Source organism: Saccostrea cucullata, unplaced genomic scaffold (assembly GCF_032062105.1).
Source record: "Saccostrea cucullata isolate Sc308-1 unplaced genomic scaffold, CSIRO_AGI_Scuc_v1 ctg468, whole genome shotgun sequence".
In the NCBI taxonomy this organism is placed as follows: Eukaryota; Metazoa; Mollusca; class Bivalvia; order Ostreida; family Ostreidae; genus Saccostrea; species Saccostrea cuccullata.
This window is the reverse complement of record NW_026926068.1, coordinates 978,013-1,050,101: the sequence shown is the minus strand read 5'-3', so window position 1 is coordinate 1,050,101 and position 72,089 is coordinate 978,013. Positions and strand designations below refer to the sequence as shown.

Here is a 72,089-nt window from a genome sequence, read left to right as displayed (position 1 = left end):
TTGACAAAGAATAATCAGAGAAATATAATATATAGAAGGATTTTTTAACATATGAATTATGATCTATTATAAATTTTGAAATGTTTTAGGACTAATTATTTTTGAAAAAATAATTAATAAAGGCGTAAGCAATACATAGTTATGGGGTTTGTTAGAGAGTTGGTAACGCAAACTAACTGTAGAGTTACACTAAATTGAGAAAATAATCTTGTTAAGTATCATCAGGAATTGGGTCTAATTCACGTTCATTCTGGTGAAGTCATTCCGTTTGATAATACCATTAGGGCGGAAAGACTTCAATCTGTGCGTCAAGAAGGAACATTTTCATATACACGCATTTTTTCATGCCCAAGAAGATCAAGAAGATTAAGAAGATCAATAATTTTGATAAAAATTTTTAATAATTTAATGTAACACGTAAATTGAGAAATCATAAATAAAATAATTAAATAATTAGAATTTTTTGTAGAAAATGTTTGTGTGAAATAGGGGGCATATATTAATATATTCTTATCGGGTCGGGAGAACAATTATTATTTGCCTTTTTCTTTATTCTGGTAAAAATAATACTCGCTCCAAAATTCAGACTGTGAAAAAGTTCTAATAGACAGTGAGATTTTTTTTAGAAAATGTCCGGTAAATATTTATTACGAACTTTTAATGTGTAACTACTATAAATGAAATCTTAATATATCAGATGTACCAAAGGTTACATGTACATGTCACTGTAATTTATAGATGCGATATAATAATTCACGTGTTAAGCAAACATTTTAAACTACGATTAAGCAAAACGTGAGGATTAACAAATGTGTTTTAAACTGTATAAAGCATGAATTTAAAAGGTATTTAGTTTAGATTTCTTTCGTCAGTTTCACTTGTAAACCATTCGATTCACTGAAAATCAATTCAACACTCTTTTCTTCCTCTTCTTTTTTGTTTTCTCGTTATGACTTAAGAAAAATAAATGCCTTAAACCCGCTGTTAAATTAGTTTGAATTTCTCGGGATCGAGAAATCACGGAAATCAATTATTCCTGTACATGTACATGTAAATCTACGTCGAATGTACAGTTGAATTTTAGAAAATTCATCAATGTTCTCCATTATATCCCTGTTTACATGTACAGTGTACATGTCCGCATCGTCGCATAAACAACAATGATCGATCCACAATACCATACTGTATTGGAATATACAGGGGCGGGGCTTACTGGCGGCGAGATTAAAGCGGGGTCCGCTTCACGCATCAGTGCGTAAAGTGATCCCAGAAAGCGAACGCCGGGTTCGCTCTAGCGGACCAACAACGATCCCGAGCGAACGCGGAACGAACCTGGAGCGCACCCAAGGCGCACCCAGAGCGGTCCCAAAATTTCTAAAAGCGAACCCGAAGCGGACCCCGAGCGAACCAGGGAAGCGAACCCGGTGTCCGCTCCGGGATCGCTCTTGTGTTAGGTTGTGTCCGGTCAGTACTGTACTTGTCAGTATCCATTTATTCAAATACCTCTATTACCTTGTAAAAAGTATCCTCAGTTTGGAAGGATAAATCTTCAAACCTCAGAGTTATAGGTAAATAGACACACTATTTGAAAATACTATGAACATTCAATTAATGTAAATTAAAACTGCGACTGAATAAAACAACGTTCATGATTAGCTATATAAGTTTTATCTTGAATTGCCATTACCTACTACGTTGCGATGAAAGATAAAATACCACTATTAACACTGTGAAAGTACAGTGTCCATGATTGAATCGTGAAAGCTGTAAAGTGCATTAAAATACTTTTTAGACTTTGTAGAAGCAAGTTGTTTTCAAAACTCATTAATTTTCACGCTACAAATATAACACTGGAGGAGAGGGTGCATCCGGAACAATATAAACACTTGGCTTAGGTTGTTTATTTATCTCAGAAATATAGACAGGTTGCTTTGGATCGAAAGCAGAGTTGATAGGCGAACATGGAATATCTTCATAATACATGTAAGATTTATCAGCTGGCAGTCCATACCCCTCTATTGATTTGCTGTATATTGCACAATAATCATCATTCAATGCATACACCTGTAAAAAGATATGCTAATCTTATCCATTGGCATACGAAATCTTAGAAGCCATGCCTCTGAATGTCTTTTAGGACACAAATAAAAATAAAAGCTCTGAATGAATGTGTTTGCATGCAAACAGGATAACACATTGGTGCATTTATTTTAGAATTAAAAACTAGAAGAAATGTCTTAAGCAAAAACTGATTAATAATTAATATAATTACTGTTATACCCTATGCGATATCGCACACTAAATTTTATAATGCGCGAAATTTTACAGTTCAAAAGATTTCTGTCTCAGGGAGGGAAATGATACCATATTTGTATTTATTTGAAAACCAAATTTCAGTTTTGGACAAATGTAACCTACGTGTTTATCAAAACCATACTAAATTGTCAAGGGGAACAAATAATTCAAAACTTAAACAGGAAGTTTTTCATTTAACCTTTGGTTCCATGGAGGCAAATTTCATGCCGTTCATGTTTTTGTTCAAATTTATAATTATTTCAGAGGTAAGTGAAGTTTCAAATAAACACACAACGAGAATTAAGAACGATAAATCACGTGCTTTAATGACAGATATGACTTACCATATTCTACACCATTTTTAAGCTCACCTGAGCCGAAGGCTAAAGTGATCTTTTCTGATCACATTTTGTCTGTAGTCCGTCTGTCCGTACATCTGTCTTTTTGTCTCTAAACTTTTCACATTTTCGATTTCTAAAGAACCGCTGGGCCAATTTCAACCAAACTTGCGACAATGCATCCTTAGTCGAAGGGTATTCAAGTTTGATCAAATGAACGGCCATGCCCTCATTCAAGGGGAGATAATTGTGAATTAATAAAAAATTGGTGGCATGTTTTAAAAATCTTCTTCTCAAGAACCACTGTGCCAAGAAATAACACTTATGGGAAAACATCTTCAGGTAGTGTAGATTCAAGTTTGTTCAGATCATGACCCCCGGGGGTAGGGCGGGGCCACAATGGCCGACAAAAGTTTTTCATAGAAATATATAGTAAAACTCTTAAAAATCTTTTTCTCAAGATCCACTGTGCCAAAAAAGATAACACTTATATGGAAGCATCCTCAGGTAGAGTAGATTCAAGTTTGTTCAAATCATGACCCCTGGGGGTAGGGCGGGGTCACAATGGCCGACCAAAGTTTTACAGAGAAATATATAGAAAAAATTTTTAAAAATCTTCTTCTCAAGAACCACTGTGCCAAAAAAGATGAAACTTATATGGAAGCATCCTCAGGTAGTGAAGATTCAAGTTTGTTCAAATCATGACCCCCGGGGGTAGGGCGGGGCCAAAATGGCCGAAAGTTTTACATAGAAATAAATTGGAAAATTCTTTAAAAATCTTCTTCTCAAGAACTACTGTGCCAGGAAAGATGAAACTTATATGGAAGCATCCTCAGGTAGAGTAAACTCAAGTTTGTTCAAATAATGTTCAAATCATGACCCCGGAGGTAGAGGCGGGGCCAAAATGGCCGAACAAAGTTTACATAGAAATATATAGGAAAATTCTTTAAACATCTTCTCAAAAATTGCAAAGCCATAATTGAAAATATTTATATGGAAGCCTCCTCATGTAGTGTAGATTCAAATTTGTCAAAATCATGACCCAAGGGGTTAGGGGCGGGGCCAAAATGGCCGACCAAAGTTTTACATAGAAAAGTATAGGAAAATCTTTTGCAAATCTGCTTCTAAAGAAAAGCAAAGCCATATTTGATAATATTTATGTGGAAGCATCCTCAGGTAGTGAAGGTTCATTTTTGTATAAATCATGACCCCCGGGGGTAGGGCGGGGTTAAAATGGCCGACCAAATTTTTACATAGAAATATATTCATGTAGAAACATTCTTTAAAAGTCTTCTTCTCAAGAAAAGCAAAGCCATGATTGGTCATGGGACTACTTTTGGATTCAAACTTTTCAATAATAAACCAATTTTAACTTTTTTCCTAGCCACAGTGCTCAGGTGAGCGATATGGCCCATGGGCCTCTTTTTTTTTTTTTTTTTTTTTTTTTTTTTTACAAATCGATTACAATTATTTCTTTTTATTATTTATGATTTGTACATTGCAATTGATTTTTTTCTGTTCTGTTGGGTTTTGTTTCGCTTATTTGTTTGTTATTAATTTTGGAAGGAACAATTTTGAAATACGAGAACATAAATTGGTACAAACAGTCTTGTTCAGCGACACAATTCCATCCGTTAAATCTTCTTTCAACGCCCGACCTTTTACATTTCTATCTGAAAAGTAATTTGAATCCATTTTACGTGAATTTCTATCTTTTACTCTCGTTCGTACAATCTTATCATACAGCTCACCCGTCGTTTACTCTTCTGCTCACCTATTTTCTATCCTTGGATAATCTGATGTCTATAATGTGTGCTTACCTGTTTCTTCGCTGGTTTACTTTTTTGGGAATACTTTGCTGTTCTTTCTGATACAGCTGTAACTACTTTCTCATCTTTAAGTTTTGAATAACAGCATCCCATAGTTGCTTATAAGAGCTGAAAAAAGGTTGCTTAATGAAAAGAAAAATTCGCACATAATTATGTTCGATTTTCCGTTGTAATAAAGTGCATTACACTGTTTCAATTTACAATTTATACTGTATGAGTAACATTATAAATATTTTTATTTAAGATCAAAATATATTTAAAAAACAGTGATGCATCAGATAATGTTGTGTATTTTGGAATCATAAACATCCGTGAGGATCAATTTTTCTGTTTTGATGGAATTGTACAGCCTTGTAACTAGAGGGTTGTAATTTTGTGCATGTATTAACCTATTCCTACAAAGAAAAAAATACGTTGAAACCCTAATTGGGTTAAATTCGTGGAAGATGTTAATTTATGGATGTGAGGTATTCACGGATTGCATAGAAATTGTGTCAACCTGAAATCTAATGATCCCACAGAAGACAGTATTTTTTTTCAGATATTTAAATACAAATTGACTTTTAAGGATAGATGATGCAAAAAACTTTTTTCTTTAGAGGAGACACAATATTATGTAACAAGTTTAGAAAAGTGGATAATTATTAGAAAATCTTCACTTTAAAGTGTTCTTGCTCTTTCTCTTCTTATTGTAGTCTCTTTAGACACAATATTACAAATTTTGGAAATATTGTAGTGAATTGCAACATTAAAATAATCACTCTAAAGGGTCTAAAATTATGACAGCCGACAGGTTGAATCAAATATATATTACTTTTTGATAAACGTGGCGACTTAAAGGGTCATTGCTGGACAGCACCAATAACTTTTTTTTTATTCAGAGTAGATATATCACAATAAAACCATAAAAAACCCACTCAAATAAAAGAATTGAGCTTGCTTTCGTACAATTCCATATGTGCGTATATATATAAAAAGATTCGTGTACATGTATAACACTTCAAGATCGAGAACTCTTGATGGGAAGTCGCAACACGACAAATGATGACATCTATATACCTATCTGGGTTTTGTAGATTTTTGATTCAGTAATATGTTTTAACTGAGGTTATTTATTCTCTGATTCATTATCAAGCAATGAAATAAAAAGTCGTAAAAATTAAATGGTCAATATTTACCTCCAACTTTGTCAATTTATCCTGTGATTCGCTTTGTTATTTTTAAGTTTATTATCGGGAATTCCCGTTTTCCTCCAATTATTAACCAATGTTGTTAAACGGGTAGTCTAAAAATAGGATACAACAAACACAGAACTCTGCTCGTAAATTATATATATTTTTAAATAAAAAATGAAGTCACAGAAAGCAATTTTTTTAAGTAGTTAAGCGATTGGATTGCTTTCATTCCCGAAATGTGTTCAATATTGAAACATTACACGTATAATGTGCTGTTAATTAACATGGTGCTTTCCTTGTACTTGCATTTGAATGATGCATAAAGGACAAAAGGAATAAATATACGGCTAAGTTAACCTTCATCAGACGTTACTCATTGTATGAACACAAACAATGTACTTATGATGAATTTTTCCATGAAATCTGCCAATAACTAGCAAATTTAAGTCATTTTGTCGATGGTACAACTAGTTTCCGTAGATACTGACACAGAAGAATTTTCATTTGTACATAGAGAATGACCGATATCATATGAAACCAAAAAAGGGATCAGTCTTTGCATTCACAGTTGTATTATCTAATTTTTCGATTTTATTCCAGTCATAAATTTCTACGAGATACCTCAAAGCTACCTCGTGTCGTAGTCGCTACTGTGGCAATACAATCTATTACAATGAACATTTAAACAAGCAATGGGCGTCCAAAAAGGGAAATGAAAGGAAAATCAAAAAAAATCTTATTTTGAGGCATGGAGTCAAAATTATTGCTCATGAAAATGAGAGCGAATTAGAGGTATGAATTGAGAACAGACAAAGGACTTTCTACTCATGCATTTGGCTTCAGTTATTATAATAATTATAATTATTTTAATATTACGGGTATCATCATTTCCAAAGTGGATTTTATATTTTGGAGTTTTCATTTGAGATTCATTGTAAAGATGTACCAACTTCAATTAAGAAAGAAGAGATATATCATAAATTATCATCAAACCCACGATGTATATTCGGGGAGAATAAGCGATAATTCAATCTCTGTTGACCATCAGAGCCCACGCTAGCCCGTCCTTGACTGACCTCGACTGTCTGATATGAGCGATACACTCCGCAAGTTAGAGACATGCAATACCAGTCTAAGACTGTGCGCGTGTTAAAGCATCATAATTTGAATCGAATGAGAGTTTTAATTACATGTACGTATGTAACAGGAAGTAGGGCTGCGCATGACATTGTTTATAGTAGGCATGGACGATAAAATGTATATCTAAGCTTTTCAAATGGAATATGCTGCAATGAATAACTACCTGACATTTGCTAAATGGTGATCAATAGAGTTATTCATTTGACAATGATGCTTGTAGAAGAAAAGGACTTATTTAACGCGTTTAAAAAGATGAGGGCATTGGGGAGAATCTAAGAAGAATTTGTTGGCGTTATAATATTAATGATTTATTTTGAAAGTTAGAAACGTTATATGAAGAATATGTTTCTATCTTGTTGGATATTTTGTTGATGAAGTAGAGATCATTTTTACAGTATCAAGATAAATAAATGGAATAAGTATTATTTTTGTAAACAAGATGGGTTTATAATTTTATGAGGGTCAACATATGCTTTCCTGTTTCATTTGTGTCCTCCCTCTGTCAAGTTAATTTTTTAGCCCCCCCCCACCAAACAAATACACTGAATGTATACGAATTGAATGCGTTAATATTTGTACACGTACAATAAATGGGTACACTATCCTCCTTCATTCCCTCCGTCTTCAAAGCTTTCGTAAATTACCTTTATTATGATAAGATTTACAAATATAGGAGGCAAAGTAGTCTCAAAATTGTTCAAATAATGATCAAATAATGATCGCTGCCAGCAGTGTTGGGTAACAGCAGAAGATCAAAGTTATGCAAGAAAGAAATATCAGGGTATTTTTTTTAAATCCATGGATAGGAAAATAAGCCGAAATTAGATTAAAAAAAATATTGAAAAGCATCTTCAGGAGAGATACAAATGTGTTCAAAGCATCTGCGTGAAGGCAGGGCAATGCAGTGGAGATTAAATGTCGGGAGAGCTTTAAATTTGTATTTAAAAAGTCCGATTCAGCGATGTGGCCTTTGTGCGCCTTTCTAAAATTTCTGTTTACTTGAAATGAATTCAATTACTTGTTTGAAATATGAGATAGAATATATTTAAAAAAACAGAAAAAAATCATTTAAATTGTGTGACCTTACATAGACTTTGTACAGTCATGTACTTTTATCACAGGGCATACATGTAAGATGACGGTGAAAAGTCCAGCATTACCGCCACCGAGATGTCTGAAAATTATAAACAGAAAACACACAGATGTCTATCAGATACAATCGTAAAGAGACCAGAGAAAAGTGTTAAACAAGAATTCTTATGCAATTGTTTTGTAAAACACTCTTTGATTGGCTAATACACTGATGATTGAAGCAGTAAAACGAGCATCAACGAGCGTGAAAGCTTTTTCATTGTGACGTCATAATAGAGCGACGCAAAAATACAATGCTCCGTGACGCATTTCATGTAACAAAATTCAACAAAATAAGGCGTAAAAAACAAACAAAATGCATGGATTGCATTAGAATGGGAATAACTAAACTTCTAATTTGGTATTTGCGACCGTTAATGCTGATTTAACGGTCGCAAACATCCGTTTTACCGGCTCCGCTTACGCGTCGCCGGTAAAACTCAGTTTGCGACCGTTAAATCAGCATTAACGGTCGCAAATACCAAATTAGAAGATAGTTATTCCCTAAATCATCTACGTTATACTGTGATGACTGTTTTAACGCAATATAGTTAAGCAAAAGTGGTTCTTTTACAAAAAAAATTCAAGGGGAATTAAGTACTCAACAGTACAATTATGGAAGGATGACTAAAACGTGTTAGAGAGTATTTAAATCAGAAGTAAAATGAAAAAGATCAATCCCCGACAACTAGAATTTAATCACAATGTTACCAACCAACTGTAAATTGGAAACCCATCTCAAAAACAGAATTGGGAAAATTCAATAATTCGGATCTTCGCTCTTGCAAATCATTCCATAGCTGTGAAAAAGGACATCAATGTTAGGGATAAAAAATGCATATAAACTATTGCACGTTGTGATTGTATTGTATAATTTTAAATTCTTTTTTTTTGAATGACAGCATAATTTATAGAAGACTAATTCATTATCTATTCTTAAAAAGGGTGTTGTTTTTTCGTTTATAAAATGAGGGAGAGAAGTGTTTTATTCTTCTATTTATTAGATACAGATAAATAGTATATGGAGGGTTGTATTTATATATTGTATATATAACATTGTGCATTTATTGGAGGATTCACATTTGTTTTCAAAAATTTTTGACATTGTATTTCATAATTTTATTTATCACATATTTCAAGATCCACTTATTTTGAATTGGGAATGTATCATCACAAAGGAAAGAGAGGGTTAGTTGGAGATTTTCGTCTTTTTCTGGTGAATCCACCAACCTTTTGTTCTGATGTATAGAAAGGAACTTACTTTATGGAAAGGAAATTACAAATGTTTGTTTGATTTTAGATCTTGTGGTGGACCCACCAAACTCCTTTAATTTCAATAATTAGATACACCTGCAATGTTGACAATATATTCAAGTATTCTTTTGTATTTCTATTTGTTTTTGGTGGGTCCACCAAGTATTTGTAAGTGATATTAAGAAAGCCTTGGTATTTGTTTTTTACTGGTTGTTAGTCCACCAAACGACTCTCTGTATTTAAGGACAAATTATGTAATCTTTGCGTTACATGTATTCAAATTATATAGAAATTGCTAAAATTTACATTAAGGAAACCAAGGGTAAATCCCCCCTCTCCCTTTCTTTGTGCCTGAATACTGAGTAGTATTATGTTCACTGGAGTGGAATTTGGATACGGGAAAAAATCTTTTCAGAATTACTTCCAATAGTTCAATGTCGGTAAAATAATCCCTTTTTCACCTGAGAGTCAATTAAATCGCCTTTCTTTTATGATTAATTGCAATCATTATCAGTGCTCTAATCAGCGACTTATTTAGTCGTCATGGTGCCTATAAAATTTCTCTATAAGTACCCAAATTCGCGACAATTTTAAATTGACCTGTTGATTATCAAATTACTAAAAAAAAAAAACAATTTAACATTTCTAAAAGAGCAGAAAATAAGAATAAGAGATAGCAAACTACAAGTTTTCAAATATTGACTAATAAGTTTCTAAAATTGGCGCTTAAAAAAAACTTTGCCTAGTGACTAAACATTTGCATTGGATACAAAATTTGTTTTTGTAAGAGATACCTGAGTTTTTTTATTTTCTTAAGTCACTTAGAGACCAGTTTAGCTACTTCAATATTCACTGTATTGAATTGCTTCCATATCGGTCTGACAATTATATCGATGCTTTGACGTAGATTTTACAATACCCAAGTCCTTTTTCTTTTAAAATTGAAAGCAAGAACTACAAAATTGCAGAAGTTGTTTTAATAATCACATTCCAGTAATGCTTTAAATTTTGTTCCAAGCCTATTTCAGTTTTTTTCATTCACATGAATTATGCAACAAATAACTATAATAGTAAAATTTATAAATATCTGTTCCACTGTTCACACAATTTGAATTGGTATGCTTTTAGGTGTATGTAATGATTTTTTTTTCTCAAAAAATATAAGAGCAAAATCATAATGTTTTCAAAATTCTATACCGGTCCCGTTCAATGTATTAAACATGTAACACTGGTGGAGGGGGTGCCTCCGGAACAATATTAACATATGGCTTAGCTTCGGGCAGCTCAGTATCGGTAAATTCCATTGGATCGAAGGCAAAATTAATTGTTTCAGATGTTGATTCATAAGAAATAAAGCAGTCATATTGCCAGCTGTCTTTATATGTTTTTTTCTTTTGTTGTGTCTTTAAGCTGCGGTACCATCCAGTATGATTTTGCTCAGCGATCTTCTTATTACTAAAACTCCCTTGATTTCGTTCACAACATATTTTATCAGCTACTTTAATCCCTGAAGATGATGTTGTAAGAACCTTGCCTCTGGATTCCTATTAGAACATTTAAAAACATACAAATAAATTACGAATAAAGAATATATTGCTATACACGTAATTGAGAGAATTTTGTAAACTAAATGCATGTCTATAAAGAAACAAAATAAATGTAATTACAATGTACAAGTAATTGTTTCATGTATGATTTTGAACGCAAAGTTAGTTAAAGTACATTTCTTTTAGATTTAGGGAGTAGATTCTTACGTCGCGGGTTCGATTCCCACTGTGGGATGTGGAGACTGGTCCTTCGGATGAGACAGTATCAACCACGCTGGCACGAAAAGATCCCCCCTGCTCAATGGGCCTGATCATGAGTGGCGAGTATATATAGGAAAATATTTGCAGCTCTCCACCGACAAGTGGTGGCTTCTCCAAATGAGTAAAAAAAATTCTCGAAAAGGGCGTTAAACAATATACAATACATCAATCAATAGTCCATTTCCATTATGCTAAAGTTTTTAGTGATGGACAGCTTGACAGTTAAACGTACAGATCATAGAGTACGGGGGGGGGGGTGTTACCTCTTTCATAAATGAACAGTTTCGCCTTGGAAATGAACTCTCGCTCCAGGGTTTAAACATGCAGCTTAAGTGATGATCATAGTCATGCTAATATTGTCAAGGAGCATATTTTTTCAAGACTGCATCAATATTGATAATTTACTCTTTAGTCCCATGCAAGTAGATAGTATGCAGTGTATGTAAAGAAGAGGGGTCTTCGCTCCATTTTTTTGAAAGACAATCCTATAAGTTTGCGATAAAATAAGTATTTTTGGCATTATGTTCGGTATCTTATTGCTGGGATTCGAATTCAACGTATACCATCAATTATATTTGTAAGTGGAATTTTTTTAAAAGAGATTTGTTTTCTTTCACATCATTTTTTTCCTCATAATTTAATGAATTTAAATAATGATAAGTTTATTGAAATAGTACTCTTTTTACATATCAAATGTAATTTCTTAATATCTGACGCTATAGCCATTCTGCCCGCCTTATACCCCCATCTTCTAAGAAGTGATCTACATGTAAGATGTCTTGCGCAGATAGTACAAATGTTTTACACTATATAATTTATGTATTTTAAATAAATATTAAAAATGAACTTCACAGAAAAACGTATAAAAATAGGCATGAAAAACATGCATTTTTTAAAATAAATTATATCTTTATATCTCCATACTTTGGACCTATAATTGTTTGATCGTGAAATATTTTTGTTGATACATTTGTAATTGGACAATGTATAGCGAGCATTTTTAATTTCATTTACTTAAAAGATATGAGATATTTTAATTATTCATTTTCCCTAATATATAATATAATGATTAATTTTGATGATTTAGTTTTGAAGAAATACTTTGAGTATACAAATGATTTTAGGGAAAATGTCGTTTTGTGAGCATTTTCCAATACCCAAATCTTGATTTCCAGGACAAGAGGACCTTAACAGTTTTGTCAATCTTTCAAGCTTTAAATGTATCTAGAAAGTAACTGAAAATCATTTTTTCTATCTTTTGCTCTCTACGTGTATGCTTCATTCATAAACTGTACATTTAGCTTATTTTTTGTTCAATCTTCAAGCCTCACATGTCTATTTTTGGCTCATCAAATGTTCAGAATGTGCTTACCGGTTGTTTCCCTGGTTTACGATTATGGGAATATTTTGTTGCTTTCTTAGGCACTACTGAAAGAAGATCTTTCTCCCGAGAGCGTGAATTACAGCATCCCATATATAGCTCCTTATCAAAGCTGAAAAAAGGTTGATATTGAAAATGTGCAAATGTTCAATTTTTTTTCTCTGCAGTAATAAATTCAGTAATACATGTACTGTCTCTGAACATGTATTTATAGGTTATACTGTGCATGTAGTTCAAAAACTGTAATGTATCAGTTTCTTCTTGAGTTAAGGTATATTTTTTCTTCAGATTAAGATTAAGTAGACAATTTATCTTAAATAAATCGTTATACTGAAATTCTAAACACTGACAATTAAACATTTCAGTCATATTAGACTCTTACGGCTAACTCAGACAATTTCATCCTTGAAATTTCGTAATTGAACGAAGGATATGGAAATAACGAACAGTATTCAATCTCAACGTCCATTAAACAATATACAAAATAAGAGCAGAGCAAACACGGACCTCCGAAACATCAGAGGTGGGATCAGGTACCATGGAGGAGTGAGCATCCCCTGCCGACCGGTCACACCCGCCGTGTGCTCGTTGTCATAATCAGGAAATAACGGAAAAAATCCGTCGTCAATTCAGTGTATAAATAATGGACTAACAATTGGTATGAAAAACGTCAGTCAGCATTTCATTCAATGATAAATTGTATTTGCTGACAAGGTCATTGTATCGACCATAGAATTTACGAAATGATGACTTTAAACGAGACTATTGATATTCTTGTCTCATCAACTTGCTTGTCAATTATTTACCTCGTTTAAGAAATTGTTCATACGTAGAGCATGCTCTTGCGTATCGAATCAACTGAGATATATATACTCCGTATGCAGGTGCTAAAGGTATATTGCTGCATAAGTAAGGGAAGTTGACGATAGAAAAGTTAAAGTCATCACGTTTATCATATAGCTTGGTTGTTAGATTACCATTAGTGTCTTTTTCAAGTTAAATATCCAAGTATGAAGCAGAAGTGTCGGACTCTGTGGTATCTTTTATCTCAAGCTCACCAGGATATATCGTGTCGACATAGGAATGGAAATTACCATTATTAACATGTTGAATATATATATTTAATGGTGATGAAACGAGTAAGGTCATTTCTCTACAGATCCAGATTATCAATTGTGATTATAGATATTGTCCAGCAAAGCTTCTTTATAAACCGCCATATGCACCGGAACATCTGGTTCAACCTGTCGAATCCTGAAAATCAATTTTGCCATTTTCAATAATGTAATACAATTCCTTTAAATGTATGCAAACGGTATGCCTAAATATCAAAGGATTTATAGCTTAGCTGGTAAGTGTTCCCGACTTAATTTTATTATCAATTAAATATTATCTTGCTTTGATAAATATTTTAAATAAATATTTTTGAAATTGATATAGTCCCGTCATGTGTTTTCGTAGTATATACGTTTTCGTGGAATTTTTTATTTTAAGTAATAATCGCACAATGCAAGATCGAAATTACGTCATCTTTGCTATTGATAAAGGGGAACCCTGTGTATGTTTTATGACCACATGTTAAACCTTTTTGCCTTTGCCAAAATAAAATATAGCGAGTGAGTTATGCATATTTAGCAAATTTGACAATTTGAGTAATATATAATATTATGCTTATTCGTCGTGTTTTAAACAGGAATACGAATTTTACAAACCAATAGCCGGCAATCCTTCATATCATAGTCTGTTAATTATCCATGTAGCTACCGATCATGTGACAATAATTTGGAATTACCCACTTTTGAATATTTTTTTCTGCGGTGATGTAGTAAAGTCATTTTTTATATAACTTTCAAAGAATATACCGGGGGTGTTTAAAAGTGATTTGAAAAAAATATTTTGCCATTGATAATTAATTGAATTAAACATTTAATTTCTTTAAATATACATGGAATTTATATTTTAAAACATGAAACATTCAAATAAAGCTTTACAAAATTACTTCTAGGCCACTCTTGAGAAAAAGAAAATTTTTACTTTATTTTAGCAATGAGCTTTTGTTAGGGTTGGCACGCCTAGACAGATGTGGTCTTTAACAACAAATAAATTTTCATGTAAAATAATGTAATCATTTTTTTAATTAACTAGTATTTTTATACACTGTAAAATTTATAAGGATTTTGCACGACTAGATTTCCGATCATACTTGTTATATACATACCACGAACACATATGACGTCAGCCAAAAAATCGAAAGAGCAACTATACAAGAATTCAATGACCCACTGAACAAATAAAAAATGATATTTGAGTTAAAATCATATTAAAATAAAGAGAATTATTGTTTGTATATGTGATAGATAGCAACCATCTTAATTATTCAGTCTTGAAGCACTTTATTACAAATTAACCATAATGCCACGAAAACTCAGGTGTCATGTATATTATCAAGAAATTACAAAATCACAAGAAATATAAATGATGTCGACCCTTTAAAAAAGTTCCATACTTTACCTCCAAGTGTTGGTTTATCCTTTCAAATGATTCGCTTAGTTATTTATTTTTTTTTTTTTTTTGGATTATTGGGAATCCCCGTTTTAGCCCAATAATACCTCGCTGTTAAATGGCTAGACTAAAAATAGATACTTGCATTTAAATTTTAAAAAAGCTATTGAACTTGTATCATTTTTTAGGTAGAGCCTGTCATTTTGTAACTTTTGGCATGAAAATATCACTTTCAGTTCGAAAAAACAATAGCTAATTAAGACGAAAACTTGTATTAATATATTAAATAATTGTGCGCTTGGTAATTAGTTAAACACAGACGGCGCATGATATGTTTATCACGATCTTTAGTCCGGAACTGAGTGGGGCATTCATCTTTCTTAGAAGCTAGTGAAGAGGCAAAGAAGACTTTTTTTTGTTCTCTACTTGTTTATCATATAAAGAGATAAATACGAGAAATATTAAGATCAAAGATGCATTTTATCATAATGTGTACCATTGAAAAAGATAAAACCGAGTTGCTTTCTTAAAAAAGCCCAGTTTTTGTAAATAGGCCTTTATAAATCTTCTATTAGGTGTGCGTCATTAAGGAAGCTCTAAACACTTAGTTTATTAGAAACTGCTTTTTTGGACTTAAAGAAAAATTCGTATAAAGTTGTGCATATTGAGAATTTTTCATTTTTCATTCATTTGTAACAAAGGGTACCTGCCTTCTTCCTCGGAAAATTTTTTCCAAAGATAATGGACTATTTATGAGCAGAAATCAGTGCTGCTTACCTGAATTACGAATTAAAATAAATGAAAATAATGAATTCAGATACCTTTTCTTGTTCTTATATAATGCTAAAAATAGTTTAATCTATTACAAGTCATGTAAATAACTGTAAATAACATTTTTTAAAAAGCTTAGTTCAAAGCGCAGATCACTCTTAATTACATTTCCCTGTATATTATGTTTAACTAGGTTGGTATCTGTTATTTTAAAAAAGTACCAAGAATAGTTTGTCAATTATATTTTTAAAATTTATAACATTGCTTAATAAAGATCAAAACAAAAAACAAGGTTTTTCTTTTAGTCCTACGGATTTTGCTCGGTAATTATGCGCATAATTTAATTTTCTCAAGTTTTTCCTGTAATATTTTTATACAAATATGGATTAACCACAATCTTTTTTTCATCTTAAATAGTCACATTATAATACGTGAAAAAATAGTCTCAAAGTACTTCGTATAGTCATTTATTTGACCTTTTCTGCACTTAAAAATGCTATGTTTTTGTTGTTTGTTTGTTTTTTTTTTTTTGGTGTTAAAAATTCAAAGAAAATATATCATTCGACATAGTTACATTTTTTATGATTTAAGCAGAATTACCGGTAATAAAATTATCTTGGATATTCAGAAAATGACGTAAAAAGTAGGTTTCTATGATGTTAATTATTAGTTAATTACTAAAATAGTGCTAAATTTAATCTTAACTTGAGCTTATTTTTTTTAATAGGAATTTTATATTTCACCATTTGTTTGCCTAATATGATAATAGAACTCGCGATAGTTTATTGAATTAGGGAATAACTATCGTCTAATTTGGTATTTGCGATCGTTAATGCTGATCTAACGTCGCAAACTGAGTTTTACCGGCGACGCGTAAATGTATAGATTTTGTGTGTTGTTTTCATCTAATTTTGCTGAGTTTAGTTATATGGAATGCAATTAAAAGTTTTCAATCGCGTTAATGCTCGTTCACTGCTTCAAACAAAACACATTAGCCAATCAAAATGTGTTTTACAAACCAGTTGCATTTGAATGTAGAATTTTTGACCAGCTTAGAACATTTCATTGCACAAAATTACTCTGTGTGCAGCCTACATGTAATAAAAGGAATCCAAATTTAACAATACTGAATGCATTCAAAAGAGAAAAAAATGATCTTTTCTTCTAAAAAAAAAACCTTCCGTCACACAATTTAATTCCTCAGTAAATGTTTTCGGTATGATATTTAACGGTATGATGGGGTCCTAATAGAATATGATCGTTTAATGAGTAGTATAGAATCGAGAATTATCTTAAATAGATAGAACTCAAACATTGTGTGTATTTTTTTAAATAGAGGCCAAGGGCTAAAATCTGCTGAAAAGCTGAGGAGTAAACCTCGTATGAAAAACGACAGTCAGCATTAGACTGAATGGTCAGATCATAGAGCTTGCAAAATTCTGTTGTTGATGACCTTGTTTGTAAACAGTTTGCCTCGATTTGGAGATGGGATTATTGGTAAGTGGAAAATACTTTGGCGTACCGATTCAGGAGAGAATTATAAACCCCGTAAGCAGATGTTGAGGGTATACTGCTGAATAAATAAGAAAAGATAGATATTTTTTATCAAATTTATCATAAAATTAGATCATCAATGTTAGCTTGCCAATATTGTCTCTTTTACTGCAATCCCTAACAAACAAAACTATAGTTAACTATAGTAGACTATAGTAAATCAAAGTGTCAAAGTTTTCGCCAAAGTTTTTCAAAGTGTCAAAGTTTTCGCCAAAGTTTTTCAAAGTGTCAAAGTTTTCACCAAAGTTTTTCAAAGTGTTTAAGTTTTCGCCGAAGTTTTTCAAAGTCTTTAAGTTTCCGCCAAAGTTTTTCGAAGTGTCAAAGTTTTCGCCAAAGTTTTTCAAAGTGTTAAAGTTTTCGCCAAAGTTTTTCAAAGTGTTTAAGTTTAGCCAAAGTTTTTAAAGTGTCAAAGTTTTCGCCAAAGTTTTTCAATGTGTTTAAGTTTTCGCCGAAGTTATTCAAAGTGTTTAAATTTTCGCCAAAGTTTTTCAAAGTGTCAAAGTTATCACAATAGTAAATCAAAGTTTCAAAAGTGTCAAAGTTATAACTATAGTAAACTATAGTTAACTATTGTAAACTATAGTATTTGTTTGTTAGGGATATTCGAATACAGATTTCTCAGACTCTGTGATATCTTTTATTACGAGTTTACTGGGATAAATTTAGTCGATATTAGTTTGGAAGTAACCATATTTTTCATTTATAATGCTTAGTTAAATTCTTTATCCGAATGTCGAGATGTGAAGGCTGCAGCAGGTTTTCGTCTTCTCATACATATTTTACTAATAATTTTTTTTTTCAATTAATAACAAAAATAGTCCCTTTTAACAGAGTACAATAGGTACCAATTGAAATTTACAGTAGATTATTTTAACAAAATAACTTTCTTGGAAGAGAATAAGAAAGTAACTAAATCTACGAGTTTCACTTTGTTGAAAGAGCAGCGGTCTTTGTTATCAGAAATTTTGGAATTTTGTGAGAAATAGTTGTTTCAGGTGTTGTAAAGTCGTGTTTTAATGAAATTGATTTTTGTAAAATTCTGTATCACGTCTGAATCACAAAATTATCTTATATATTACATTATCCAGTATCCAAATATTGAACTTTGGAATACAGTACTGAATATCATTCATTAAAAAAGGCGAAGATTTGGTTGATAACGATTTTTTACCCCGTGAAAATCTTTCGTTTTAAAATATGAAAATTTATCACAAGGGTCTTGAAATAGATTATTCATATTATATGAATTTGAAAGAAACATAATAAAGCATTCCAATCTTTACTGCCAATCTTATTCCCTGAAGCTTTTCAATGGGTTATAAATTAGCCTTTCGTGTCATACATTGAACTCAAATAACAATAACATTAGTAAGGATTAATTCTGTTTTTTACTTAGTTGAATACTTTTGTATAGAACACAATGCTACTTTCCACAGTTACCTTATTTTCCCCCCTTTTTAGTAATAAGAACTATAAAATTGCACAGAATGTTTTAATTGAAAATGCAATTTATAAGAGCATTGAATTTTATTTAAAACAACATGTTTCAGTTTCTTTATTTACATGTCCTATGACACAAATAATCAAAATGAAATGCACGTACTTGTATCATTATAACCATTTCACCAATCGTGCATAATAAAGTTTTTCTTTTGTTCAGAGTAACTGTACAATCAGCGTAGTATATGTTAACAGTGCAACCCTCATTTCACTAGTTATACATATAACACTGGGGAGGGGGTACATCAGGATAAATGTATGGTTTAGATTGTTCATTTATCTCAGAATTGTCGAGTATATCCATTGGATCGTATGCAGTGTTGAGAGGTAAGAATCCCGAGATAGATGAATAACTCTTACGACTATATTTAGGTTTTGGACGAGGCTTGTTGGAACTCAACCCTTCGCTTGGACGGCCAACGTTACAATACACAGAATAAAGATCGTTTGTCCTACTCTGTAAAAATGATGCTTAATATGTGTTTAAGTTTTCAACAGTCAAACTTCACATTTTTTACATACTTGGTTTAACTTTGAAATGTTAGCGGTTCATGCATAAACACAGACAATTTAAGCTAGTGTTGAAAAAATGGTTTGATTAATCAACCAATTTAAACATGTGATGTATATGGGCATCAAATCATAAATAAATAAGATAATAAATAAGGTGTTGGTTAACATATTGTTGTGTGTATTTTCATTTTCTTCATTTATGAATTTATTCTGTATGAAATAGTTTATATTTTTAAACACAGCAACAATAAAAATAGGTTATATTTTTACATAAGTTCAAACCAAAAGCAGTATTTGTATGTCACCACGAAAAAAAACATGCAGAACCTATTTATGTATATGTATATCAATTTTGGAGCTTTTGTAGAACCCCCGTTTCCCTCACCTTCTTTCACATGAAAAGGCTCACGTCAAATCGTGCTTTAAGCATAATAATTTCATTCAACTTTTTACTCACTTCATGATCCATCTTTGGCTCCTCTATACCCAATATATACATACATGTACCTGTGCATTTTTCGCTAATTTAGATTTATGCGAATGTTTTGTAGCTCTACTGGGTTCGGCTGGAAGTACTTCCTCGTCTTGTAATCGTGAATAACAGCATCCCATGTTGTTTATCAATCATACAGAGTGTAATAAATTTAAAAAAAAATCAAAAGTAACAAATTATGTCTTTTTTCATTTAGAATAGTTTCAATTGAAAACATTGAGAAAGTTTGATGCAATAATGTAGCCCTCTCCGATTTTTTTAATCGGGCTTTCCCTACAGGGCTACAATTCCACAGCATCTCCGTAATGGTGCAAAATATTTTTCTTTATAAACGGTCGACTACAGACAAAATAAACTGTTACATTCAACTTACTTCTAATAAGACGAAATTTTTATGTCAACAAGAATCAAGCCCGTTAACCACAAAAATATTGCAGTAAAAATATGCCTTTTTACCTGTCTTTCTACTCAGCAGCCATGACAGTTCACACGTGATGTACTGAGACTTGCGCTTGTTTAGAATAACTCAATGAAGCAAGTGTCGGTGATTATAAATAATTGTGATGATCACTAAACATCGAAAAATGAAATACTTCCAATTTTTTTTCTTAAACACCTATAATAGTCAGTCTTCAAATGAGTTAATTCCAAAGAAATCCGCGCTTCCTATAGATCCTTAATCTCATTTTCTGTCGCAAAATAAAATATGTCAATGTCAGTAAACATAGCGGATAAATTCAAGTTGTGATGTTGACATACACGAAAAATAAGCGATATATGGATCGTTCTGTATATTTTGGTAACGCGGTATGTCTTGAATAGCAACATTTTGAAAGTCCAGGTAAGGCATGTTAATAGATTAACCATTTACTGACGATTTGAGCCGAAATCTGCGCGGAAGTAAATCACTCCCAAACTTGCATCATTAAGGAGATTCTAAGGAGTTTTAGCCTTCTCCCCAAGAAATGGAGAAACAAGATATTTTTATGCATATAGAAAACGATTTAAGTACATGTACAATAGAATTAACTGGAATCAGGAACTCTCAGTACTATGGAAAAAGTTAAGTAAAAGAATTGCAGAAACTTTATGTGTAGGACTGAAAAGAAATATCAGCATTTCAATATAATATGTGAATGACGATGGAACAGCTCTACATGATAACCGAATATTACATAATCAGATGCCTGCATTCAAGAATATATACACAAACCCAATAAACTGGAAATTTCGATGATTCACTCTACATTCTACAATAAAGCTTCGCCACATTAATAAATTCTGGAAGGCAACCCGCTGGGTCCATTTTTCATACCGAGTAAAGCGAAATTTTTACCATAGGGAGAGTCGGTAAAACTATTTCTAACTAAACAACGGATAGAGCCCAGTAATTAATTTGAAAAATCTCAAATATGGCTTTATTACTAAAGTGCTGCATGAGTAACAATTATTTATGTTTTGTATTGAAACTGGTTGTCTAGAGTCCCTCCTATTTGGAGGAAAGCTATACATGTAATACGCCCAATTCCAATTGGCGACAAAATTGATACAAGAATACCTTCTAGAGGAATCAATTTTTATTGAAACGTACGTCTTAAACAACAGAAGTGATACCTAGAAGATAATGGAAAACGGTACGCTCTGAAACACAGAACGGAATCCGGATCAACAGATCTTGTGAGGGCAGCATAATTACCCTTTCCTACCGAATTCAAGATCACTTATCCACCCTCTTTAAACTCATTCATCTTAATAAAGCCTTTGAATGTGAAATTAGATATTTTGCTGTACAGACTTCAGTTAAGTTGAATCAATGGTCTAATATATATAATGCTATTTCAAGTTTATATGCCGAAACATGCTTTGTGAATTTGTGAATGACTTTTGTTCAGATTAATAAGAATGTTCAAACAGACAGACAGACAGACATTCTTTATTTCCTCTATAGCACAGAGATTGGTCATATCATATTAAAAAACATTTAACAACAACAGTGCATTAATTAATAATATATGTACATGTTCATTGAATGAAAGAGTTCATGAGCTTTTTTTTTACAATGAAACTCGATAAAGATGTTATCTTTAACTATAAAAGAATTACCATGTCTTTCAACATTACTGTAATGCCGGAAGATACTGACAATATAAAGGTGGCCCATTCCTCTTCTGGAATAGTTCCATCCTTTCTGGACCCTGGAAGGATATTTACCATAGTAGTTTCGGGCAAGTGTGTGAGATCGACACATGTGTTCACTGGTAGACAATTAACGATCATGGTCATGAGTTGTTCGCGGCTTTTGTACAGATTCGGACAGTCTAAGATGAAGTGTAATACGATATCCTGTGTACTTCTTTTGCATAATTTGCATACTACTTCTTCCGTCTCATACATGTATGTAATTGAGAGATTTATGAGTTCGATTAGTTTCCAGGTAAACTCCGGGTGATCGAGGCTGAGTGTCCAAAGTGGGTGAGGTGTAAATTCTTGATGTATTTCTGCAAATCGATTTAGTTCTGGTCGATATTCAAGTGTAATCCTCCATTCGTTATAAAAAGAATGGTTTATAAGATTGTTGATGTACTGATTCCAACTGAGTTTTGACGGTGTTTCTCTATTGATGAGGTACTCGCTGAAAAAGTCATCTATATTGTAACTTTTCATAATCTAGGTACTCGCTGAAAAAGCCATCTATATTGTAACTTTTAATAATCTTAAAATACTGTCTATAAATCTGCGTTTCTTTTGATAAGAAGGAGAAGGTACACAACCTTGCAATTAACAGACGCTTAGAAAATAGAGTGTAGCTAGATCTACATATCTACATATTTTCCATCTTTATGAGTCCCAATGAGTATATAGTACATGGTGATGGATATCAAAGCCTTGAATCCTGCATGCTGCAAATCTTTGTAGTATTTCGAGACGCGGGTATGTTAAGGCAGCACATGGACCAAAATTCGGCGAATTAAGACTTTTTTTTATAATTAGGTTACACTAATAAATCGGAAAAGTCAAGCATAAAACTTTAGTTATAATTATGCATTCTATAGACTTCAATGGGACGTATACTACATGAAGCACTTCACCACGACGTCACCACGTGACGTCTATAATTAGAAAATATGCCTTAATGAAAAAGTGAAAAGTTCAACACTACCCCGGGGATAATTAATTTTAATTTGTAATAATAATTATGTAAAAACATCTCTGTACCATGAAAAGTGCTGCTAGAATCCTACTGTCCTATCACAGAAATAATTAATCAACACTTACTGACGAAACCTTCCAAAAATTTTTACATTTTGTTCATAACATCGAAAAAAATGCATTAATTCCCGTAAACCATACGATTCTAGCAGCACTTTTCAAAAGCAATAGAATAAGAACTTTAGATAGAAACAAAAATTAATTTTCAAAGTGTGCGGCGTAGTGTTGAACTTTTGCATCTTATTTGTTACGAACGACAGAGGAAAGGCTGATGGGCAAGTAAACACTCTCCCTGCTTTAATTTTACGAAGAAATTGTTGAAGTATATTACCATACCTTATTCATAAGCTTTATTCCCACATGAATCAAACAAGATATTCATTCTAAATGCTTTTAAACTCCCGATTTCTTGTGTTTGTTTACTTGAATTCTCGTTACGTTTCACTTTCACTCTGCTACTGCATGATCAACAGTTATGACGTCACGGGTTTGGTATTTTACCCCTGTGATAACTACAGAGACCCAGAAACGACAAAATTCTGTTTGTATAATGCCTCTTTATATTTTGATTAATTCTTACGACCTCAAATCAATCTTAGATATTGATTATAAGAAATTGTTATCTCTAAACTTTACGTCATATAGCTTACTATGACTTCATATCATAAAGGCAAGTAGAATATTTGATTGAAACCTTAACCTACCTGCGGATTCTCTGTTGACTTCTTTGACATGATTGTCCACATCTCGCAACCACATAGAACTGCTGGTAGGACAACTGTTTTCCATAGTCTGGAGATTAAGAGGGGGTTCATACCGTGCTTGTACACCCCAGTATTTATCAGGAAATTCATTGTTTTTCGTCCTTTGCTGCACGCTTGTGAAATTCCGTTTTCGCTCGTGAGTGTGTCAGTTATATTAATCCCGGCATACGTGTTTTCATTTGTGATGTTTATCCGCGCATTGCCTTTTCCCAGATGAAAGTTCTTCCCTGCATCAGGTTGTCTGCGGTTACGCTTACAGGTAAAGTACATTACCCCACCTCTGTTGATTTCTCCGTGAAATCCTGGCTTACGATTGGTTGAAGTCTGTCACGTGAAGGCGGTGGATTACGTATACCCGGTCAGTTGTAAATCCATACCCGGTCAGTAGAAATCTATACCCGGTCGATGTATAACGTCACAAACACAAACGTGACGTCATAATAGGCAAAGTATAAGCGCGATAAAGCATTTAGCAGAGAAAACCATTTATAAACTACAGATAAAACGTTAATGTTTCATCGGTGGGGTAAATTCGTTACATAGTCTTTTAGTGACAGGGTATGGAATGATACCTGGTTAGCAAATTTCATACCTGACTCGGCTCCGCCTCGCCAGGTATGAAATTTACTAACCAGGTATCATCCCATACCCTGTCACTAAAAGACTATGTAACTAATATGACACAGGTTTTCAGAGGATTATATGTTGATCCATTTCGATGCATTTTTGGACACAACATCTAACTGTCTTTGCATCGTGCTCTGAGTACTGGAAAACAACGAGGTGTCAACAGCAAGGATAACGCAAGGAACATGAAGATCGCAAACTCGAGGGCCGATATTGAGATGATCTAATTCATGTATAAGGCTGTCTATCATAAGTAAAAAGAACCAAGAGGACAGGACTCGTCCTTGCCCAACGCCCTGTTGTAAGATATATTCATCCGACGTTTTCCCGTCGTATAATATACAAGATGTTGTGTTCTGTAACGAGTCAAAAAGAAGACGTCATCCTTTCCCATTTATGCCAATGTGAAACAGTTTATAGAACAACCCCATGTGCCACACACTGTTGAAGGCCTTCTCGTTATCCAAAAATGCTACGCACAGATTTGATTCTCTTTCTAAATAATGATTCACAGTTTCGGTTAAAACAAATGCTGCCATTATACTACCGCATCCCGGTCTGATTCCTTGTTGTAGGGGATGGGGAAAGCATTTTTCTGTGCTGTAGTTCCGTATTTTTTGCATGCGTACAGTATGTTTTCAAAGAGTTTTTGTAAAACAGACATAAGGCTTATATCGCGATAGCTATTCACATCTAATTTGTCTTTATTGCCTCCTTTAAAAAAGTGTAATTGTCACTCCCTTTTTAAATTGACGAGGATAACATTCTGTTTCCATGACTGCGTTGAATAAATTCACAAGGTGGTCAAGTAGGATATCTTCCGCTCTGCTACAATTCCATCAAATCCGAGAACTTTGCTGTTTGTCATTTTACGTAATGCTGAAGTGACTTTATTTCCAGTAACGTCTACGTTAAATTTAGTATCGCAATTATCCTTTGAGATCACGTGCATTTTAGAAACTTCTTGACATATTGTATTCTCAAATTCGTGATCAAAAGACGGATCTTGTTTAATTTCTGTTAATCCTTTATAATGTGTATACGAAGCATCCCGAATAATGTCAGGATCCCGAACGATTTCTCTGTTGACACGCAGTTCGTAAGATATCCATGATTTCTTGCTACGCCGTCAAATAGTCTGGTAGATCAACCCTATGTCTATTGCTGCTGTTCCTTGTAGACGTTCAAACTGTTCTTGTTCATATTGCCTCTGGGCCTGCTTTAGAGCATTTGTAAACTGGCACTTTGCTTGCTTGTAGTCTCTGCATGAGGGGTCTTCCTTGCCTTAGGGTTTGCCGTCGTCTACCCAAGATTTCCTTTTCTCATTTTCTTGATACATGTAAGTAGTTTATACTTCCATAATTCCAGTATGGTTTAAGGTAAGGACGGTAAATTTTAACTGGTAAAGAAAGTTCAACAGCGTTTCTCAAGGATTTTTAATTCTATAAACGTACTCTTCAATGCCGACTGCTGAGCAGTCATCCAGTGTAAAGCTATCGGCCATCTCTAACTAACTGCCTGCATGTACATGCATCATCATCTGATACTTTGCTCCAGTTGATACCAAAATTTTCTTCATTAGTTTTCCTTCTTCCAGGTAGTTTACCTTTGAAAGAGATGTTAACAGAAATCGGAAGATGGTCGGAGCAGTTTAGGTAGTGGTCCTTAATTATCCCTGCGGTCCTTACGAAGTCGAATTTATCCTGTGCAACAATCACGTTATCAATCAAAGACGTTTGTTCTCCATTGTGAGCAACATAGGAGTAAGCTGGACCAGTACTATTGTTTTGACTTGTCACCGACACGAGTCTACGTTCATTCATAAAATCCTCGATGATCCGCCCACGATCGTTGGATTTGACGCGATTTTTATAACCATATTTGTTTGATAAATGAGCATTGATGTCACCGAGAATTATAACAGGTCCATTTGAACTATAATATCATATATATATATATATATATATATATATATATATATATATATATATATATATATATTCAGTTAGTTGACTGTAATAAAACTCCGATTAATATACGAATTTCAATGTCCTTGCATCTGACGACGGCGACTACCACACGATCACTACAATCACGTTCGACTGGGAACACAGGTAAGCCTTTTCGCCACAAAATCACAACACCTCAAAAACCTGCCGAACGGGTTCTTTTTTCTGGTTCAATGGAAATACGCTTGTCGCAGATACTGTATGCATTAAAACTAAATTCAGTGGAGTCTAGAAAATGGATTTGCTTTGGAAGAAGCCAGTACTCTAAAGCAATGAAGATATCAGTGTCATTCAAAAGTTTTGAGATATGGTGTACCGTACATGATACCTCTAATGTTCCATGATTTTATACGCAACATTATCTGGATACTCGCTAACGCGTATACAAGAGCTGTGAGACACTTAACCATTATAAGTATTGTGGTTACGTTCGCGTGAATACTGGGATTGCCAGGGTCTTTTTAATATTACACTAGGCCAAAAACCTTGCTGCAACGATTTTTCGTAATCCTCGACCCTAACATTAACTCTAAGTGTATATATTGGGTTTTTTTGTTTCCAAAGTTTCTCCCTCTTCATTGACGATTCAGAGACAGAAATTTTAGAACTTAATGCAGCAATTCCTATTTGCCGTTTGCGAGGAGCACTGACTTTTACTGTTGACTGCTTCCTTTTACACTAGGATAATGTACGAAATATCTTCTGCGATATAAATATTGAACTCAATGCTTAATTAAACGAAAATAACAGGTTATTTTATGGCACAAATGACTTGCCCTTGACGAAAACGACAACCACTCTACCCTAAACTCACGACCTTATAAGTGACCTTTCACGCAGGGGGAATAAGGAAGCATACAAAATATTCTACCTTGACTAAATCAGTGCTACATTATGACGTCATAGTAGGCTAGATGACGTCAATTTTAGAACAATTTTTTTTTGTAATACTGGTATTTAGAGATGTAATTTAACTCTAGAAAATGAATAGATACAAGAAAACATTTATAAAAATAAAATGTTCTTATTTCGTTATGATGTATTCTGTCATTTTGATTAAAATCTACCACCGATGACGTCATATGTGTGCATCAAGTAACTTGGGAATTGATCTGAAATTGATCATGTCGTGTAAAGAGAATTTGGCTATGACGGCATCATCAAAGATACGTAGAATGGAGTTTAAAAGCAAATATCGTGAATATTTTGTGAAATTCATATGGAGTTCAGTTAATAAAACAGGTATGCTAATTTATATTAATCGATTGCATTCTCTTTCGAAGACAGTCAGCTATATGCGTATCCCGGTCGGCCTTTCCTCTGTCAATTGTAACAAAAAAAATGCAACAGAAAAATAATAAGCTGTATATTTTAAAACATAAGATTTGTACAGATGGAAAGTTTGCATCCAAAAATACTTGGAAAGTGCTGCTAGAATCCCGAGTTAAGCATGGTTATACGAAAAATCTCGGTTCATAGGTAAAAAATTCAAACTATCGGGTACGGTTTCGTGCGAATGTGTGGAAGAATAATTTTACTGACCGGACATTGGGATTCTAGCAGCACTTTTTAGGCAAAATAGATGTTTTTCAACCACATTATTTACTCAAAGAAATTATTAAACTCCGGGGTATTGTTGTTCTGTTCGCTTTTTATTAAGGAAAATTTCGCTATTAATAGAAGTCACGTGATGCAGTGGTGGTGTTGCACGTCGTTGCGTTAGACACTCTTTTATCTTTATGCAATAGATAATAATAGTTTACGCTTATCAGCGGTTTTGGTAAATTATCAAACAAAATTTTCTTTAAAAAGTCTGAATTTCCCAAAAAATGACTTATATGCTTCCTTAACATACCCGCGCACTTTCCATCGTATCTATGTCAAAGTTCACTGTCAATTGTAAAAGTCAGTGCAGTTCCTTAAATTTTACTGTATGCTGACTATATAACCATTCTTAGTGAAATTTAATCAGATATGCAAAATTGTCTTGATACTCTTACTAACTGGTGTAAAAGTAATGACTAAATATGAACTGTACAAATTCAAATGCCAAGCACTTAAGAAAACGCCAAAGACAATTTAAATAAATGAAAAGTTAATGTTTTTGTTCAAGCTTTGCAAAAAAGAATAGACATTTAAACATTTGTTGTTACGTAAATTGAAATTATTTGTGACTTTTAATAATAATTTCGATATGAAACTTTATATATTTGTAAAAGTGAACATGAACGAAAAGAACGCTTTATAATTGCTCAGTTTAGATGGGACATCCTTAACTTACAGATAGAAACAGACCGATATATATATGAACCACCAAAAGAAAGTCACTGTATTTTATGTAAAGAAGAATCGATAGAGGATGAAAAACCTTTTTTTTTCATTGTAAAATCTTTGAAAATTTCAGAAACTTTATTTTTTGAATATTGAATAAAAATGTTGATCCAATTATTAATTTTAACACTGAAATGAAAACTCATCAAAAACAAACAGCCTTTTTTAAATTTATGTTTCTTCAGTGTTGACAAAATATTTATACCATTCAAACTGATGCCATGCACTTTATTTTTAATGATACTTGACGTATTTGACATATATCAAAGTGACATATAGACCCAATAGGTCGACTGAGCACTATTTTATATGTCTATATTAATTAAGGTCTTCCGACTTCCTTCGGAAGACCTTATTGTTTTCCGTCGGTTTCCTATTATTATTATTATTATTCTTTTTTCATAGTTATGGCGATATCTCAGCTGTGACTGTATGGATTTCAAAGATTTTTACAGGAATGATGCATCACATTAATATCTCCATACGTGTTTTTCATTTTTTCAAAATTTGCTTCCATTCGCGATTTTTGGGGAAATTTGTATTTTTAAAATGGATTTTTGTACCCCAGTTTTCTCGAAAACGGCTAAAGATATGACATTGAAACTCATGGACATGAAAGAACATCACATGTAGATGTGCCGAACGTCCTTCATTTTTTGTCGTTCCTACTTCCGGTCGCAAACGGAAGTGAATTCAAAAAGTTTAATTTTTCAACTTTTTTGTTTTTCAATATTTTTCTTTCAGATTTACAGGATTTATAGAGCGTCTTCAACGATATCTATATATGTTTTCATTTTTTTCATGCGTGCGTTTATTGCAAAGATATGACAGAACCAAAATTTGTCTTACTGTCGCGGGTTCGAATCCCGCTCGGGGCGTTCCCCAAATTTTTTCTTTGTTTTTGTCTTTTTTCAGTTGCAAATTACTTTTCACACTTTTATAACATGTGTGGAAAATTTTGCCGATTTTTAAAAGCTATATTTGGAGATATTTTGTGAAATACCTGGAACAATCACGATCTGTGTTGAGAAACTACTGTAAATTAACGTAAGCAAAAAAATACATTATGGAAACTATTTCATAGGATGACGCAGACTAGCTTGCAAAAGAGAAGTCGGTCGGAAGACCTGCTTGTTGCACCAGCAACAAGAACGCATCTAGTTGTGTCTATTTTTGTACAACTCAACACATGATACTGTAATTTAATGATAACTGAGTCTTTTGTCACCTATACGCTCCCGTACCTACCTGGCTTTTGAAGATTTTTTATTAACTCGAGCATTTAGATTTCAATAGCTATTTCTCATGATAATATTATTAGAGCATTAACGAAAGAAAAGGCATATAAAATTGAGCTGAACTAAAAGAAATCTATACTTTACCTCAGAATGTGTATTTAACCTTAATTTCAGTGCGCTATTATTATTTTTTGTGTAGATCTTTAGGAATCACCGTTTAAGTCCAAATATACATCTTCCTGTTTAACAGGTAGTTAAAAATAGATATTAAACATACAAATATATGGAATCCATATTTCTCTGTTAACTGCCAAAAGATGATTTTCTTTACAATCACTTTCAGTAGTCATACACGTATATTAGATTTAACGTATCGGAAAACGAAAATAAATCTAATCTATCCTCAAGGGATTCCTAAATTTCAGATATATCCAAAGAAAAAAAGGAACATTGTCAGATCCAGCAAATTCATAAAAAAATATCAACCACAACTGTAAATAAGAAACGTCAGACACTGGATAATTAAGTAATATATATATTTTGTCAAATGTATTTTCACCAAAAGTCCAAAAGTCTAGAACACTTTAAAACTCGTTTTTAAAAGTTAAGAATATTACAACATCTGACTTTTCCCCTACTTACATTTAATACATTTATTCCCAAAAGAATTTTACTGTTGATTTTATTACATCCCTTGTTTCAATTGATATTTTCAATACATATTATTAGTCGATATAACTTATAAAGCTATAAAAGAAATTCAATATATGAAAGGCAGTATTTCGTTATGTCAAAAAATACTAAACAACTCAATATATGAATATAGATTGATAGGTTTAATATTTAATCATGCCAATATGTTCATCAGACAATAGCAATAATTAGGATAGCTATCTTTGTCACCTATAAGCTTTCGTACTAACTGGCTTTTGTAGATTATTCTATATTATAAACTTCCCTTTCTATTTACTTTCAGGTATCATGGGTATATCATTATGTATTTATATTCATTTCTTCTTTATTTCCTCGTGTCATAGGATTATTTTACAATCGCATCAAAATCAAGTATATATTATACCAAATTACGCAAAGTTAAAAAAATAAAATCAGCCAAACAGAACGAAACGGAAATAAAAAATTGTTTATATACAATGTTTTACTTCAAATAAGAGATAATCAATCAATTATGTTGATGCATCACCCTCTAGCAATGTTCCCTATAATTTATCATTAGTCCTATGGCTATTATAAGAAGGATATGGAGATACCGAACATTATTCAATCTCAAAGTCCATCAAACAATACAAAATAAGAGCAGAGCATACATGTAAAATTGTAAACATGATTTAAAAGAAAAATAGTTCTTTCGTCTTATTATTATCTTCAGTTATTGCACTGTTTCCGATGGATTCATCATGTTGATTTCTTTCTTTTGAACCACAAATACTGATCGGAGAGCATGGTTTCACTATAATCAAATTACCTCACTGAAAAAGAGAAAAGCAGGGACAGAAAAAAGAAAGATCTGAGGATGAAAGAACTTACAAATAGGCCAAGCATTAAACCTGTATGCTATTGTGATATTTACAGCAAAGCGTATGAAATGGGTCAAAAGTTACTCTTTCATTTCTAGAAATTTGCAGGGGGTATCAACTTTAATATAACATATTTGACAGCGAGAAAATGATATATTTAATACAATTATATTTTGAATATATTTTTCATTTTTATAATTAAATGATTATATTATTTGATTTTTTGATTTATTTGGAATTACGTTGCTACGTTTGTATCTTTTTTTGTATGCATAGTATTTTATATATTTTGAACACACTTGGTTTTTAATAAAATGTAATGAGGAAAAGTTACTTAAAATATATATGTACATGTATACATTTTTTAAAGATAAAGAAATAAACACCTTTATTTTAAACTAGGTTTCTGACACTTAACATGCAGATTGAAATACGATGTTATGTTTATTACTCACTACCCATCAAACATGTTGCAGCTCAAGGTCGCAGTGCCTTGTCATCGTTTTCAATTATGACGTAATACATATGTAATTCAGAGAAGTAAATACACAGTGCACACTTAAATATTCTCTTGGAAACACTAACTTTTCATTCTTCCATTTTTGAAGTCCTTCATATTAGATTTTCAGGGCATATTAGCCTTAAATAAGTGAAAAAAACGACAGTCAATATTCGACTTTCCTAACCAGGTCACAGAATTTGGAACAGAATGACTTTAAACAAAACTGTTGTTCTCCTTGTTTTATAAAATAGTTTGCCAATAGCTTGACTCTTTTTTGGATTGTTAGTATGTGGAGCATTCTCTGGCGTATCAAACCAATAGGTAATTATTAATCCCAAACGCAGGCGTGGATGTTTTAGATATTGCTGAATAAATATTGACACAAGTTGACGATAGAAATGTTTATATTAAGTTTATCATCAAGTTAGTTTTAGTTCGATTATTTGAGTCCCATGGGGATCCGGGTTAGAATAGGTCCTCAGTACCCCCTTGCTTGTCGTAAAAGGCGAATAAATGGGGCGGTCCTTCGGATGAGACCGTATAAACCGAGGCCCCGTGTCACAGCAGGTGTGGCACGATAAAGATCCCTCCCTGCTCAATGGCCCTAAGTGCCGAGCATAGGCCTAAATTTGAAGCCCTTCACCGGCAATGGTGATGTCTCCATATCAGTGAAATATTCTGGAGAGGGACGTTAAACAGCATACAATTAATCAGTCAATCGATTATCAGAAACGTTAGGTTACCAGCAGTGCCTTTTTGTACTACATTACTCTTACATTAAGCATATTTTTTTTGTACTGTCTTATATTTAAGGTTCACTTGGAAAAAAATATTTAAGACATATTAGTGGATCTATCTATTATTATTGAAAAATAATCTCAGAAGGGACTGGGGGGTTGCCATTTTTTTCAGATTGTTTTGACCTCCTTTAGAAGAAGTGCTCCATATAAAGATATACAACATATACAAAAAATGGTTAAATTTTAAAAATAAATTATTCCTTTGCCAAATGATAGCTGACAGCGTAAGATATCATATCCTAGTGGTTAATCTTTTGCCCCCCCCCCCCCCCCAGGCTGCTTAAAGTTGAGATGAAAGCTGTAGCGAGTGTTTTTTTTTTCTCATGCAAGATTTAAACTATATATTTCAGATTAATAAAAACAGGTCCTTATACATGTACCAGGGTGCAACTAGTACCAATGGGAATTTACATTCAAATTTTTTTTAACAAAATAACTTTGCAAATAGAGTATAATAAGATAATTTATTTTAGGTGTTCCATTTTTATCGTATGAGCAGCTGTCTGTGGGATAAAAAATCTTAGCTAATGTTTTTGGTGAGGAATGGCAGATTGAGAAATGACAAATCATTATTTTAAATGTGATTGATTTTGGTAAATTTTTGTGATTTCAAATTTTCTAAAGGTCCTAAAAAAGGAATTTTACGTTTCACGTCTAATTTACAAATTTTTGGAAACTATTGCTGTATTCTTGAAAATATTATACAGTTTCTTTCTACCAAAGTATTGTCTGGGTGACTTTAAAATAAGACACAACCGATTTTCAATGATTACAAACGAAGAAAGATACAGGTAAATTATGAGTTTTTTTTTATCCTAGCCTTCTCCACCTTTCGTTTTAAAATCATGAATTTCTTAGTCTTTCCATGGCAACGAAATGCATCTTGCATCCAAATATGGCAGAAAAATTCACAAAATTTAAAATCAGAGAAAATATATTTTCTTTGAGCAATTCCCCTACTATATGATGATATCATTTAATGTGACATCAAGTTTGAAGGCATGCTTTCGGAAGTGTTTGAACTAATGTCGATTGTTGGGGTGCGTGACTTTATCGTTGAATAGCCCTCGAAAAATAAAATCCAATACCCACAAAAATTTTGAAACAATGTTTGGAGGGTATTGTGCCAATCATTGCTGAAATTATCAACAAATCCTTCTTAAAAGTGATAGTACCTGTGGATTTCAAAAACTATAACTCGATCCTTAATTAAACAACAGGGACAACACAAGAGTTAATTAAAAACTACAGACCTGTTTCAAACCTGCCTTTTCTAACCAAAGTTTTAGAAAAGTGGAGGCATCCCAACTTGAAAATACTTAATGCTTACCATTAAAATAAGCATCCAGGCTTTTGAAGAAATTGCAAAATATTAGTGTAAGGGTATGAATATTTTCCTATTATTGCAAAACGCCATTATTCATTTCTAACTTCGTATCATGTTAGTGAATAATGATATCTAAGGTTAGACTAAAACGAAACCCAATTTCTTAAAAATTGTGACATTCAAATACATGTACATTTATGAGGTAAAAATTTCGCCTATATATAAGACTTTTTTGAGAACTTCAGAATACCTTTAAGAACATTGAAAGGTATGAAATGAAAATTGTTTTATGAAATATAAAATTTTCAAGCCTCATTTTGAGACTTTTTAAATTAAATTTTAAATTAAAGAGTTATCCTTCCTGGCTGAGGATCGGAGTACCTTAATTGCGCTTGAGGATCAGGCACTACTAATGCTTCCTTTGTAAAAATCTTAAGTTTAGGGTGGAATGCCACACCAACTTTTGATTTTATAGGTCTTTGAGTCATCCTTTTAAAACAAGGGTTTTAGCATTGAAAGGTCGATAATAGCTCTTAATTATTTTATATGATTTTTTTTGTATTTTTTCAAAGATAATGAAAAAAATTAATTAAATTCAACTTAGATGTTTTCGAGTTAAAAGTTAGCTGTAAATGAATGAATCATATTAATATCTAAAAAAAATATGTAAAGAAAGGATTGTTAGACTTTTTAATTTTTTTTATAAATAAATATTTATGAAAATAAAACAGATTATTTGTGAATATTTTTTAAACCTATTGTTAAAATCACTATAGAACTAGTCACAACTGAGGACAACATGTTTGTCAATCATATTTTTAAAAGAAATTGAAACGAAATTGAGAAATTTTTGGAGATATTATTTTTTTTAATATTTGGACCTAACCCGATCAAAATTAAACTGATCCCGATGAAAATTGACACAAAATGAATAAAGTACTAATTTATTGACTCTTCATGTACTTACAATGAAGAAATCTATTTTATTGTCATGTTCGTTAATGTTTTAATCCTTATTACACTTAATCAGACTAGTGTTCTTGGGGAAATGTATTTATTTCCAATAAATATACAATTATGGTTGGGATCGGTTTAATTTTGATCGTGATCGGCCAAAATTAAAAAAAAATAATTTCTCTAAAATTTACCCATTTCGTTTCAATTTCTTTTATAAATATGTAATTAACGAACATGTTCTCCCCAGTTGTGACTGGTTTTCAGAAATTTTAACCACAAATAAAAAAATATTCACAAATTATGTGTTTTATTTTCATAAATATTTCTTTATTTTAAAAAAAAATTAATATCTATACGGCTTTTCTTCATATATTTCATTAAATATTAATGTGATGCATTAATTTACAGCGCAAATTTTACGAGAAAGCATCTTACTTTGATGGAAATAATTTTTTTTTTCATTTTCTTAGAAAAAATACAAAAAAATTCATATAAAATAATTGAGAGCTAATGTCGGTCTTTCAATGCTGAAACCATTTTTTAAAAAGGTTGACTCACGGATCTATAAAATAAAAATTTGGTGTGGCATTCCTCCTTTATTCCCCAGCAAACACGTAGAATGGAGTACCAAATAAATTAAGTTACCAGATCCTGTTATTTTCATCTACGGTGGAGTAAGATTGCTCATAACAGAGGATTTTGCATGTACACTCGTGAGATAACCTGTTACATCTTGACTTGATTATGATAATCCCCTTCATTATACCCTTAATGTCACATCCTTGCAGAGGTTCCAGAAAGTTCAAAACATTATTGCCAGACTGAGTAGTTCATGGCTGAGTTTGAGTTTTCCACTCGGCCAGCTAAGTTTTGAAACCAGGAATATCATCTTGCATCGCCATATTGAATGATCTACATTGTAATTTACATAATCATATATGTATGCTAATTGTGTACTAATAAATTGGTACATTTATATCTAAAGTAACCGTCTCTTTTATATTTTTATACAAATTACAAGAACGACAAAAAATGTTAAAGCGTAGTTTAATATGTTCTACAAATTAAAGTTACACAGTAAATGATGTAAAAAATATTGCTTCATTCCTCTACTGAACGCTTGCATATGCCTTGATTATTGTGAAAACTGTAAGATGCAGCATATTTTTTTTTCACTTTTCAGAGTAAGCAACATTACATGTGTATAAAACTTTAAGCTGGTTATAAAGGTAACACTGGTGGAGGAGGTGCATTAGGAATTATGTTGATATTTGGCATTACTTCCTCGTTTCTGTCAGTAACATCGACGAATTGGATTGGATCAGAAGCAGAATTGATAAGTGATTTGGGATGTTGTAAAGCAAATATACCAGGATCATCTACAACTAGACCAATAGGAAGACATCTATAAAATACGCGAGGCCGAAGTCCATCTAAATCCACAACCTTTTCATTATCTTCATAACAGGTTGGGTTTGAAGATTCACGAGTAATGTCGGTTGATATCTGCAATGAAATAAATAAAAGTTGAAATGCATTTGTAACAATAATGTTAAGATAACACATGCATTGATGTATTTGCAAAGTGTAAATAAGACATGTAAAAAGAATGTAATTTATCATATAGATGTTTCCCGGTGCTTGAAATCACTCTCAATTTCAATGTATCAATTCCAATGTTTTTTTTCGTTCAAGGACCATAATCCTAGAAAATATATTGACAAAATCTTAATTCAAATCTAAAATTACCTGAAAAACCTCTTTAAAAAATTGGGCGCATTTGGTGAGTGATCTGCATGAAACATTTATACGAAACATTTTATGATTTAAATGTCCATTATTTCGTTGGCTGAACATAGCTGGTCAGATTTTGTAAACATGTCCAGAGTTTTTTTCTTTTCAATTAGTTTAAAACGCTTTGTTATATTGTAACATTTATGTCCGTTTTTCTTAGGGAGAAATATAACATAATAATGTTCACAAAATATAAAGACCTAAAATATTTAATGTATAGATGGATGATACATGTATATGTACATTATAGAAAAGAAGATTAGAATGGATTTCGCTCGAGAACCAAACTGACCCAAAATTTATCTAATTCATAAATTTTAATTCATCAGTACATAAAACGAAACTGATAAAATAAATCGCTGTTTGCCTGATTAAAAAATTAACGCCCCATGCCAGGCTCGAATTAAACACTTTTCGCTGTGAAAAGTTGTAGTGAACACCATCTTTCTGAGCTATCACCGCTACTCATGTAGGGATGATTTTAAAAGGACAGAGTTGAACATTGTGCAAAATAAAATCTTTGATCGGAAGGTTAAGTGAGTAAACAATGTTATTATTTTAAATACAGACAACAGTTTCAGATTTTTTTGTGTTGCAACAATCTTGAGAAAGACATTCAAAGACATCGGATAGCAAGAAAACATGCATAAGGCCATAATGCTTAGGTGCCTTCATTAGTCCTTTTTTATACCCCCTGCTTGTAAAATGTGTGTGGGTACTTATTAATCGGGATATCCGTCCATCTGTTTGTTACGCTTTAGGTACTGTATACCCATTTCTTATCCACAACTCCTCTTACACCACTGAATAAAACGTTCAAAGAATCTTTATTACATATGCACCTTCTGTTACTTTTTCATCCTACACATATTTTGGGTTTCCCATTACAAAACATGGAAACTGCCATTATTCATATTAGAGACAGTTGGTCATTTATATTATTCACTGCCCACAGTACCTCTAGGTCATCTTCAAATTTGTAATATATTTTTCCTTGGCACCTTTACCCATGTGTTAGAATAATTTCTGTTTCACAGGAATAATATCAATGTTGATAAATTGTGAATTTTTACACAGCGCGAGACATGGTGACTAAGTAATAATAACCAATTTTAGAAGAGAAATTATTTATTTAGACTATTATATTTATCCTCAAAACATTGTTTATCTTAGATTAAATTTTATTGTTTATGAACCGCTCGCTTCTTTCGTTTTGCTTGCACGACATGTAATTTGAATAACTTCTCTTTTTCGCCAGATCGCATGTACAACGAGATGTTTTTATGCTATATTTGATTAACACACACGCAGTATATTAAAATTTTCGAATTGTTAAAAATTTTAATTTTAAAAGAAAAAAAAATTACAATTTTTAAGGATTCGAGATCTGTCCGCAACAAATAACGTGTCTTATTTCATCCATTTCAATTGATCTACACATGAAAATCAGCTGCGTTTTACAATTTTTTAGGAAAATGCATACAGGAAATACAATCAGGTAAAAGCCATTGTATATAAGAAGCTAAACATAAGTTGGTGTCGTTCCCAAGGGGCTCGGTTAAGATCCAAACCACACCAAACAAGGTAAACTGACCGGTTGAAAACCTTTGCCTTTAATTAAGGAATAAAGTTCTGTCTTATTTTTCGATTTCATGATGTGATCAATCAATTGGGCTGCGTGATAATTTGCATAAACGATGGCGTTTATGCATAAAATTATCACGCAAGCCAATCGATTGATCGCCGTCATGAAATTGAAAAATCTGTCAGTTATTCCTTATATTTACATGCTTTGACTCCGCCAATCCACGTGCTCCAAGCCTTGCTTCTGTCGTGCTGTTTGTTCTGCCCTGCACGTGTTTTTTTTTTTTTTTTTTTTTTTTTTTTGGAACCGCGCAAATACATTTATGGGGAAATAAAGTACATTTACAATTTGTAATTTTATCTCGGACAAAGGCATTGTAAATTTGTAAATGTAAATATTTGTGTGTAAAAACATTTAAAAGTTTAGGAAGAACTTGCAGGACAAACAAAAGAAGATAACTTGAATTGAAAAAAAATTAACATCTTGTGCTTACTTTTTAAAGATAGAAAAAGTCGTCATCGGCATTAGTTTTGTGCAAAATAATTCAATATACAGCTATCCAAATACAGCTTAATAGATGCCTGTAGCAACGGTCTTCTATGTTGGGGGTCTCCCAAAACAAAACTGCGTAATAAAGAGCTCAGAATACGATATTCAAGGCTTCGACACTGTATATATACAATTTCAATTTAAAAAAATTTGTTTATTTCAATTTCAAATGAAATTGGAAATCATTTATCTTGAATATCAACCTTTTACTCTCTGCACTCCTGCTTCCTTCATGTACATGTATTTAGCTTACTAGTATTTGTCGATCACGCTTCTGCTCTAACGTGTTCTATCTTTTGCTCATTTATGCTAAAACTGTGCTTACTTGTTTATTTGCTGCTTTTCGTTTATAGGAATGTTTTGTTGCTCTTTTATGTATATTCGGAGGTACGTCCTCGTCTTGATGTCGTGAATAACAGCATCCCATAGCTGCTCATCAGAGCTGAAAAGTGCTTTCTGAAAATAACATGTAAAATTTGCAGAGATTCATTCTATTCCCTTTTTAATGATTTTTGAAGACTAAATTTAAAAACTAATCTGTTCAGATTTTTCTTTTAGTATGCTTATTGTTTTATTATATGCTTTTAACATGCTTATTGTTAAGGGGGAATCTATGTCCGAAAAGTCTTTGTGTGAAATTTTCAAAACTTTGATATTTCTTGCCTGACCACTTGCTCTTAATTTTAAGGTATTTAAAACAATACCTTTATATGCTTATGCTTACACAGTAGCACGTGCAAGAACAGTGTTAAATGCTAAAAGTAGATTATTTTCAGACATTATTGTTCTACCCAAAATATGCGCTAAAAAGAACCAAAAATGTCAATTAACATTCAAAATCAATAGGTATTTAATTTATATGACTTGTATCTTTAAAATGTAGGCAAATTCATTGTAATCCATCTTGCATGAAAAATTATAATGAAGCACAATGTAAGTATCACCGGTTTTTCTTGTTGTATTTTTTTTACAATTCAGACCTGCATAATAGATAATATCTTAAACAGTTTTCTGTTTGAAAATGTTGTAATTCATATTTTTTGAAAGAAATGATTCATCTTTTTATTTTAACTAAGAAAAGAGTGTACATTTATGATACAATATACGAGAAATATGACGATTTCCTATATTTTTACACTCTTGTGTCATAAATAATGACCTTTCTACACTAAAAAAAGATAAGTAAGCACCGACAAACATCTGAATATAAAACTATTTTGCGAAAAACGAGTATTTTGTTTTGATTAGAAACAATTTAAATAGATTAATTCTTTTCTTCTTTATTCCAATCACCCCCCCCCCCCCCCCCCCCCCGCTTTTCCCCGTCAACAACCAACACCTATTAGAACCTGAATTTATACAATAAAATCCACATAACTACTATAAATCAATCAACAAATATAGGTACAATTACATTTCTTAATTTTTTTCCTTAGTTTAATCCAGAAAATACAATTAATGGTTACCATAAAATTAAATATATTTCCCTGATTTAAGCCGCTTTCTTTGTTAAATTTTATCTTAAATCTTTTTGCAATTATACATGTATATCAGCATATCATCGAGAAATTGCTATGAATTGTCAACCAAAGAAAGATGATTCTAATATTAACAAACTCCATAAATCAAATAAAACTGTTATTAATGATGAACAAATTTTCTTTTGGTAAATTGTTTACGTTATTGATTCATAACAATGTTACATGTATGCCTATATCACAGTTGCAAAAGTCAACAGGTTAAAAAAACGTCGCTTTTGTGACGTCACATAACGCCACATTTAATCAGTCGGTTCCCCTTTTGATTTTTCTTAAATGGAGTACAATTTGTTTGAAGAAGTTAAAGCTTGTCTAAACAAAGATTGCACTGCAGAATACAATTTAGTAATTGTGATTATGAGTGTTGTCCATAATTTTTTTTTTTAAGTCGGCATCAGTGCATCGAGAGATATCATTAAACGTTGGTTACCAAAAATGAAATATGCGAAAATCAATATACGAGGGCTGTCCGTAAAGTTCGTGGACAACATTGATAATTACTGACAAACTTCGAAAAAATATATGAAACAATTATTTTCATTAAATTCATGTTTCATTTTATTAATATGCAAGTTTTCAACAAAAACAAAGCACAAAAAAAATATTTTTATTAGATTAAAAAAGACACACACTCATACCCGGAGCACTAAAATGAAAATTCTTGACGTTAACCGACGTCAAGAGCATTATATGAGTACATGTTACTTTTCTCTATATATTCACCGTTTAACTCAATACTTGTACATTTCTTATGTCGCTTTAACCAGTCATTAATATGTGCACACAATGTTCAGGTTTCATACATAAAATAATATATGTCTGTCTCATATCCTGCAATCCTCCAACCTCTGTCCGCGTAAAAAATCATTTTATTTACGGAAATAGGTAAAGTCACGTTACGAAATTTATTTTCACAGCATTCAATCTCGAATTGATGGTTTTCCTTCACGCATATTATCCTTTAAACTGCTCTTTCCGTCCGAAATTATTATATGCCACTTATATACTAATGTAAGGCTTTTTAAAATATATTTTACTGATTGTTTATAAAATATACTGGTTCTCTGTAACTGCTAATTCGATGTCTACACAGAATTTTAATACTGCTCACTGCTCCACCTTTTCCGAAAACGCCCCTTTTTGAACAATTTCGATTCTGTCTTCATATCTCTTAGCTTTGATTGCTCAGCCATTTAACAACTTTGAATGTTCAAATTTTGCAGGTTTGAAGTGATGAATTCTTTCAACCTCATAATGCTGTGCTCCGGGTCTCAATTCCAAGTCTAATTATAAAGCCATAATTGTAATTAGACATTTGAAATTGAATCAGATTTTACATTTCTCAATTCACATTTAATAAAGGATTAGAAATATGCTAATAATAAATATCAATGACGAAACTTTTATTTAATTTTGAGCTTGTCCACGAACTTTACGGACAACCCTCGTACTGTCAACATTAATGACATTTTTAATTCTTAAAAAGTTGTTTTGCATTCCACACATTTTATTCCATGACCTTATTTTGTTATAGCATCAATGCTGATTTTAATGCCACCTTTGCTAGCTGATTTGATGCTCTTATCCTGATTTGATCCTTATCCTGATGCTTTATTTGCTTATTTGAAACTAGATGAATGCTAGTAATGCTACCGGAAGATTATCCTGGCAGAGGTGGATAATTTGATTTCAGCATTGCTATTTAAGCCATTCAAATAATTTTGGGATAATTTTTATTTGTATTCTGTATTTAATGTTTTTCATTATTATCTGTTTACATTTTCTACCGAATAAATTAGCGAATTTCAATGAATTTCGCTTTGTGATATTCCAAACGTAAATTTGAAACAAAAATGGCAACACATTGAATGTTTGAATTAAAGAGTTAAGCCCACGAATGGTCAAAAAATGCCTCATCTAAAAAATTAATGAAATTTTGATAATAGATAGAATAGACTTCAAGCTTTATGGAACTGTTTTCCTTTCTTTGATATCTATTTTACTTTTTCTTTAAGAGAATTTGCAGTATGGCATTGTTTTACTAGAAAATTGTGAACGGAACGTCATAATTGGTATAACGTGACGTAACGTCATATAGGACAATAAAAAATATTTGATTGTAAACAAAGAAATGACTCGATAATGGATAATTGACTACCAGGTATGACATTATCAATTTAATAGAAGTACGTTGCCTGTTATATTTTGTGCGATTCTAATAATGCAAGGCCCAATAGCAATGTTTTTGAATGTATAAGTTTGGGTTGGGGGTGGAGGAGAAAACCTCCACAAAAAATTAACATGCAGCAATGATCCTCCAGATAAACTGCGTCCACAGGGGTCGGTAATACTAGGTTTGATTTCACCTCCTCACTAAATACACCAAAAGGAATATTTCTTGCTTCGTATTTGTATATAAATATATATTTATACAGTTAATACATAAAAAGTAAATATACAAGTAATCACTGGCCCCTGTGACTACACCTCCTCAAAAAGTTCTATTCCGTTAGGGGTGGGTGGCTTCCTCTAACTTTCATTTAATGCAGGAATTTGCCATTGTTTAACCTTTTTATCCATGGGCAGCATCTTAATAAAAGTGTACGTATCAAAACTAGGCAAAATAATATTGAACCCGCCCTACTCTGTTACGGACAAATATAAAATAAGATAACGGGATTTATTTCCAAATAAGTCATCTATGAGAGTGCGCTTGCACCCCATTCATAACAATCAGTATTCATCTTTTTAAAGAAATTTTGCAACTCTGGTTGAATTCAATTTGCACGGAATTTTGATTGCAAAAAGATATTCTTGTAAGCAGTTTTGCTGTAACATTCGCTATATTGTTAAGAATATAAACTCTTAATCATTTTCTACCACATGAAACACCATCATCAACAGATACAATATTGTTAATAACCATTAAGCCATCATTTTCAACATTAAACCCTCTGAATATTCGCATAAAAGAATCTGGGACTTGACAGTCATCATCATGGGCGATGTCCCAAGTTACGCTGTTCATAAATTAACAAAATTAATGTAAAAAAAATTACAAGATCACTAAAAGTTGCCAGACATTACCGGACATTAATTTTACTATACACCACAAATTCATTATTGTGGACTGTTATGATAAAGACATCACTAAAATTACAAAACACCTTTGAGTATGATGAGCTAGAAAAATCATTAACTTGTAATAAGCCGAAAGTTTTACTTTTCCTATATGCCTCTCTTTGTATTAAGAGAGATTTCGTAGGGGGGGGAGAAGGGGGGGGGAGTTCGAACTTCAGTGCCAATTTTTTTTCCAAACACGACCACTTTCCTCATTTTTAACCTACATGTATACTGCGACGTGCCTGTGAAAAGTGGGGGGCTAAATCATTTTCAATGACTAGGTATATATTTGGAAAAAAAAGCATGATGAAACCAAAGTTAGGCAAGTTCATACATCTATTGGAAGACAAAGGCATAAACTTCTATTAAATAAAAAAAAATGACTGAATCTAAAATTATAGCTATTAATTCAATCTACAAATGCCTTATAAAAGAAAGAGGGCGTAAAAGGTGAGGACAATTTAATCTCCCCCTTTATTATATTTGAGACATTATATTTCTCAATTTCCAAAATTCACGGAAAAGTTTTATTTTTCTAAAATTAGGTTATCAGTTATGTCATTTTTAACACGTTTGATTCATCTATTTCATTGCATGACTTAATTGATATTTTTTAAAGTTGACATGCAGTTACGCATATTTACCGGATAAGGGTCATGGGTATAAATTGTTTTTTAATATACATGTAAATGGGTAAAGTCTCCATTCCACTTTAATGTTTAAAAGATTGAAAAGTAAATGTAGAATCTATTTTACGTTTCAAAAAATGGAGTCCGAAACCATTCAATATAAAAAGCGATTTATGGAAAGATATTTAATTCAACAACACGATTTACCTAAAGCACTTTAACATACATTGATGACAAAAAGCCCTCGGAACGTAGTGGTTAACATGTTCAGGTTAAGAGAAAAAACAGGTTCGGTATAATGCCCAACCTTGAGCTTTGGATAGAGTTCGAATCTTGTGAGAGTTTTTTTTCACACACCTTAAAACAAACCTAAGTGAAAAATGAAATTATATAATCAGTTAGTTATTTAATAAACTAAAAGAGGCAGATATGTAAAAGATGACTCTGACAAGGTAATTATTGAAAAACATCTTATCATGAATTCTTACACTAAGAGTTGAATTTTTTTTGGTCTTAAAGTGTGGATTGTCCTAGCCTTGGACACTTCTATTCTAAAACCATAAAACAGTAAATAATTGTGCCCCCATTAAATATTAAACCTTGAATTTGGTGAAAATTAGTGTACAGAAAATTAGATATGAACGTATGCTTTTCATCAAAGTCTAGAAGTAGTACTGTACAAATTAATAGCATTTTATTTCTCACATGGCAGCTAGATACGTATATTCCTCTCTCCAATCAACATCCCCCTTATAATACTAAACAATAGATGAACAAATCAAATGCAATATCTCACAGGAATCAGACTGAGTAAAAAATCTTAGGGAAACTTTAATTTTTTTTTTTTTTTTGTAAGTTTTCTTTTCAACAAAAGTGTTACTTAACAATCAGTCAGTACTTGGGCAGGCTGGAAGAAACGGTTTTGTTTTCAAGTCGTCCGCCTTGTACCGTCGAAGGGGAGGAAGGGGGCTCTGAACTCGACATAGTAATTTTAAGTAAGTGTAAAAGATATATTTAAAGACCAGTTTTTCCGAACTAGGGTGTTTTATGCCTGAATTACTATTGCCAATTTACAATAAAAGATAGATAAGTATTGATAAATTGCGGCTTTATCCCCTAAACAATATTATACGTTTACGTTCTTTATTCCTGCTAGTCCTGGAATTTTTTGTGGGTTCGTGGCTGCAACCCCCACCCCAATATTCCTTCCTAGGACCTTCATAGCTCTAATAATGCCTGAAAAAAAGAGGATTTGCTTTCCTTGATGAATTAACCCAAAAGCTACATGTAATCAGTATGGGTATTAATTTAAAAAAAGGAATAAAATTGATGTGTCTTTATTTATTTAATAAAACGTTTTATGTCGTTTCTGGTATTTAGTGCAAACTTTACTTTCACTTCTCACCTGCTGTAGACCACATTTTCCTGATTGTAGTTCGAATAGGCTGATATATCAATGTATACAAACATGGTTTAGGAAAAGCCATGGTTTTAATTGAGGATGAAGACGTAGAATTTTACGTGTTATAATTATACATGTACGTGCGTATTTCGTGTTGTCCATTTTACTGAGCAATGTCAAACAATAACAATACGTCAACAGCGAATATGACTTTGAATATATTCAGTATTTGTACACAACTTCAAAATTAATGGGTTTTTTAAAGTTCTGTAGCTCTTATTTAGTATTTTAAAATGTACTTTTTTCTTTTGCTCATACATGATACATACTTTTTATACGCATTACTTCAAAGAAAAGTCCGAAGATTTTTGTTTACCTCTAGTGTGGGATCAAGTAATTACAGTAAACTGCTCCCCCCCCCCCAAAAAAAAAAAAAAAAATAGTGGACCTATACACCTACTTAAGTGTTAGTGAACAACTAAAAAATCATAGTATGATACTTTTTTGTGAAAAATGTGTAATATTCTAACAAAATCTATAACCATATAATTCACAAGGGGCAAAAGGGTTAAAACGGAGGAAATTCGGATTTTGGAAATGTTCTTTTTAAGGTATGAGCACACTTCTGCCCCATGAATAGAAACCTTTTGATATTAGTTTTAAACTGGACCCTAAATAAATTTGGGGCAGGCCTGTGCTCTATGTAAAATTTGACTATTTAGCCCCCAAAATGTGATAAATCAATCAAATTCCTGATTTTCTAAGATTTTGGGGCTATAGATCTCAGGTATACAAGTATGGAACTCAAAGATTTTTTTCCACTTTGATAAACTACAATACCTAGAACACCTTTTAAGCAAAAATATTTTGGCCAAAACTTCAGTTTAATTTTGACCATTTTACAGGGCATATTTTGACCCTTCGTGGGCCAGGCTCTTTTGTATCATAGTAGTTTGACAAGGGCTAGTTATCCATTGCAATCCAGATAACTCTTCAGGTTTTTATTTCAGCTAACGATGCAATGATTTATCCTATTTCTAATGCGATTTTTTAAAGAACAGATGCAGTATTACTCATCCACAAGGTATCAAGTCAATACATAATCTATCGTCACAAACCACAATCAAAATGTACGATCCTCATTAAAATATTGACCAATTCAAGTAAAGCATATTCAAACAATTTATTTTCATCATGATGCAGCCTTTTTTTCACCCTATCACAGTGTACAAAATACTGCTCTTCTGTGTACAACCCTGGTAAAATGTTTAGTTTCTGAAAAATTAACAATATACATGTATATTTATTGCATGGTATGAAGATTTCATGTCTCCCAAACATTCATGCAATAAATTGTTTATTATATCGAATGAAAACAATGCAGGGAAAATGAAAAAAGATCCAATGAATAAAATATACATTAAATAAGAACAGTATGAAACATCTATAAGTCATACCACTAGCCGCACTTCATAAATGAACCTTTCGTGGCAAGTCCATGGGATTTACACACCATTCAAACCCTGCCCAGCCATTATGATGATGAGAACTATATTCTAAATATTTATATTTAAACGTTTACACTTAATCTAAATGAACAAGCATTACTACTTACACCTTTTATCACCAATTTCAATAACAAAAAGTACTGTCGAAGCCTCATCAGTGGTCTCCATGATTGATTTATTGATTGTATATTGTGTAACGTCCCTCTCAAGAATTTTTCACTTATATGGAGACGTCACTGTATGCTCATGAAGGGCTTCAAATTTAGACCTATACTCGGCACTCTGGGCCATTAGGCAGTGAGAGGTTTTCGTGCCAAAGCCTACCGTGACACGGGACCTACGTTTTTAAGGTCATATCCGACACACCCGTAAGGGCCGGTACACACGGTAAGGCTTGCCTTATAAGTCGAAAACCGTACGTTTTGAAGGACGCACGGCACTCATGTCAACACGCTAAGGCAAGACTAACTATATTATAAACAACATTTACATAAATGCCATGCGTTTTTAACTTTAAACAGTGCGCATTATTAAACAGAATAGATTACTAGCTAGGACTTTGACATAGTTTTACTGACCAGTGCATCCACACTTCTTAACATGGAGGAGGAGGTTATCTGAAGTATTTGTAGATATTTTCATTATCTTACTCGAATATACTCTATGTTTTCTTCAATATACCAACGTGTACATGTATGGTCTTTATAAAAATAGAATTGAACTTTGAATAAATGGTTTACATCGGTCAAGAATTAAAAGTCAGCTAAGTCTTGTATTAGAAAATAGAGTAGTGTTCTATTCTAAAGTCAGACTTGTAAGGCTCCAAAAGCGTGTATTAAGGGTTACAAACGGTAAGGCTAGAACTTAAGTTTCATGACATATAAGGCAAGCCTTACCGTGTGTACCGGCCTTTAACGTTCAGTTTTAGTGCCGAGCGCTTGGCGAAAGAACAGTAAGTTACTATCTATGTTTACGTCTAAGGTGTTGTCTCCATGAGACGGGTGGTGCACAGCTTATTCGGATTAAAAAAGACCACAGGGTTATTGCTATTAAGGTAGAACCTATATCGGAAAAGTCTTTGTCATAAGATTTTCAAATTTTTCAAAATGATAAATTAGTACTTGCTTATCAATCAATTAAAAGCTCATGATATGTTTCCCTGTTTTTAAATCTAGTACAGGCTGTGAAACTTGGTATGATAATTACATATTGCGACTTCACATTTTCAAATATTTTTAGGGGTACTTGTCATAAAGGGAATATGAAAATCACAAAAAATGCCTCTATTATTTTTAGCCAGTTTTGCACCCTACATTTGTAAATATTTTTTAGAAGTCTTTGTCACAATGATTTCAATCTTTAATATGATGAAGAACATACAAAATTATTACAAAAAGTGATTAAAATAAATACATTTCCCCTCTTACTAATGAGAGATAGGCTATTTACCATTATTCATATTCTTAGCCTTTTTGCACTTATACGGGATTTGATAATTAAAAGACTGTTTTGAGTTAGTTTCAAATTAAATGTTTATCAGAAATTGTACCTTAAATTTAAAAAAAAAAGATCAATATCTAACAGAAAATTGTAATCAAACAACAAGAATATGAATAGATCAAATATTTGTGAAAAGGAATGCACATCATTTCATCATAGATATCACAAAAATTTACACACGATCTACAACACGTGCATCTTTGACTTAGACGCATTTCATCAAGATATTACACTATTTAGCTGGCAACTAAAGATTTCTTACGAATTTTGCATTCCTTCAAAATGGTTACATACCATTAAAATTATTACGAAAGTTGTAAACATTGTAATTTCATTACACTAGATAATCTTGGGTTTGTCAACTTCAGGTCTAGATCTATAGTAAATGATAGGGGCCTACAGGTTTTCTCTTATTCCAGAAATATATTGCCATTAACATGATTAAGCATAATAAACCAAAGAAGATATGAATTCAATTAAGATTATTTCGGCATAATTTTTAAATTAAATTCTGTGAATTTCAAAATGCAGTATTTTTTACCATTTCTTTTGAAGCTGTCCAGGAAAAAGTGACATTGAATTAATTGTGACGTCATAATGCATCTAGCACAGGTTAAACACATCCACCAGTTATGATGTCATACGACGTAGGTTCTACGTTAAATTAATATTTATCTGAGGATTTTTTTTTAAAATAATTTAACTGCAAGAAATATATTATTCGTATTTTTTCCCGACTATATCTATTCGCAGTTTCGTTTTGTTAAAAACAAAATCTGTACTATTTAGTAAACCACCACAATCCTGATTTTAAGTAGGCCTATGCTGGTTTTAAAATAGGTCATTGCTACTTCTATCCTCAAATAATTTGCTAACTGATGCTGGTCCTGGTAATACGTTTTTTTTTTTTATTCTGATGCTGATGCTTACTCTATCCTGATGCTACTAATGCTGATGCTGATGCTTGTTTTTATAAAACAAAAATAGTGCACTCTATTATCATTTACGAAATTAACAACAATTTGTTCTTACCTCATCTTAAAAAATACCTTCTTCAACTTGCATTTCACTTCCAAACGAAGTAATCTTCGATATCCAGTTTCATTTTAAAATAAATTTACCTTTATTGACTAGGTGCTATTTTCCGTAGATTTTCTTTAGCTTTGTTTTTTTAGGAATATTGGGAATCCCCGTATAAATCCATTTATAAATATTGATATTAAAAGGGTGGTCGACAATAGATATTTAACAAACACTCACCTTTTTTGTCAATTCATAATATGAGTTGCATCAGGCGAAAAGAGGCCTTCGTGACCACATTTTCGAAAAATGGTTTTTGACTGTGTCTGAAAGAGCTTGTTTTTCTGAATATTTTAATACCAAATCTTTTATTATAAACCTTTTAATTCCAATTAAATCTCAGGTAAAAAGCAATCGAATGCTAACAAGACAATGCAATAGAAACTTTGAATAACGTCAAGATCGTTTAGTTTTCATATATCGAGATGTCAGGTTTGATGTAAATAGCGATAAGATTTTCAATATTTGATTTGTAGTTGAGTTATCTCTATGTGAACTTGTGTGATTTTTCCGAAATTCAGAAATTTCCATCAAATTCTCACTTTCCATACGAGATTTAGATACGGTGTAAAGACGAATAATGACCCCCATCGAATAATGACCGGGGGTCATTTTTCGACAGCGAAAAATGACCCCCGGTCATTATTCGACGTAGAAAAATGACCCTTTTGCCCGTAGAAAAAATGTCACTTCCCTAAAAATTTGCAGAACCCACGTGAAGAAAAATAACCCCCGTAGAAAAATGACCCCCTGTAGATTAAAGCTAAATTTCTTAGGGGGCAAAAAAAATTGGATAAAGAAGCATATTGACCAAAATGCTCTCCTGGGCTAATTGGGAATAAACTGATGATATGTTGGTCTCATAACATTATACAATTATAGCTATATTGTAAGGTAAATGCAATGATTCAGAATCTAAAGGAGTAAAAGATTTATCAAGCCTTAAGGGTTAGTAGACATTGTTTTTTGATGTTGGAAATCATCGAACTGACAGAAAAAATCAGCAGTATTAATATATTATTATATCCTCCGCTTGAAAAGCGGGAGGGTATATAGTGATTGGGATGTCCGTCCGTCCGTCTGTTACGCTTTGAGGTATCCATCTCTTATCCGCAAATCCTCATATATAAAAAGATGTGTTTATGAAACAGCTATGCCCCTGTATGGCAACATAGCGAAGATTAAACTTTTCTTAAATGCAATTTAAATATATTGTTACCCAAAGTAGGGTCTTCTCACCAGAAATACAACTGCAAAATAGGAAAGCCCTAGCACCACTTGTTCAAAAGTAATGGCTAAGGATAAGTTTTTGAAAGGTAGGTCAAACTCAGAGGTCAAAGTTGATGATTTCTTAAGAAAATGTTTAATGTAACAAGGATTACATATGTGAAGTATGAATACCCTAGCCCTTACCGTTCAAAAGTTATGGCCAAGGTAAAAAAAAATCATAAGGAAAATTCCAAGGTCAAGGTCAAAAGGTCAAGATTTTTAGAATCCAATGAAAGGTAATGCCAAACAGCTACATATTTGAAGTATGAGAGTACTAGTATCTACCGTTTAAAAGTTATGGCCAAAGTAAAAATTTGGCATTTTTGTGTAAAATGGGACAAACTCCAAGGTAAAGGTCAAAAGGTCAAATTTGTTGGTACCCAAAGTAAAGTCTTGTCACAAGGGATATACATATTAAATATGAAAGTCATAGCTCCAATAAATGAAAAGTTATGGTAAAGGTTAAGGTTTTTGCGGACAAACAAACCACCAGATAGACAGATGGACATACAGACGAACACGATAAAACTATATTCCCCCGAATCTTCGATTACGGGGACATAAAAAGAAATGGTCTTCAATTAACTTTTCATATTAATATATATTATAAAGAAGACGTTACAACAATGAAAATGTTTGTTCTGATTTTCATATTAAATTCTCTGAAAAATATACTCAGAACTGAGTAAAAGAGTGGAGTAAAACAAGAATTAAGGTTGAACGTATGTCGGAAAAATCTTTGTCACAAGATTTTCAAACTTTTCAAAATGATAAATTAGTACTTGCTTATCAATCAGTTAAGATTTCATGATATGTTTCCTTGTTTTTTAATCTAGAACAGGCTGTGAAACTTGGTATGGTAATTACATATACTGCGACTTCACATTTTCAAATATTTTTAGGGGTACTTGTCATAAACGGAATATGAAAAATCACAAAAATACTTCTTCAAACATCGTCGTTTATAAACTTGTTTAACTGAATAATATTAAACAATATTTTATCAAGAATAATTTCTTTTTTATTCAATTAACATAAAAGATAAGTCCACCATTAAAAAAAAATAGTCAAATGAACTCTATTATTTTTAGTCAATTATTCACCCTATATTTGTAAATATTTTTAGACGTCTTTGTCACAATGTTTTCAATCTTCAATATGATGAAGAACATAGCCAAATGATTACAAAAATGATTAAAATATATACCTTTCCCCTCTAACTAATGAAAGATGACCGATACTCATATTCTTGACCTTTTTGCACTTACACGGGATTTAATAATTAAATTACTGTTTGGGGTTACTTTCAGATTAAATATTTATCAGAAATTGTACTTTTTCTTTAATAAGATCATATTTAATAGAAAAATTGTAATCAAACACCAAGAATATGAATAGGTAACAAATAATCGTTAAAAGGAATGCACATCATTTCATTATAGATATTACAAAAATGTACACATGATCAAACGATCTACAACACTTACATCTTTGACTTAGACACATTTCATCAAGATATTACACTATATAGCTGGCAACTAAAGATTGCTTACGATTTATGCATTTCTTCTAAATGGTTACATACCATTCAAATTATTACGAAAGTTGTATGTACATTGTAATTTCATTACACTAGATAGTCTTGGGTTTGTCAACTTCAGGTCTAGATCTAGTAAATAAAATGTGCCTACATATTTTCTCTTATTCCAGAAATATATTGCCATTAAGCATTGTTAACCAAAAATATATGAATTGAATCAAGATTATGTTGGCATGATTGAATTCTGTGAATTTCAAAATGCAGTATTTTCTACCATTTTTATTGAAGCTGTCAAGTACGGGAAAATTTGATGTCATACGAAGTAGGTTCTACGTTAAAAAATGTAATGAATACTGTGTGCTAAATCATAAGTTTATGTCCACAAGTATAGTTTTTGCATTAGAATGACTGTGTATTTTACACTAGCCCATAGCTTAACAGAGCATATTTTTAGGTCTTATACTTACCCCCACCCCCTTTCTTATTTAGGAGGAAGTCGATATTGAACAAAAGTAAAAAAAAAAAACACCCTACCTTTATTTTTCTATAAGAAGGAATTAAAAATGAGCTAAAAATAATCTACTATTCTACTAATTGTTAACTGTTACTTTGCCACAATTCTTTCAAGTATACCTCCACCAACATTTAAAGTATGCTTTAATCATGGCGAAGTAAATTATGATATGATAGTACTTGTGTGAAGGCTTAACTTCATTTCAATATCTTATCTAGAGCTTCTTTCAGAATTATTGAAAGGTATAGAGTCTTATTTATATTTTTGCTTTTCATTTATTATTTTTTTTGTTTTGATTTAACGTAATGTTCTTTTTTTTTGGGGGGGGGGGAGGGGTTCTTCCTCTTTCATTGTCAAATATGATTTGCCAAACTTAAACAAACTGAAAGTTGAAATGACGGAAAATTTAATTTTTCCTATTAAAGAGTATTTAAACCTAATTTTTGCATGGTTTGATTTCTAAAAACAAGTGGAATATCATTCTTTAAGCAAACATTATAAGGAGGAATATTAAAAAGAAATTTTATTTACTTGACAATTAAAGAATCTCTTTTCAAACACAATTTTAGCATTGAAAGACTACGTGAATCTCTTAATTATTTCGTACGACTTTTTGTATTTTTCTGGTTACAGAAAATGTTAAAATTAGTTTCGGTGTAAAAAAGATATCGAAGAGTGAATATTTTGTATCACTTTAAAGGGGGTCATTTTTCAATGGGGGTCATTATTTTATAGGACTAACATATAAAATAATGACCCCCTAGGACCCTTTTTCTACAAAAAATGATTTTTTTCTACGGGTGGGGGTCATTTTTTGTCGTTGAAAAATGACCCCCGGTCATTATTCGATGGGGGTCATTATTCGTCTTTACAACGGCCGCACGCAAACAACACAGTAAAAATTTAATAGATTGTTTAAAATGACGCAATGAATTATATCCCAAAATATCATTCTGTTCTTTGCATGCGGCCACCATGCAAAATAAATAAAACGATGTTTTTCGAGGCGTGATTTTGATCGCTTCCGGTTTCGGTTTTTATATTGAAATACACAGAGGTAAACAAAGTTGGATGAGACAAAAATAGAACAATGAGACAGTAGATTTATTGAAGTTCTAACCATTCAGCCGGTAGAGATAAATTGAAAATCAGAGCAATTTTCATTTTGCATGCACTATTTACATGCATTGTTCAAAATTAAATCCCCTCCCAAACATATTATATAAAAGATTTGACATGACAGACTCCGCTACTCCATGAACTCACGGGGACGGTAATCATGTCAAACACTTAAAAATAGAAAATGTGTATCTAAAATATATTTAACAGGAACACAAAATGCTATCTTCTTTCAAGAAAAAAAAATAGATTTTAAGAAAATGACTTAATCATCGATTCTCTTTGATTTAGCCTAATATTCATGATTCATGAACCCTCAATCGGCCGGTCGATCTGCATGATTAGCCACGTTTTATCAGTTGTGAAAGTCTTTACATATACGGTAAATATATATGTGCATATACAGTATTTATATATCCATGTAACTTGTCATTTTGTCATTAAAATTATTCTGATTAAATGTACACACAAGCTGTATGGGCATGCAGTATGTGTGCCGTGCAAATGTATGGTGTGCTTTACCAGTCAAAAATAAAAAAAAATGGTACTGTACGAGGGCCGTTCAAAAATTACGCGGACTTGTTGCTCTGTAAAGGTATTTGACGACATAATCGGGCAAAATTTCACAAATAATATAAAAGAATCTTTACTTATATGGTCTTCAAAATTTCATATCAAAATGTTGTAAATTGGTATAAATTTTGAGTGGTTTTTCAGGACAAACCATTAAGTCACGGCGCAGCTAAATCTTCTACGTCACAAGCATCATAAAAATATGTGATCTTAACATTTTCCCTTGAGTATCTGTATAGTTTGAGTTACCTTATCTACTCAACTTCAAAACACCATTTCTGGTCAAGCTTAAAATCTATTAAACAAGTAAAGAATATTCTTTTTTTTGTTTTAAAACCAAAAATTACTTATGAGATATAGTGTGATATTGGTGACTCTCAGTCACGTTCTTTACAGTCCGGATAAAGTTAACTTTTCGTCTATAATCTAATTCCCGTCCTCCCGTTTAGCATTTTACAGAGGTCTAACTGTCTAAAATTTTAATTTGCTATTTGTGGGCGAATGTCACGAGTAGCCTAGTTTACTACGTGTTTTATTACGCATATTTTGGATCTATGTTATGATATCTCGAGCATTACACATATTTTAACAAAAGTGTGGTGCGCCGTCAAATCATGAGACGTCATTTTCACAGTCGTTTTCACGGGAATTGCATCAGATTAAAATCACTATATTTCTGTTAATTCTTCAAATATTACGTCCGAAATCTAATTACATTAATAATAGAACATATTAAAGGTACGTTTGAGAAAAGTGTTGAAAAATATTGCGAATTTTAGAAAATCAATGAGTTAAATTTTTGAATCCGCTTGCTTTTGCTTCAATTATTTTGTCGTGCGCCGTACATCTCTTTCAGCGATATCAACATACCGATAATTTTAGTAGAATTTTTTTGCCCAAAATTTTTTTGGAATCTTTAAGATACATATTTCTGTATTTTTTTTGAACGGCCCTCGTACATTCTACATTTCAAAATGAGATATATAGAGAGAGAAAGCAATTATTCCTTACTCCTTTCTTTGACTTTCCCTTTCTCATCCCGTATTTTTTTTTACAAGAATTGGTACATTTACACATAACACTATGCCCTTTTAAATATTATAATTTTAAAAAGCCAGACTTTAAACGCAATTCTATATCTATGTAATCCTACGTTTCTATATTTACAGATCAAAATTTCTAAACTGATATCAGTTTATTTCACATGGATTATACTCTGCTTTTTAAAAAAATGTTAAACTGTAAAAATATTAATTTTTAAAATTGTTTATGTTCAGTCTCGCAAACAACAGGCATTAAGGGAATGGCCAGGTTTCTTTTTACTAATCATCTTATGCACGCACTGTATGAGTATTTTAAAACTGCATGCACAGTTACTCAATCAAACTGTTATAAAAGTATCAGCACCGTAACATTAAGGTACATGTATATTCATGTATGTAAATTATATACTCGAAATACTGGTAAGTTTTTAAATTCACGTTTTTATTGACAGCAAAATTACGATGATGTCGTCATCAACCTATTTCTTTGAATCATTTTTATTAGTTCTCGTGTTTCAGATTTCAGAGGCGTGCATTCAAATACGCCGACCTTTGATAGATCCACGTTTATCATGAACTTCAATATCGCCGTGTTTATTTAGGGAAAAGGAGAGTCGGTGGGTTGCATCATGTGTAATATACGTATTAATACAAACAAACAATAAGATTGTTGTTTTTATGGTATTAATTTAAAATAATTAATTTTGGCTGGGTTGAAAAATCTTGAATTCAACGGGGTTTCATCAGGATCATCTTACTATGAAAATCTCTCGTTTTCTGTTGCTGTGCCCAATTAACGTTAAGTTCAAATAGAGTAAACTGTTATTTAGAACCAGATAGCTTATCTTAAAACACAATCACATTTATACCCACAAAAAGACAAAATTAACTGAATAAAATACAGTAAAATTATACTAGATCTATTGCGTTGTTTACGTCAGTGGGTCTTTGTGACGTCATACAAACACAAAATCAAGAACGATAAGTGGGTAACAAATGCATCAAGTGGACAAGTTTAGGCCTTCATTTTTCTTTCTGTTACGCAAAGGCAATTTTTTTTTTAGCAAACGTAATTTAACATTCTTTCATACCAGTGTTTATGTTTAAAAAGTAAAATCCTAGTGTTATGAACTCTTTCGTATGACCTTCAAGCTGTTGATTGTGGTAAAATCTTGATTTCAAATTGTCCAAAAGCTTTTTGAATTTTTCAGTATCCATATTTGATTCAGACTACTTCTTGGATATTTTGTTACACATAACTCTTGACGTTTCTCCTTCACTGCTGTTTATATTTTAGTGAGGAGTAAAGAAAAAGGCTTGTTTGAACATCTACTGGAACCTTCAATATATCTTTGTTTGTAAGGATTCTTTAGAAAAGATATAGTTATGAATACCTGACGGGTAATTTGCCCCCCCCCCCCCTCCTTAAATAGCTTATGGATTTAAAGACATTGTCAATTTGGATAAGACAAATGAATCATACAAGACAATTCTTTTTTTATTATGATAGATACGACTAGTAAGACTATCAGCAGCATGTTTTAAACTTACATGTACATTAAAAACAAGGCACAAAGAAGAGATTCACAATTTTTTTTTTTATTCATAACGTTTAACAGTTATATTGTTGCTGACTTACAATATAATTATATAACAACTGTACAGTAGCTTCTTACGGTGAAGTCGTGGTGGCTACTAGAGAATAACAAAATTTAGGGAAAGCGACTGTCATATTAAAAATATTAATCTAAAAAGGATGATAATTTCGATTTTTTGTTACCGTATTCAAAATATCCCATGATTGTATATTGTTTAACGTCCCTCTTGAGAATTTTTCACTCATATGGAGACGTCACCGTATGCCGGTGAAGGACTTCAAATTTAGACCTGTACTCGGCACTCAGGGCCATTGAGCAGTGAGGGTTCTTTATCGTGCCAGCGCCTACCATGACACGGGACCTACGTTTTTAAGGTCATATCAGAAAGACCCATGACTTTCACTTCTAGTGCCGAGCGCTTGGCGAAGGAACAGTCACTACCTTTGTTTACGTCTTAGGTATGACGCGGCGCCGCGAACGAGAATCGAACCCGGGCCTCTCGATCACGAAGCGAACGCTCTACCACTAGGCTACCGTGAGCGGTCATATTAAAAGAAGCTTCCTTTAAATGACATGCAGTTTGATACTTCCTCTGCGTTTCCATTTTGAATTAATCATAACCAAGGAAAATATCTAATAGTGTGTCGCCTCTTTTGTATTTATAAATATCTAAGACACATTTTATGTTTGGTTTGGGACACATTTAACGCACTTTGAAAAGCAAAATTAATATGCCTTAATAGTGTATATCAACATTTTTTATGGAGACACTTAAAGATCCTCATCATTTTGTGACCTCTGATATTTATCGATAAGAAATATGTTTAATTTTGCTATTATATTGTTTGTGCACTAGCAATTTAAATAATACCGATTTTCAAAGGACCCAGAAGCGCTTTAGAGATGAAATTTCTATCAAGGGAAAAGTATGACGTAAATTTAAAGGAGGGGGATTCCCTATTTATAAAAATGAACACATTTTAAGATGAAAGCACTACTGAAAAGGGGATAGTAGTTTTTTAATAAAAAAAAATCTTTGGATTCATTTTGCATGATTTTATTTAACAAGTACATGTAACATAGTTTACTTTCGATAATCAATAATTACATGTATGTTTAAAAATCAAATATCTTACACCAATATATCATTAATCTAACATATTATGTTCGATTGATTAATCGATTGTATGCTGGGTTTTTTTTTTCTCAAAATAGTGTGACAGACTCATGTTTAATATTATGCACATGTCCATAGCAATGCATATTGCACGTGCATCTATTTATCAATTTAATTATGTATTTCTTCTCTGCTTCTGGGTATTATATAAACTAACTAAACACGTAGATATGATGAGAAGAGAGCCTTTTCTAAAATTGTGAATTTTATGGCCCCAGGGTCAGGGGTTCTAGTGTAAGGGCGGGGCTCTATTGATTATAAAAGGAAAATGCATTAATTCTTTGAAAATCTTCTTCTCTGCTTCTGAGTATTAAATAAACAAACTAACACATAGTTATAATAAGCAAGAGTTCCTCTTCCATAATTGTGAATTTTATGGCCCCAGGGTCAAGGGTTTTGGTGTTAGGGCGGGGCTCTATTGATTAAATAGTCAAAATGCATTAATTCTTTGAAAATCGTTTTTCTTTTCTTCTGGGAATTAAATAAACTAACTAAGTACATAATAATGATGAGCAAGAGTGCCTCCTATAAAATTGTGAATTTTATGGCCCAAGGGTTAGTGGTTTGGGTGTTAGGGCAGGGCTCTATTGATTATATAATAAAAATCCATAAATTCTTTGAAAATATTTTCCTTTGCTTCTTGGTTTTCTGCCAATGATCCAAGTATTTATATTTAGGATGAAGAAAGGTGTATCTAGCAAAGTGGTTGGTTTTTATGCCCCTTAGGTGAGACGAGGGGGGGGGGTTGCATGTACATAGTCTGATAATAAATAAATGCTTTGAAATCGGCCTTTTGGTATTAATCAACCATTCTACAATGTATGATAAAATTTGCAAAATTTTGAAATATGTGGCCCCTGGGTCAGTGGTTGTTTTTGGGTGAGATGCACAACTGGGTATAAAGTGGAAGGGCACTTTCTTTTTGTTACTCTGATCTACTTCTGGGTAAAACATAATTATGTAAGAAGAGTAAGCATGCTAAGTTAATACCTATGTTAAGCAATGGTACCTTTTTAAAAATTGTGAATTTCATGGCTTCTGGTTTAAAACACGAACCAAATCTAATTGTTTGAAAGATGTTCTACAATACTCAGGTGACCTATAAGGCCCGTGGGCCTCTTGCTTTTTTGTTCATTTATATCTAGTACATTCAGGAATGCACTAAATCAAGCTTTGCTTTCTTGTGCTTCTTATATAATCATTTTTATCAATTTAATAATCTTATCCAAAGCTATTTGTTCAACTATTCATTTCTTCGTTATTTTATGCATACAAAATCGGTAAACTATGTTGAAAAATAATTCCGGAAGTTTTAATGAACGGTCGTATCTGCCACATACGACTTTTCAAATTTAACTGCATGGTAGCAAATAATGTCGTATGTACCACTTTCAACCTTTTATATCGATGGGTTGTAGATACGACAAAATATTACACTTAACAAAACTTCTAAGTGTTCACTTTAATAAATGCATTTATTTAAAAACTACTCTATACAATGGTATGATATTTTCACACTATTACAAGAAATGAGTCTTCTCAGCAATTGTAGAAAGAAAATTCAATATCACCGATGAAAACCAATGTTCCTTGACGAAGCTTAAAAACAATAAATCCGTTCTTTGCAGCACGTGTTTTGTGTAATAAGCATCTTTTTGTGATCATTATCAAATTTTTAAAACCGATTTCAGTAAAAAAAACACAAAACATTGGCAAAATAGTCATTGATGTAGAGGGGAGAGCCGTTGGATTATTGATATCTGGACCATCTTCGCACCACATTTTACTCATTTTTATTTTAGTGCTTAATTGTACTTGATATTACTTTTAAAGATTATCAAACAATATCAAAAATCCATTTAAACACATTTTTGTTTAGGCTGTGCTCATTTTTTCACAAACAATTTGAAAGTTTTTGATAAAATTTAATCACATCGGAAGTGACCTTAATATTCATCGTGGGAGAAAATTTCGCGTTATACCAGGTAAAGAGAGTGTTCAAGTATCCTGAAAAAATCTTAGAAACATGGAAACAAACCATTCCAAAAGTACGAAAATTATAAGAAATCGGTGCTCATGGCAGTCTTATATCAGCTCAAGCAGTTTGCATCATCCTTAAAGTAGCGCACTTAATTACGTGCTAAACACCCAAGGATATTGACCAAAAGGTACTTGTGTGACGATACACTGTCAAATTCCCAGATCTGAATCCCATTGAACACATTTGGGATTTGAAAAGAAATGTCAAAGCCCCCTCCTTTTCCTCACAATTTCAATGGTTTTGGAAAGATCTAGTATGCAGTACATATGTTTTTTTTGTGGCAACAGATGGGTCAATTTCCTATTTAGGGATACATGGTATCCAACAATAAAGATTGTCTTGAAGTAAAAGAGCGAGTAGTCCTTTTTGTGCGAATTTTCATTTTGAGGGTACATCATTTCCTTGACACTTTGCTTAAAATTATTACGAGATACTTACATGAAATTTACGTTGAACTTATATATGCATAAATAACCAATTAAGAATTAAAGAACTTATTTATTGTTTGCATTTGTTCTTTAAAACTTCAAAAATGTGAGGTGAACACTTAGAAGTTTGGTTCAGTGTATTCTGCGTTATCATGGTAACTATTCGGAATATGACCACCATTTTTGCCAGAAAACGTGATTTAATATTAGCATATTGAATATCTAAAATCACTTAAAGGTCGTAAGTGGCACTTACGACCTAACAATTCCAAGGCGTCGATAAAATTATAGAAATAAAAACGAGGAACAAAAAAAAACAAATAATTAAAATATAATGAAAAGGAAATTAAAATAAATTATTATATTTGTAACACTTAATTTGATGGTCGAATGTTTAAGTATGTCACAGATAACTAATTTTATCTCATTTTATTGTTACAGATATAGATTGTTTTTTTTCATTAATTTATTGATATGTCCTCGGATGTATTCGAGATGGAATGTGCTGATTTGAAGGTAACAATGGGAAGAAGAGAACCTCGGAAAAATAATTTCAAATACTGAGATATGTTGCCTTCGAAAGTATAGTTAGAAGGGTGTATATAGGTCATTTTTTTTAACATGTACCTTCTTGATAAGGGATAGTTAGAGTAGCTCGTGTTCTCCTAAATGGACTTGTACACTTTGGATTCTCTTTAGATATTCTAAGGCTTAAATTAAAAAAAAATAGATCACCAAAATCTAATTAATTCAATACACGATTGAATTGAATTTTATAAAGAAAACTAGAGCAAAGCTCGTTGCAAAGCAACGAGTAGGTCTTCCGTCCTGTTCGACCGGAAGTAGCTTTCATTTTTAACAAAAATGAGAAATAACGCCAAAAAATGGGTTGAATCATCTAAAACTATGTTAATTAATGCAAAAATAAGCTATTTTTGCTACTTCCGGTTTGACCGGAAGTGACGACGACGGACGGATATTTAATTTTTATGCTCCCAGAGACACATGTTACCCAAAAACTTCCCAAGCTCGGCAAAAATACGCGTTTTCTGACCACTTCCGGATTTGCTGGAAGTGACGACGCCGGACGTATTTTGAAGACGCCAAAAGATTAAGCTTAACATTTTGGACAACTTTGCTTCTTTGATGTATTACAAATTCTCGATACGTTTTGAGATATAAAGAAAAAACTTTCGGTCCCTCTAGGCCCTTAATTTTAGGGGCCAGCCCTTTTTACAAGATGTCATTTGAAAGATCTTGGAATTCTACACTTCTTTTATTTTATATATTTTAACAAAATATTTCCAGGTAAAAAGCTATCGTAGAAAAGATGTTAAAAATTTTGAAATTCGCGATAGGTCTATTTTCGGGCCATAGCGAGCGTCGGCGCTTCGTACTTCCGGTAGTTGTGATATACAAAAGGCACTTCTCCAAAGTTTGCTCTAGCATCCCTCAAAAATTCACACTTCTACCTTCAATGGTTTTTGAGAACATTGCCTGACAAAGTGACCCTCTAAAAATGACAAAATCGCAGAAATCTCCGAACCGGAAGTGACGTCATCAAAACAAAAAAAAATACATATCTAGATTTTTTGATGTTCTATCATTCCTGAAAGTTTCATGAAAATCGATCAAGGCGTTTTCGAGAACTTGCATGCACAAAATATGTAAGAAAAAAATAAAAACTGTGGAAAAGAAACTTAAGAATAACAGAAAGGTCTTCCGCTGGCGGACAGGGAGAAATGACCTTGGGTCAAGGTCATGCCACGTTCTAATGTTAAAGCAATCTTTTAAGGGTAGATGTCATCTTATTTATGTTTTACTATTAAATATGATAGCAAAGGAATGTTTGCGACCTTGACCGTGTTAAAATGACCTTACGTCACACCATGACACACGCTGGTGATAAGCAAAGCCATTTGTGTGCTACCGTATTGACGAATTCTTAAGCTATACTTTTTTGGATAGGCCTTGTTACATCTAATACGTGTATACATGTGTAAATCTAGGTATGAAAGCGTTATCCTTTCTTTATCAAAAGTCATGGTCAATTTTAAGCAATGTTTAAAGCCGGTTTAACTTCAAGGTCAAAGTTTATTATATGCTAGTATTTGTAATGATTTTATCACAGGTCACATACATTTGATTTTTGTGTAATACGAAAACCCTATCTCTTCTCATTTAAAAGTTATGATCAAGATTAAAATTGTGAAAAGTAAGTCAAGCCTCAAGGTCACGTTGTCAAAATCAGCATATCGGTATTTTCAAAAAAAAAATGTTGTTACAGGTAATACATGTACACAGTGGTAAAATAAAAGCCCTAATCGATCTCTTTTCTCTCAAAAGGTATGACTATGGTTAATGTTTTTGAAAAGTGGGTCAAACTTCAAGGTCAAAGGGTAAAAAATCATAATGAATTTTCAAAGGCGTTGACACAGGTATTACATGTACATGTTTATAAAATGAAAGCTTTCAATTGTTATGGTCAATTTAAATTAATTTTATTTTTTAAGTAGGTCAAGATCAAGGTCACGGGGTTAAAAATCACAGTATATTTGAAAATCACGTCACAAATAATGCACATGTGAAATATGAAATTAAAGTCCTATTTCAACTCATTCAATAGTTATTATCAAGTTTAAAGTTCTCGTGATAGATGGACACTGTCAGACTGGTTGACAAATAAGGTTTAATGTTCCCTAATAAAAATAAATACACGTTATTTGAACATGAGAAATTGAGAAATACGAAGAATAAAAAACTAGAAAATATTAGAAAAAAATTGCACTGAAGCTATATTCAATATCCGTGTTTTTCAACTGCTTGAATCTAAAAATATTATTTACCGTGTGTCTCTAACACATTCCTTAAATTTTTCTACAATTAAACATTCCTTACAACCGTTTTTAATAGTCCTTCTGAGCCTGAACTTGAGATAATATGGATGGCACTGTAGCTCTCTGGTGATCCATCTCAATTTTTTTTTAGAACAGCTAGCGAGCTACAGATCTGCAGCATGACAATTGTCATAAAGTTAATTTTACAAATTCATTTGAAATGTAACAGAATTGAATTTTATGAAAAGAATTATTTCTAATGCTTATTTTTAACATATACTAAAATTATTTACCTATCAAGTAAAGTTAAGACAGTAAAAAGGAATTTGTCAGTCAGTATTTATCTAAGGAATTAGTGTCAATCCTCAACCTCAAAGAGCGTTCGACTTGTATGATAATTGCGTATGTGTGATAAAACTGCCGTGGACTATCCCGGACGTGAACATTAGATGTACTGGACATTCCGTCATCAAGAAAATATAGTTTTACTCTGGACTATTCCGAGTTACCAAAACGTTTGTATGTAAGCGTTTCAACCTGTCTTTGTTTTATGTGACTTGACTTGATTTATTTTTCAAAATACAAACTTTAACGTTTTATTGCTTGACTTTCGTTTTATAAATCACTTGTGTTACTGTCACCAATTATATTCTATTAACTTTGTTTAATTGTCGGAAATGCAATGCAAAATTTAGGAAATCAAATGCAGCGAAAACTGGTACCCCCCCCCCCCCCCCCCCCAAAAAAAAAAACAAAACAAACAAACAAAAAAAAACTAGTACATGTAGTACATATACACACTTCGATGCTCGATTGTACACTCTAGAAATTAAATAGTTTATGAATAAAAAAGTTTAGTGCGGCATACTCATCTTTGCTAACCTTTTCTTAAATTTATTTGACAACCTGCGAAAAACAATATCGCGTATGATTTTTGGTTAATATTATAATAGGTTATGGAGTAATCATGGATTTCATCACCAGCCCTGACCTGCCATTCTCGACTCTGAAGGAAAGCATTGTATCATTTCATGGGGGTTACGTATCGCAATGAGAGGAAATTTAATAATTAATCTCTTTTAGTCCAATAAACACGAAAGAAAGGCTTGGAATATTTGTATGAAATTACAGGAAGAAATTTTGCATTTGTTATAAGAATTTCTAATTATTCTTTTTTTTTCTCGTATTCTTAAAGCTCATGGTGGGTGCTCTTCTGTGTAAAACAGCATGTAGTTTAGTTAATATCATGTACATGCACATAAAATCGTGTCATTGTGATATTCTAGCTTTTTATTTGAGGAAATAAAAGAAATTTATGAGCATATCATTCGGAAAAATACAATGATAAGTTATGTAGAAAATTATGCAAAACTCAAAGTTACTTAATTTTTTTTTCGATTTTCATGAGAATTGAAAACGTCACTTCCACTTACAATTTACAGTGTGCATTTGTCATGTTTATTTGTAATTGCTAATTTAAACAACATCGCAATTTTTTTCTGAAATAAATAAGCAACAATTAGAATAACTTGATATAGGCCCGTATACATGTAACTTCAAAGTTGAGAGGGAGACGACGGCGCCTAAAAAATGTGTACCTTTCCAATAATATAGAATCATCCGTTTAAATTAAAAACAATTAAGTTGCAGTAGTGATATCCCTGATTCTTTAAATAATGAAACTATAATGGACTTCACAAGGGTAGAATTCACATTAATTTATGTACATGTGCAATTACAATCACTATCAAAATTGGCAGAGTTATCGATAGGTCATCCTGCGTCACCTTTCAGTGTAACCGATGGACTCGTCCAGAGAAATCATCTGTACCTGAGCAAAATCGCAGCGCCTTTTATTCATTCGTCAAAGTTATCTTTTAATACTCGTACATGTTCAAGAAAACCTTTATATTTGTGTCTAGAAATATTCTTACGATTTACGCAAATAACAATTAAATTCTTGATTTTAAACTGAGTAAATCGATGACTAGCATCGTTTTAGATAACTCTGGGACTCGCGTAAAGATCAAAGAGCGGTAATGTTGACCTCCGGAATGTATATAGGTCAATGCATGCGCGATCGATAAACAGGTTGCACAACTGTAAACAAAACAGTCAAGGTCCGAGGAAAATTCACGATGCATGAATAAAATGACAGTGAATTATTTTAAGCTTGATTTTTTTAATAAATAATGCAACATTGAGTATCAATCGAATGAGAGATGATAAGTATTTTTCCTATCTCCCTTCTTGTAATTCAAACTAAATACAAGGAGAAAGTTGTCTCTGAGTAATCTGTATGACATCCAGCTAGAGAATACGTTAAAAATCTTATTTCAACAAAGTTTAACATTCAATTTAGCTAGGTATATTATTCTTATCCAGTTAATTTCAGTTATACGTGTTATACGCGTACGTACGCATATAGAATTCTTCTTCACTTGCCGTATAAAATCACTTACCTGTACACGGACTAAAAAGTTTTCTGCTCATCTAATAAAACATGACTAGAACAAAATAACGTTTTCATGAGATCAATAAGATGCTAAAGAACCCATTTCAAATCGATAACCATATCGAAATATTTACCGTTTTTAAGTTATAAAGCAAAAAACTTTCGAGCGCCCTTGGCCCCTAATTTGAGGGGCCAGCCCCTTTTTAATGATGTCAAATGATAGATCTTAAAATTATGCACAATATTTGTGAAACATGGCTTAACAAATTATTTTTAGTTTAAAAGATACATAAGGAAATAGATGTAAATTTTTGCGCTTTTATGCATTCTCATTTTTGACCCCTATCTAGCACCGTTTTGAGCGCTGAAATCGAAAAAGAAAAACCGATGTGCACAACTTCAATTCTTCTAGTATTTATATGCAGTAGACATTCTGCTCCAGCTTTTGTCGTTTCTGAGCCTTTGTCTGGAAACAAACAGCACCAAATTTTCATTTAAAGGGAAATAACTCAAAAGCGGAAGGGAATTTTTGAAATGTATGAAAACATTTAAATTGAGTTTTGTAACGTCCAAAAACTCTGAAAATTTGAGCGAAATCCGTTAAGAAATGAGCGAGTTACGAGGTCTCAAAGTTGGCGTCTAGGAAAAAAAAAAAAGAATAATAGGAACTAGAGCAAAGCTCGTTGCAAAGCAACGAGTAGGTCTTCCGTCATGTTTGACCGGAAGTGGCTTTCATTTCTAGCAAAAATGAGAAATAACGTCGAAAAATGGTTTGATTCCTCTAAATCCATGTTTATTATTGCAAAAATAAGCAATTTTCTGTTATTTCCGGTTTGACCGGTTTAACCGGAAGTGACGACGACGGACGGAAAATTAATTTTAATGCTCCCAGAGACAAATATTACCAAAAAACTTGTCAAGAACGGCAAAAATACGCGTTTTCCGACTACTTCCGGTTTGACCGGAAGTGACGACGCCGGACGTATTTTGACGACTTCATTAGATTAAGCTTGATATTTTGAACAACTTTGCTTCTTTGACGTATCACAAATTCTCAATACTTTTTTAGATATAAAGGAAAAACTTTCGGCCCCTACAGGCCCCTGATTTAAGGGGCCAGCCCTTTTTTCAGATGTCATTTGAAAGATCTTGAAATTCTACACCTTTTTTGTTCTACATGCTTTAACAAAATATTTCTAGGTAAAAAGTCATCGTTGAAAAGGTGCTTAAAATTTTGAATTTCTTGATAGGACTATTTTTGGGACATAGCGAGCGTCGGCGCTTCGTACTTCCGGTAGTTGTGATATACTTAGTGCACTTCTCCAAAAGTTGTTCTAGCATCACTGAAATTTTCAAGCTTCTGTGTTTAGTACTTTTTGAGAAAACTGCCGGACAAAGTGACCCTCTAAAAATCACCAAATCGCAGAAAACTCCGAACCGGAAGTGACGTCATCAAAACAAAAAAAATATATATCTAGTTTTTTTTTATGTTCTATCAGACCTGAAAGTTTCATGAAAATCGATCGAGCCGTTCTCGAGAAATCGCGCGCACAAAATCGGTAAGAAAAAAAAACAATAATAAAAATAGTGGAAAAGAAACCTAAGAAAAACAATAAGGTCTTCCGCTGAAGACGGAAGACCTTGATAATCTTAACCATCAGAATCAGTAGAAGGTCTTCCGCCTGAGCGGAAGACCTTAATTAAAATAGAAGGATGCCTGATAGCAAAATAATTGAACATATTACAGTACAGTAAATGAATGCTGTTATTTTGTCCTCAAATCCGCTTTTACCGCTAAATTAAACTAAAATTTCCCCAGATTCTTTATTTTGTTACATAGTGCCTCTATGCATCTCCGAGAGTCTTTTAACCTTGCTGCTTAATCAAGGATGCTTCGTGGCAAGTTTGGCTATAATTGGTTCAGTTGTTCTTGACAAGAATCCGAAAATGTGAAAAGTTTGCAGACGAACATAGAGGCACACAAAATACTCATTTTAGTTTTTATCTCGGATATGATGAAAACTCTAAAACTTTACCTCAAACTGAGCGTTGATTTATCCTTTGATTTGCTTCGTTATATGTTTTTTTTTAATTTTTTTTTTAATTAATAGATTATTGGGAATCCCCGAGATATGACAAATGTCCACGTTTTTGTCACCCGATATATTACTTTTGAAACTCGGATGTTAATTTAGTCCCAGCGTACAGCTAGGTTAAGGACTCTCGTTAGTCTATCAAGAGGCTCGAATAGACGATTGTGACATCACTTAAAAACTATACAAATCTGTGTTAGTGAATAAATACTTATGTTCTTTTTCATACACACTCTAATAAAGTGCTTTCTATTTAATAGAATATTTTTTCCAAAAAAAAATGCTGTAAACCAACTTTTATTCGCGACGACTTTATTTCGCGATTGACCGGTGGTAAACTAGTTTGCGACGATTAATTTTCGCGATAAAGTTTATTTAGTTTCTCTTTTTAATAGACACATAGTCTTTAAGAACCGGTTCGCGGCAAGAAATATTCGCGATGACGAGTCTCTCGCGAACTTCGCGAAAATTTCTCGCACGCGAATAAAAGTTGGTTTAGAGTAACTAAACACGTTTTTGGATGATAAAGGCTTTAATAATTTTGAATGACAAATGTCAAACAAGCATTTAACAATCATTGGGTGCAACACACCTAAATTGGTAAAGGGCGTTATGGCACTTCACCTTCTAGGGTAATCCTTAGCAAGGTATAACAATATGTATAAATCGACTCCTAGGGTACCCCTTAGCGAGTCAGCTGGGATGTGTAATTGTCTCAAAGGGGATTCCTTAGGGAGGCTACTACCTGTTATACCGAACAGGTAAGCCCAAATATACCGAGAGGGGCAAAAATAGCCACCCGTTATACCTATGAGGGTACGAGGTTACTGTTATACCAAACAAATCCCTCACACAAGCTCCTAGTACGTTCCATAGCAAGCTTGTTTTGCTCCTAGGGTAGCTTTAGCGAGCCACTACATGCTCTACCAAGCACGTAAAATAAATAATCAAACATAAACAATAATTAATATAATATTGACTAATGTCTTTGCTTGCCTGACATATCCTATAAGCTGCACCATCAACATATCGCCAGTTTTCAGTCCACTTAGCTTAAAAGTAGATCTCAATTTTGTGCCCATAAACATAAAAATATCCATAGATAAATGTAACCTGAAAAATACAAATAAACACCAGAAACAGCATCATCTCAAATTCTAAACATGTTTAAAGTAAACAATCTCTCAACAACTAAGATTTAATTTCTCATTAAGTGGGAGTCGTGGCCAGGAAACAATTATCACAAGTGCATAAACGCATGGAAAGCTATCAAACAAGGAGAGGAATGAGCCACGTGCGCCCCTTTTTATACTCGCAATCATCATGTTTTTTCGGAAAACAATTGAATGCATTTAATTAGCGATCGCTTTAAACAACCTTAATAATTAAAACAGAGACCGATGCAGTAATTTGTGGAAATCATAGGGCGTCTTTTTTGAAGCAAGCAATTTCACTTCTCAGCATATAATCAATGGCACCTAATACCACCTCTGATGATTTGGAGATGTCTGCATGCTCTCGCTCACAATCACAATTTGTATTGTTTTATGGACTTTGATATTGAATACTGTTGGTTATCTCCATATCTTACACCATACGAACGCAGTTTTAAAGTCGTATATTTGACTAAAATAGACTCTTGCAGTAGCCAAGCAAATTCTTAACTATCAATGAAAAAAAAACTTTACAAGTGTATTAACACAAAAATACAGACGTTTTTATGCATTAATCATAATTTTGTAATCATGTTAGTAAAATGAAAATGTATAGACCTCATATAAGGCCAGAGTAAGACACAGTTATACAATAAAGAACTAAAATGTCAGGCACAGGCACTCAAAATCTTTAAGGTTCAACGACATCCGCTTCACTTTATATAATAAGATTTTAAAGTGTAAACACTTGTAGCTATAAAAAATGTGCCAATTTTTATGAAAGGTGCTATGTGGCAACGCACTTTGAAAAAATTACGCACTTTGAAAAAAATTTTCAAAGTGCGTAATATTTTTCAAAGTGCGTTAAATTTTGGACACACTCAACGCACTTTGAAAAAATTTTTCAAAGTGCGTTAAGAATGCACATAAACATTTTTTACCATGGAGGCATATAGCGCACTTTGAAAAAAAGATATGTATGAAAATAAAAATTCTGGACTTAGATTTTAGTAATAGAGGAAATCAAATTGTGATACATGTAATTATATCTTTCGAAAAACTTTTTTAAATTTACATGAACTCATTTAACCTCATTGAGAACAAGGAGAAGACGAGTAGAAGGTCTGTCATCCCAACTCTTTTTTTTCTTAAACATTGTACATAGCCGACGGTAGCAAATTGAAAGTTGACCCCACAGGTAAGCCCCAATTTTTAATGCATACATGTATATATTATGTATATCTTTGCAAAATATTTATATGCCTACATGTAACCCCCTTTCCGGTACTGATGCCTATGCTACACCCAAATATATGTGTTTACATAACTGGTATGACGTTGAAAACTTTCAATAAATTTAACTTTACATAAAATGCATGCAAACTTGAAAAAAAATTAAGTGCAGTAAAGCATTTAAGCGAGAAAGAATTTTCAAAGTATGGAAAAATCAAAATCGCAAACTTTCACATCCTGAAGTGACCTCTTCACAGAAGAATTATCAAACAAGTTCAATTATTTATCATACCTAAGACTTGCAGGAATATTGACAAATCCATACACAGTTTTTCAAAGTGCGTTAATATGGTCCATATTAACGCACTTTGAAAAGAAATATTATTTTTTCAAAGTGCGTTGACTTGGTCCCAAAATTTAACGCACTTTGAAAATTTTTTTCAAAGTGCGTAATTTTTCAAAGTGCGTTGTAACAGTGCTAGGACCTTGTTTGGCGCAGTTGCCTTATCGGTTTTTAAGATTTTGAGGTCAGTTGAGTAAACTCAGGTGACCTTTTGCTATCCGTTTTCGTCCATCGTCTTGCATCGTGCGGAGTGCGGAGTGTGTTAATATTTGAACATTTTCAGCTTCTTCTCTGCAACCGCTAAACCAATTTCACCAATACTGGCATAAATTATCTATGGATAAAGGGAACCTTGTGAATTACAGCAAAACTCGGTTATAACGAAGTTACAGGGACATATGAAATTACTTCGCTATATCCGCAATTCGTTATAACCGTATAAGAAATTCATTAAATTAATATATGGCTGGGGATCCATGATGACTTCGCTATATCCGTACATTCGCAATATCCGTGTTCGTACTAAACGAGTTTTGCTGTATACGTTTATTGTCCCTGCCAAGGCCGTAACTACCATTGAGGCAAGTGAGGCAAATGCCTCACTAAATATTTAGAATTTTCTGAAAAGTGAAAAAGTTTTACATTGAAATTATGAATTATGTGTGTCTTAGTGCTAAATTAGTGTTTTCAACTTTTGTTTCAATTTCTGTAAATCGTCCATCACCAGGAGCCTCATTTTCATGAAGAACGCATGTAAAATATAATTCAAAATGTTTGATTTGTAAATTGTTTGATTTATTAACATCCCTTCTAAGAATTTCTCATTCATATTGAGATACCACTACCTGCCGGTGGAGGGCTGCAAGTTTTAAATCTGTACTGGGTTTTCAGGGTCACTGAAGATGATTGAACAGTGAGAGATTTTTTTTTTTGTGCCATCACTTAAATTGACACAGGATCTCGTTTTTTACGGACTCATT

The 72,089-nt window shown here is 32.5% G+C and overlaps 1 protein-coding gene across 1 annotated transcript; it reads right to left on the bottom strand.

Moving 5' to 3' along the window:
* Positions 1 to 36,048: 36,048 nt before the first annotated feature.
* Positions 36,049 to 68,440, bottom strand: LOC134270648 (uncharacterized). The gene is made up of 3 exons (XM_062752886.1): positions 68,323 to 68,440; positions 39,238 to 39,368; positions 36,049 to 36,490 (listed from the first exon to the last, which is right to left on the bottom strand). Exons 2-3 carry the CDS (start codon positions 39,337 to 39,339, stop codon positions 36,206 to 36,208), a joined length of 387 nt encoding a protein of 128 aa, XP_062608870.1. The 5' UTR covers positions 39,340 to 39,368; positions 68,323 to 68,440; the 3' UTR covers positions 36,049 to 36,205.
* Positions 68,441 to 72,089: the final 3,649 nt, after the last annotated feature.

Excerpts from the sequence above, each read along its gene's own strand:
- LOC134270648 (XM_062752886.1), bottom strand. The coding sequence starts at position 39,339 with ATGGGATGCTGTTATTCACGACATCAAGACGAGGACGTACCTCCGAAT. Across the intron at positions 36,491-39,237 it reads GAAAAGCAGCAAATAAACAA|ATATCAACCGACATTACTCG; the intron begins GTAAGCACAGTT and ends ATTTCATTGCAG.